The sequence below is a fragment of the Helianthus annuus genome, chromosome 7, assembly GCF_002127325.2.
Source record: "Helianthus annuus cultivar XRQ/B chromosome 7, HanXRQr2.0-SUNRISE, whole genome shotgun sequence".
NCBI lineage: Eukaryota > Viridiplantae > Streptophyta > Magnoliopsida > Asterales > Asteraceae > Helianthus > Helianthus annuus.
The window spans coordinates 106,709,677-106,781,765 of record NC_035439.2 but is presented as its reverse complement, the minus strand read 5'-3'; the positions used below and the strand labels follow the sequence as shown (position 1 = coordinate 106,781,765).

Here is a 72,089-nt window from a genome sequence, read left to right as displayed (position 1 = left end):
AATAGGCACGTCGGTAATGAATTTACAAACGTATAGGAAAAAGAATCACCTAAAACGGACTTATGAGTCAAAAGATATGCTCATTTGAAGTTGAAAATATGAGTTTCCGGAGCTGGCAGCAAATGCAGGTCAAAAACCTGCATCTGCTGGAAAACCATTCCCCCCGCGCCACGCAACAAGATCTCATGATCCTGCCGCGACACGCGACAGCTACCGCGCCACGCGACAGGATGATTGGAACCTGCCGCGACACGCGACAGGGTAGCTTTTGAAATTTTATTTTGTTTTTCATGTTTTGACGCTAGAACTTGTTAGTATGACTCAATTTATTGTGAAAACTTACATTTTGATTGGTTTTGACTTTAGGTAATAAAGGGTATCTTACGGATGGCGGTCAAGCAAGTAGTTGAAGAACCGAACACAAACTTTTGAGCTTCTGCGTTATCTTAACTTTGATAGACAATGTTTTTGGGATGTAAACATTTTGCTAAACAAATTATGAATATTTGAATTGGTCGGTAGTTGACTAATGTTGGTTACTTAAAACTTTGTTTGGGAACTTATGTTTTAATTTAGACGCTTTGTAGTTTAAATCGTATGAATTTTCACTAAATTCAAGTAGTAATTAGACGGGTGTTACATCCGAATACATACCAAACCATTGATATATACATATATAAACATAAAAGTACATAAACGTTAACTAGTTTGAATTTTTGCTTGTCAAACATAAAACAATAATCACATAACACCACACCCATCCCAAACACACGAAAATTTCTAAACCCATACTCATATACGTCTGAATGTTTCTGGCTTTGGTTTTTTTAGCCATCAGTAGTCAAAACGTATCATTTATGGTATGCACTAAAACTATCCGGGTCAGGATGGTTAACCTAGAGCAACACTTCGTACGTATAAAGGTAGTGATTAATGCTTCACCTTTTGAACGACGCCAACAGCTGCCTGGAGGGGTTTAAGTACTCATATGAAAGTTGGACAATATATATATATATATATATATATAAACTTTAACGTAAATAATAATAACCCAAACAAATGATCCATTGCAAAATATATATATACCTTCCCAGTTAGTAACTCACATAACACAACCCCAAAACTGAAAACATCAGCCTTATGATCATAGGGTTTGTGTTCAATAACCTTAAAAAAAACAAAAAAGTAAGTTATTAAAATAAAATCAAAGACAAAAGACAAACATTGATTTAAAAAATGGAACTTCATAATACAATCAGTTTTGTTAAACGGTTGGTCGGCGACAATTTGATCCAATTACTCTCTTGCAGGTGAAATGGGTCAAACAAGCATACATGCCCGTATCATAATTTTAGTACAACTGTTACTTTTTTCTAAATTTTTTATATAAAAGAGGTACCTCAGGAGCCATCCATCGATATGTCCCCGTTTCGGCTGTCATGACACCAGTCTGAGCCTTCACTCTCGCAACACCAAAATCAGCTACCTTAACAACCTGAAACCAAAGTGCCATGTAAGATTTTGGGATTAGAATCATGGTAAAGAACTAAAAAAATATCTTTAAAAATCACATAGATCGATATATGTACTGATGTCAATAACAAATCTAAGCATATAACAGTAAAAAGTGGTTGGTACAAAGATATGTACCAACCATTTACTAGAGATGGCACGTAAAAAGTATAACCAGACTACATTTAAAGCAAAACACTTAAAAAAGTATAACCATACTACATTTAACTAACTGTGAAACAGTAAGAATTTAAAAACTAAAATATGAATTCTATGAGTATTACCTGTTACATTGCATAAGCTTGGAGGCTTGGTACATGCTCCTATAAACTGCACTACATTCTTATGTCGGACTTTCCTGTACACGATAAATCTTACTGAATTTCATATGTATGGAAGAAATAAAGATACAACTCAAGAAGGAAATGCAGTTAAACAGTGCAAATATGCAAAAATAAATAATGACTGATCTCAAGATGTGAACTTCCGTGGCAAAGGGGTTGGGTTTGGGTTGGCCAGCAAACACTTTTTTTTAACTACATTCTGCAAATTCTTCTAGGATAGTTACCGCATAGACACATACCATATGATTTCCTAAAATATATATGAAATGATATGTATTAGTATTTCACTTTCAATGGTTTTCTACCCATTCATGATTTTCTTTTTAGCTATTTTTATTTAAATGAAAATAAACCTAAAATGCTAATATATATATATATATATATATATATATATATATATATATATAAAGGATTAGGTTCAAAAGTGAACACTAGTGTAGCTTGCGAACTGAGTGAACTAATCCTGGCCATACACGTGTGTAGATAGATGGCCAGTATTTGATGTTGAAATACACTAGTGTATTTTACGATTTGATGTTGAGATCCTGGCCATACACAGGTGTAGATCAATGGCCAGGATTTGTTCACTTAGTTCGCAAATACACTAGTGTTCACTCTAGAACCCCACCATATATATATATATATATATATATATATATATATATATATATATATAAAGTATATCGTACATTACGGCTTAACGTACTTCACGTACGACAACATGCGTGATTTGTTCTATAACATGCGTGATTAATCTTTTTAATATACGTGATTATTGTGTTTCAACATGCGTGATTTTGGATTTTTGAGTTATAATGTGCGTGATTTTAAAATGAGCGTGCGTAATTACCTGTCGTACGTGATGTACGTTAAGCTGTAATGTACGTTAACCTTCCTCTATATATATATATGAAGTTTCAGTACATACCTACAATAAGACCCCTTTATCCTCATTTTGATAAGAAAATGCTCCAAAGCACTGCATGAAAAAAATCATTAGTTTCCAGTTTCTTGCTTCTATAAGCATAGTTAATTTATTGGTGCATGACTTAAAATGATAGCAGCGCTTACAAAATCCAACTTATTACAAGAAGAGCACAAATGGCCTCTCCCTTTGTGAACATTTGCTATTTCAGATTTGTATGCGATTCAATAATTCTCTCAGTTTGATTTTTTCACAGAGCAAATATTAACAGTATTATACATGACTCTTACAATCATATCATTGCTTAAATTCATGCATGGTTCTATAATTATTTACTGACTCAAACAGCCCGACGCATTTCAACTCGCAACAATATGTCTGTTTTGACCCAGACCAAATTACCACCTCCAGAGTCCACATATCAATAAAAATAGGAAAACTTGAATGTACCTGTGACAACTCGAAATCCCAAGGCTCTTTATGCACGAATTGTTTCTATTCATGATTCGGTCGTACGTTGTGAACTTGTTTGTTATGTAAGCATGTTATTGTATATTTGATTTAACAAAGGCCGTTAGGCGTCAAGTGGTTACGACACACGTTGATAACTGCACACGAATTTTGTATTGCACACTCCTATCTCGTTTGCATACCTCTCAGCCCACACAAACAGGCCCAAACCGCTAGGAGCCCAACCCACCCCTTGTTTCCTTGTATACGCATGATTATGAGGAGGATACAATTCCTTCACAAACTTTAAACCCTAGTCGCTTTCAAGACCCATGAAGGCAATGTCTTCGGCAAACCCTTCTTCTCGAGAACATCATCAGCATCCTAGCATGTCCTCCTCGATCAATCGGTTAGTGACTATGCGCAAATCTGTGTGATCTGATATGTATGATTGATGATTATGGTCGTGTAAGTTCTTAAGATTTAGAGAAAGTGAAAACCATGTTTGAATTATATGAGATGTGAGCACTAATTGAATATGAATAAATGGATGTGATGTTGTATGATCATTGGTTCGATGAGTGCTTGTTAGTATCAGTTGTGTTGATTGATGTCAATATGTGATGTAATCTTGATGTTATCAAACAAGTGGAGATGATAATAAAAAATGGCGGCCCATATGATCCATCAAGTACTAGGTGAATTAATTGATTTAGATGTGTCAGTAGCACTATAGGTTCAACCATGTGTATATCTTAATTATGTGTCAGTATAGTGAAGGGTAACCTTGTCAAGGAAATTGGCGGCCATGTGGGTGTTTTAATTTACAACTTTAACAAACCCTATTTTTCTAAACATGCGTGCGGCTAGAGATTGGTTAGTATCACTTGTTTGTTTGTGAGTAATATACTTGAGTCTTAAGAACCTGTTTGTTAGGTTATGCATGAATTAGAGTAAATACATTATGTGATGCATGGTGTTAATATACATACATACCCGGGGACAAACTGTTATCATGATCCCGAAGGGATCATGGTGATAGAATCTATAATCTAAGGTTACATGTACACTAGAGTGTGACAGTGAATAAAGGATACGCAATTACGTGTCGGTTGTAATGATTATCGCGATGAACTTGTCACGATAGTCAATAGGTGGGTTGGTTGCCTATATGTTATGGTTAGATGTTAATTAAGAGACTTGGGTCGAATGATGTATTAGTTGTAAATTTGTATTGTGTATGAAAGGACTGGTCGAATATATATTATGTTTGAGATTATATTTGTGGAGTGATTTGGTATGTTTTAATCATTCCAATATGTTGCATGACAAAGTGATAAGAAGAAACTGTTAAGATATATACGGATCTAATATGTAGTGTGAAACCGATTAGCTTGATAGGCTAGCCACAGACTTGTAGCATGATAACTGAATTTTATGATTAAGTGGTAACATACAGGTTTTTAACAAATAAGTGTTGTAAGTGGTTTAGGTAGTTTAAATAATATAGGGTAACTGGTTGTTGTGAATTAAGAATGCATGATGTTTGGATTGTGAGGTATGTAATTAGCAAATTATATACTGGCCAATCTCATATTAGTGTGTTTCAAGAATCAAATCATGAGTTGGATCATAAAATTATTGGGTATCACTGGACTACTTGCACGAGTTGGGCCAGGAACATGTTTGGATGCTAATGTAGTGTGTTGGTGGTTGGCCACACAACTAAAACACTTACTGTTTGGGGTCGGGTAGTGCAAATGAGACATGGGCTGCACATCGAGCCTAGGTACACACACACACGGAACTATCTTGGGCCGGTACGTCGGGTGGGCTGCGAACCGGCCTGCGGGTTATTTGCTTGGGCTGATTAACTTATAGGTACTTCAGCTGGGCTTAGTCATGCATCGGGCCTGGGTCTAATTGGCTTGACCGGTTGTGAACCAAGTTGAGATCGGGCTTTGCTTGTGTATTCATGAAACGTGTTGGTTAAATGTGTCATTGATTTGTATATTGTACAATTTGGGCATCAAAGGACTTGTTGTTATTTAATTTATACATGAATGGGGTGCGTCGGCTCATGAACTAGTTGCATGCTAAGAAACTGAGTTGTGATGTTATGAACTATATGGGTACTATTTATACAATAATCATGTAATATGTGAAATGCATGCGACTCAAATGTTCATTATGTGACTACGTGGTAGTTGATGCAAATTGTTACATGCATGATTTGATACGTGAGTTGATAGAATAAGATTCTAACTATTAGTGGTAACCCCAATAGGAACAAATTGATCAACGCGGAAGACGTAACGTATTCTACCGAGCACTCTAAGGTGAGTTCACTACTTTTGAGCATGCGTCCCGGTGGTTGGGACAGTCAGTGGGTATCCTGGGGAGGGATTAGTCTTTTGGGTAAAAACTGGAATATTGGATAATAATCTCACCCTATCATTTTTAAGTCCCATCTTTTGTTACTGGGGAGGTAACGGGGTATTAGTTGGTAGCGCTACTTAGGCTTGGCACCCTCACACCTTACCGGGGAGGATGGTTATGAACTAATGACCCAGTCGGGCCCAATGCTTTGATAGGAGCACTGGGGAACGGGCAAAACATACATCAGGAGCCGTTTTGTTCAGTATCGGGATATCATCAATATTAGTTTTGTTATCGTTAATGAACTGGAATAAACTCTTGGTAACAAACGTTTTTCATAAACTGTGAACTCGCCAGCTTTGTCTGATACACTTGTTGCATGCTCGCAGGTCGTTAGGTTTCATGGATTTGGATACTTGCTGTCTGGAGTAGCAGACGTGATCATGGGTCGTTTGGAATGATTGATGTGATTGAATTCTTGATACTATACTTTGTTTTAAACAGTTTAACTTTGGTTCATTATTTGCTTCCGCTGAACATATTGGTTTTCGTATAAACTTGTTGATGGTAATTTATTAATGATTGAGAACTTTATTTTGAAACTTGTATGGTTCAATGTAATTAGTGGCTCTTTGTCGGTACGTCACACGCCTATCAGGGACACTCCCTAGGTGGTATTTTGGGTGTGTGACAGTTTGGTATCAGAGCCACTGGTTATAGTGAACTTGGTTTTAAAACATTTTTTATAAAACCAGACTATAACCGAACGGATCCGAAATCGACCATGACACTCAGCTCCAGATTGCAAGGTTCGTCTCTCGTATACTGATTGTACTACGTAACTTGTGAACACTTACATATGATATTGCATGTGATTGCACGTTTAGCACAACAGTATGAATTCATTACTTGCATACGTTATGTGATTGGTAGTGTGGTGTTTCCTTTGACATTCTTGACTCGCGTTTCGTGATATTCTTTGCTAGCTACACGAGTTTGAGGAACCATTTGACATGAGTTAGGAGGAGCTGAGATGAGCATGAAAATCAAAATATTATTGTGGGTGCACACATAATAATACTGTGGGGTGCATGCGAGTCCCAGTGAGGCTTAACAAGTGAAAAAGGGGTCCCATTCTGTTATTAAATCAATGTGAACCACAACAGTTTATAAGAGTCATAGCAGTGATTGTCTCTTACTTGAACATGATCTTTTCACCCCACTCTGAATCCTTACGAATCTCGATGCTATCGAGTATCACCTGAACACTCATCTGAACGCCTAGTGAACTGTGTAAAATGTTAGGTGCTTTGTAACACCTCGAAAAATTACGTCCAATAATGTCTTGACACGTGTCATAAGGTTCCGGTATGTGAAAACAAACTTTAGAGGGACTAAAAGTGACAAACAGTGAAAACTATGGAACGTAAGGGTCCAAAGTGTCAACAATGGATAAATAGACTCTATGATAACCCTACATAATGTTCATAACCTTAAACGGGTGGTTCATGGATCATACGACGCAGAAATTGCACAAAAGTGAGAAATTGCAAACTATAGGGGCCAAAAGTGTCAACATGTTTAATTTATACCTCTGAGTGAACTTTTGGCAGACCCGAAGCTTTAAAATGCTAAAATATACTCACTAGAATATGTGGTTAAAATTTCGTGAAGTTTCGTCAACGTATGAGAAAGTTATGGCCAAAACCGTACTTAAGGGACTAAAAGCGTCAACGTCGAATTTCATGGCTTTTCGGTTGAGCGCAAAGTTATCCGAGGACATTACCATGTAGGTAAATGTCCCAAGGTTCTTAAAAACCAAGTTTGGGGGTTTACGGGTCGAGAAAAGTGGCCGAAACATCGCGTGCAAGTTCAGGGACCAAATCTGCCATGTTTGAAAGTTGTTGGCTGAACAGCAGGTCAGGCGACCCGCCTGGACTGACCCAAGCGGGCCGCGTGAGACCCCCAGTACCAAAAATTCGCGAAAATCTCATTTTAAGTCCGAATTTCAAGTTGTAAACAGCTGTGGCCACCTCCTTTTGCTCCAATTAGATGTCTTGCATGGCTAGGACAACAGTGTGCTACTCCCAAGCCTCTGAATTCAGCTTTAAAGCAGATCAAAGCTCATTTTCTTGGCATTCCCTTTGTGATCAAGAAGCTCTCATTTGCAAGAACCTTCAAGGCAGACTTCTGGAGCATTTCTGGACATCAAGGCCGATTCCTAGTGTTAACTAAGCATCAATAGGACCTTTGTAAGCTTCTAATTCAGTCCTTAATTCGTTCTTACATCGATTATTAGTAAAAGTCAAACTGATTGTTCATAAACTTTGACTTTCTGATTAAACGAGTTTCACTCAGTCATTTCTCAAATTGAAACCAGATATATATTGGTATTTATGTGGGAAACAAACCCTCTAAAGGGTATTATCTGAATCCCACTATATGCATGCTAATTGTCGAGTCAAACGTGTTTCTAAAAAGTCAACAGAAGTGATTTTTGAGAAAAAATAGCTTAAATGGTAATATAAATAACATGCAATCTGTTTGATCATCATAGATAGCTTTATAATGAATATAAGAATGTGTTTTACCACGATCAACTCGACAATCTTTAGTATAGATACGAATCGGAACCGAAAGTCTTGTAAAACGACTAATTCGTAGACTATCGATTCGGATTCGTACATGCATGTTTGAGATCTGTATTGGAGAGTATTTTTGACCATTTTTATTTTGGTAAAACTCTCTGGAATTTTTATTGTTTGAGTCTATACTTAGCCGATTCATTTGCATGTTTCCGATTATGCTTAAAAGTTGACTATTTTGCCCTTTTTGATATAAAACGTGATTTTTGGAAAAGTGAAAGAGTAGAAATCTTTATTTCTAATATATAAACTTGCACCGAAAATTTCGGATCAGTTGGTGGTCCAGATTTTGAGTTATGGCCATTAGCGTAAAACTATGTTCTTAAGTTACATAAACGGCCCTTTTCGCGTAGAACCCATTTCTGGCCACGTTTTGGTATAAAACTTTTTACCAACTGATGTATTATAATATTCTGGGAATTTTGATGATTTTTAATTAATTTTTGGCTGAACGGATCCTAGATCGCCTAGTTATTTCGGGTTATGTCGGTTTTGACCGTTTAAGCCATAAAATGAGTTTTACACATCCTTTTGACCCGAAACCTTTTTCTACTGATTTTAAATGTTAAATAAATTATTTTGAGCCTTCTGGAAATATAAAAATCTCAGCTTTCACATATAAACCCGGAAACGGCTCTAAATCGCATAATTAGCGTTTTAAGCGCATAGTAAGCGTTATACTTGTTTTAAACCTATAAGACTTATACCTACTGATGTAAATTGCATATTTTCATATAATAACAGTAAGTATAATATTTTGAACTCAGGTTTCTAGTTTTGGCAGTTTTAGCCCTTGTGAAATTACGAAAATACCCCTACGGTGCATAGTTGGTTTTAAATGATAAATTTGATATATGGGTCATACCCTACTGTTATAACATGTTAAATTAAGTATATTTTCTGTATGAACCAGACCCGAACCTCAGATTTCTAATTTTACTCTTTTATGATCTTTTAAATGACCAAAATGCCCTTCTAAAGCATAAATTGAGTTTAAAATTATTCCGGGCAATATAGAACATAACTTACTGATATTATATCATAATTAAAGCATATTATATCAGGGAACTTGCATTTGAATCATTTGTCTACCCGTATCGCCCTTTTAGCGTTCGGTTCGGTTTACGTAACTAGTTTGCGTAAATTGACCGAAACGGGTCAAACGTTATCATTTTTATTTCAAAATCCAGAATGTATTTAGTATACCCATATTATACAAGTATTCAAACTTGTCGGGTCTAAATCACATTCTATCCGGTCTTTCGCTTAATCGTGCGTTAACCGTATCATCCTTAAAACTAGCCGGTCAAAGCTTATGCTTAAATAAAAGACCCGTTAGGAATCTAATAGGTTAATTATAAACCTTTGTTCCAGATTAGGAGGCCCAGTAAAAGCTACCACACTTACCGTTTGTGTTACATACTTGCTCAGGTAAATACATTTTGACTTATTTTCCCTATACGGGCTTGGGGTACGGTATTTAAAATACCGCTTGATCGGGCGCACAAGTCCTGCGCCTTATGGGTGTACAGTCTTGAATAGCTTGTGCGACTCGTTTAAACAGTCTTGTCTTACTTTAGGCTTTGGGGGGTTATTGACCGTGTCCCGGATATCCTTGGCATTATCTTACGAGATGGCCACGACCAGAGCACGGGGTGTAGGCGTACACTCGGCGTGTATAACTCTTTAATGTGGTGTGTCATTTAATTCTTAGCCCGGACAGCAGATCCCGGGCCACCAAAGATACGAGTGCATGTAAATCGTTCACAAGTTTATATTATATAAATATCCCAAGTTAATAAAAATATTTATGCCTTGTGCATTTAAATCAATTTTCAATCCTTTTCAAAATGAGTCAGTCGATTTGTATTTACCAGTGTAAACTGACGTATTTTTCCCAAAAGGTTAAGTGCAGGTACTATACGAAAATAGGCTGGCTGTTTTCCTAAGAGCGTCCACTATAGTCTCGCAAGCTCGGACGACAAATATCTGTTGAACTATTTATTCTTATTTTTATTGATCCGCCTGTGGATCCGTTTCAACTACTGTGATATTATTATTGCACTTTATTTTAAAAGTTGAAATGTATCTATTCTGCTTCCGCTGTGCATTATTATATTGTGTTGATTGTCTATGACGATGCCAACTACGTCACTGTACCCCACACCGGGCCCACCGGTGACACGTGGAAATCAGGGTGTGACAGGTTGGTATCAGAGCCAACGCTGAGTGAATTAAACACTAGTCCCTTGTGTTTAATCTCAGTTACACAATTGCACAATCCTCGATTTTCGAGTCTAGACAAAGAACTTAGGAAATGCTCAACATTTCGTTTATTTTATTTATTTTTATTATTATCTTTGTCTTATATATTCTGTTGTGCAACTTGTTTGAATTTTGACAGGATCATTATGCCGCCACGGATGAGAGGTCGAGGAGGATTCGCTACATCGCACGACCATGAGGCAGGACCCTCACACAGACGAGCTCCGTCAGCTACGCACCACACTGCAGCCAATGATCTTTGGGGATCATTCGCCGAGCCGGCTAGACACTCGGTGTCTATGAGCACTTCACCATCACTACCCCAATCATTTGGGCCCCACTCGGAGAATGGGCCCCATGGTTCTCATGGATCTTACATACCGCTCCATCAGTCGCCTCACCAATACCCAGCACCAGTTTACCAGGGTGTGTATAACCCTGATGCATATTTGGACGAGCCAGTGGGTCATAACCCACTAGGACCAGAGGACCACTTTCCTGGTGATCACGAGATGGAAGTGGACGAGGATACGGACCCTTCACTGCCACCGTCAGGTACGCCCAACCATCCCATCGAGATATCGGATGGGTCGCCATTTAGGGGATCACGCTACAATGGTGTGGACAGCTTTCAGGAGAGATTTAAGCAGTACGATTGGTATTACACCCCCAGCCGCCACAACTCTCCGATGCTCCAGTCTCGCCATGGTTCGCCGGTGCACTCGCAGCACCACTCTCAGCAGCAGCAGCTTCAGCAGCAGCCGCTTCTACAGCAGGACCTATCTGAGGCCCTATGGCGTGACGTGATCACTCCGTCACCACCGCCGCCACCAGTTTTACCTCCTCCGCCTCAGAGGCCAAGGAGGAATGCGCGCATGTCTACGCGCGGAGGGATTCGCATAGGCACCCCTCCACATGTTGGTAGCAGCCGCTACACGCCTCTTCCCGAGGAGTCCGAGACGGGGGAGTCTCAGCATCCCGTATCGGAGGTCACTTCAGTACCGATCCCGCCTCTGCCGCCGCAGAACTATGGAGAGCCGATTCCGGCTTATGCCAGCACAGCTCAGTTTAACCCGTTCGAGCAGGTTTTCCCTCAGGGTTATGATTACACAGGAGACCCTTATTGGCAAGCTGTGAACTACAGCTCACTCCCACCTAGTGGTCCATTTGGAGACACTTGGACTGCTGGGCAGTCTACTTTTGGTTACCCTCCAGGTTACCAGCAGCCACAGCCACCGCAGCCGCAGCAGTACCAGCCACCGCCACCGGCGCCTATGATGTCGCCGCCGCAGGTTCAAGAAATCCTGCATGGGATTAACAGCATGCGACGTGAGTTGCAACACGAGATGCGAGCTGATCGCCGACGCAACAGTGGCATGTTCAAGAAGGTGTTTGACTTACTCAAGGGTAAGAGTAAGAAGGATCATTGAATCCTTTGATTGTTATCTCATTACTCATGTCCCTGCGTGGACATCTATTCCTGTACTCTACCCCTGCGTGGGTATATTTCCCTTATTCTACCCCTGTGTGGGTATGTTGTTCTGTTAACCCCTGCGTGGGTTTGTTTTGCTTAGTTGTTGTTGTTATTTGTTTAGCCCCTGCGGGGGCATGTTATTCATGTTATTTGAATTAAAGTCCCGTTTAGGGCAAGAATGTACTAGTACTTTATTTAAAATTTGAAATGGTTAATTTGAATTTCTCATTTTATTTATGTGCATGAATTTAATATTTAAATAATGGAAAATATCAATTTTTATTTGATTTGCCATTTATAAGAATCTTAGTAAGGTATAACCTAGCTTGAATGCCTTATTAACAGGCCTGGCCATGATGGTAAAACCTGGTTGAAAGGATTCAACTCCCTGTTAACATCTGGAAACATGCTAACATTCCTGGCTAAGCGTGATCTGAAAAATCACACAAGCCACCCTTTTTAATAAATTATCTACAGATTATATCTGTATACAAGTCTATTAATGACTTGATACCTACGGGTTATGACTATGTCATATAGTGGCAGTTGTGGTTATGACTCTCTGTCTAGTGAAGGATTAATTGTTTAATTATACAATTTATAATCCTATAAAAAAATCTAAATTTATAATTTAGTAGCTGTCCGTAGTGACTAGGCCTATTGTGCCAATATATATTTCATTCCATAATATAACTGCTAATAAAAGCCTTGAATGAAATTAATTTAATTAACTATTATGGTTATTAATACCATGGTTAATAATTCGTCTAGGACGATAATACTGATAGGTTTCTAAATAGACCTTGTCCTTTATTGTAGCTTAAAGCTACAATGGCCATATCGGAGGAGACCAACAGTCATTCTGGGGAACACTCAGATAATGCAAAGATTCACGTCACCGGTGCAGAGTTGCAAGCACTGATAGATAACGCTGTTGCCAAAGCTATGGATAGGCAATTCAGGGAATCTAGCGGTACTCGGAGTAGGACCCGAACAGTAACGCACGTAAAGCCCAAGACTCATTCTGAGGCTCATAGTAAGCCACCTTCTAAAAAGAGTGAGCCGAAGAAAGATGAGGATGATAATCACTCCTCCAACCACAGCAGTATTCCTAAGCAAGAAGTCAAGCTGAAGCATGATACATACAGCAAGTCCTGTACGTACAAATATTTCGTATCTTGCAAACCCAGAGATTTTACTGGGGAAAAAGGAGCAGTAGACTGCATGACGTGGATCGATGAGATGGATACTGTGGTTGATATCAGCGGGTGTGCTGATAGGGACGTCGTGAAGTACGTGTCCCAGTCGTTCAAGGGAGATGCGTTAGCATGGTGGAAGTCACTCCTACAAGCTGCCGGTAAGGCCACACTGTACGGTTTGTCATGGGAACAGTTTGTGGCACTGATCAAGGAGAACTTCTGCCCGCAGCATGAGGTTGAAAGAATTGAATCGGATTTTGTGTCTCTAGTTATGAAGAACCTCGATTGTCAAGCGTATCTTACTACGTTCAACACTCTATCGCGGTTAGTGCCTTATCTGGTGACCCCGGAGCCGCGAAGGATTGCTCGATTTATTGGGGGTCTGGCACCGGAGATAAAGGCAAGCGTCAAGGCTTCAAGGCCTACGACATTTAGATCAGTAGCGGATCTATCCCTCTCCCTCACTCAAGATGTTGTCAGATTGAGAGCTATGAAGAGCTCAGAGGAAAACAAGAGAAAGCGTGAGGATGACACCTCACGAAGATCTGAGAAACGACACAGAGGAAACAACGACCATAAGAAAGGGTCGGGGTTCAAGAAAGGAGATCAGTCGGGTGAGAAACCCAGATGCAAGGTTTGTAAGAGGCATCATTTTGGGAGATGCAGGCAGGAGTCTAAATCCCAGTCTTTCGAGAAACGTTGTGGGATCTGCAAGTCCACAGATCATAAAGCTGTGGATTGCAAGAAAATGAAGGATGCAACTTGTTTTGGTTGCAACGAGAAGGGGCACATTCGGCCCAACTGCCCAAAGAATGCAAAGAAAGCTGATGACGGGAAGAAGACTAATGCGAGAGTCTTCAGAATGGACGCCAAGGAGGCAGTTCTTGACGACAACGTCATTACAGGTACGTTTCTTGTAAATGATGTTTTTGCTAGAGTCTTGTTTGATTCAGGAGCTGATAAGTCGTTTGTAGATGATAAGTTTTGTAAATTGTTGAACCTTCCTGTTAAAACCTTAAGCGTAAAATATGAGGTGGAATTAGCCAACGGAACCATAGAAACCGCCTCGACTGTTCTAGATGGATGTGTTATATCCATTAGGAATCATTCTTTCCCGTTATCCGTGCTTCCCTTTAAGCTAGCCGGATTCGACATAGTGATAGGCATGGATTGGTTGTCGAGTAACCAAGCCCAGATTCTGTGCAAAAGAAAGCAAGTAATAGTTAAGACTCCGTCTGGTGAGTCACTTACTATTCAAGGAGATACTCAGCATGGATTGCCTGAGCAAGTGTCCATGCTCAAGGCATCCAGGTGCATGCAGAAGGGATGTGTCATTTACATGGCACAAGTTACCATTGATGAGCCGAAGCCGAAGATTGAGGATATCCCTGTTATCTCGGAATACCCTGAAGTATTTCCTGAAGAACTACCCGGGTTGCCACCAGATAGGCAAGTAGAGTTTCGGATAGACATCATTCCAGGCGCTGGGCCTGTAGCAAGAGCCCCATACAGATTGGCACCAACGGAGATGAAGGAGTTGAGAACGCAGTTGGATGATTTGTTAGCTAAAGGTTTTATTAGACCTAGCTCATCTCCTTGGGGAGCGCCAATCTTGTTCGTTAAAAAGAAGGATGGGTCGATGCGTCTGTGCATCGATTATCGTGAGCTTAACAAGGTCACTATCAAGAATAGATATCCGTTACCCAGGATCGATGATCTGTTCGATCAGTTGCAAGGAGCAAGCTATTTCTCCAAGATCGACCTGAGGTCAGGTTATCATCAGTTAAAGGTCAAGGATGAAGACGTACACAAGACCGCGTTTAGGACTCGTTATGGACATTACGAGTTCCTAGTGATGCCGTTTGGGCTCACAAACGCACCAGCCGCGTTCATGGATCTCATGAATCGCGTCTGCAAGCCTTATTTAGATAAGTTCGTCATCGTCTTTATTGATGACATCCTTATCTACTCTAAGAGCCAAGCCGACCATGAGAAACACCTTCGTTGTATTTTCAAACTTCTGCATCAAGAGAAGCTTTATGCCAAATTTTCGAAGTGTGAATTTTGGCTTCGAGAAGTCCAATTCCTTGGACATGTAGTAAGCAAGCGTGGTATCCAAGTAGATCCCGCTAAAGTAGAAGCAGTCATGAACTGGCAGGAGCCGAAGACTCCTACGGAGATTCGCAGTTTCCTCGGATTGGCAGGATATTATAGGCGATTTATTGAGAACTTTTCAAGAATTGCTGCGCCCCTAACTTCGTTGACTCGTAAGAAGATTAAGTTTGATTGGGGTCCTAAGCAGCAGGAATCCTTCGATATTCTGAAGAAGAAGCTGAGCAATGCGCCAGTGTTGACATTGCCTGATGGGATAGAGGAATTTGTGGTGTATTGTGACGCATCACATACTGGCATGGGTTGCGTACTCATGCAGAAAGGCAAAGTCATTGCCTACGCTTCTCGCCAGCTCAAGGTGCACGAGAAGAACTACACCACCCACGACTTGGAATTGGGTGCAGTTGTGTTTGCTTTGAAGTTATGGAGACATTACTTGTATGGAACCAAGTGTATAATATATTCAGATCACAGGAGTCTTCAACACTTGTTCAATCAGAAGGAATTGAACATGCGTCAAAGGCGTTGGATGGAAACTCTAAATGATTATGACTGCGAGATAAGATACCATCCAGGTAAGGCAAATGTAGTTGCCGACGCCTTAAGCAGAAAGGAAAGGGTGAAACCAATCAGAATCAATGCCAAGCGCATTGAAATAAGAAATAATTTGAATGAAAGGGTGTTAGCTGCACAGAAGGAAGCTGTGTTGGAAGCTAACTATCCTGCAGAAAAGTTAGGAGTAACTGAGCAGCAGTTATCCTACGACAAAGATGGAATGCTACGACTAAACGGACGAATATGGGTTCCAGTTTATGGAGGACTTCGGGATGTTATCCTCCAGGAAGCCCACAGCTCTAAATATTCCGTTCATCCTGGAGCTGATAAGATGTACCAGGATTTGAAAGCAAACTACTGGTGGATTGGTTTGAAAAAGTCAGTAGCTGAACATGTAGCTAAATGTTTGACTTGTGCGCAAGTCAAGGCTGAGCATCAGAAGCCGTCAGGTTTGCTTCAACAACCTGAAATTCCCAAGTGGAAATGGGAAATGGTAACAATGGATTTCATCACCAAGTTGCCTAAGACGAAAAAGGGAAATGATACCATATGGGTCATTGTGGATAGACTGACTAAGTCAGCTCATTTCCTACCCATCAAGGAGACGTATAGCTCAGATATGTTAGCCCAATTATACGTTGATAAGATTGTAGCGCTACATGGTATACCTATATCTATTATCTCCGATAGAGATACTAGATATACGTCACATTTTTGGAAGAGTTTCCAACAATCGTTGGGCACTCGTTTGAATTTTAGTACGGCTTATCATCCTCAGACTGATGGTCAGAGTGAGCGTACTATTCAAACTTTGGAAGACATGCTTCGTGCATGTGCGATCGACTTGGGTGGTAGTTGGGATAAGAACCTACCACTGATTGAATTCTCCTACAACAATAGCTACCATTCCAGCATAAAGGCTGCACCTTTTGAGGCCCTATACGGTAGAAAGTGTAGATCGCCCATTTGTTGGGCCGAAGTTGGAGATGTCCAGTTGTCAGGACCAGATATCGTCTTTGAGACGACAGACAAAATCGTTCAGATTCGCGATCGTTTGAAAGCTGCCAGGGATAGGCAGAAAAGTTATGCGGATCCTAAGCGCAAAGACTTTCACTTCGATGTAGGTGATAAGGTATTGCTCAAAGTATCGCCCTGGAAGGGTGTGATGCGATTCGGAAAGAAAGGCAAGCTAAGCCCGAGATATATAGGACCTTTCGAGATTATCGAACGTGTCGGGTCAGTCGCTTATAAGTTAAACTTGCCTGAAGAGCTTAGTGCTATTCACAATGTGTTTCACATCTGTAATTTGAAGAAGTGTTTCGCTGACGAGTCACTGGTTATACCGCATACAGATATACACATAGACGAGAGTCTGAAATTTGTGGAAAAACCTTTGTCGATTGAGGATCGACAGGTAAAGAAGCTTCGAAGGAAGCACGTGCCTATTGTTAAGGTCAAATGGGATGCCCGTAGAGGTCCCGAATACACGTGGGAAGTGGAATCCACGATGCAAGAGAAATACCCTCATTTGTTTCAGTAAATCTTGAGGTCGAGATTTCTTTTAAGGGGTGAGGATGTAACACCTCAAAAAATTACGTCCAATAATGTCTTGACACGTGTCATAAGGTTCCGGTATGTGAAAACAAACTTTAGAGGGACTAAAAGTGACAAACAGTGAAAACTATGGAACGTAAGGGTCCAAAGTGTCAACAATGGATAAATAGACTCTATGATAACCCTACATAATGTTCATAACCTTAAACGGGTGGTTCATGGATCATACGACGCAGAAATTGCACAAAAGTGAGAAATTGCAAACTATAGGGGCCAAAAGTGTCAACATGTTTAATTTATACCTCTGAGTGAACTTTTGGCAGACCCGAAGCTTTAAAATGCTAAAATATACTCACTAGAATATGTGGTTAAAATTTCGTGAAGTTTCGTCAACGTATGAGAAAGTTATGGCCAAAACCGTACTTAAGGGACTAAAAGCGTCAACGTCGAATTTCATGGCTTTTCGGTTGAGCGCAAAGTTATCCGAGGACATTACCATGTAGGTAAATGTCCCAAGGTTCTTAAAAACCAAGTTTGGGGGTTTACGGGTCGAGAAAAGTGGCCGAAACATCGCGTGCAAGTTCAGGGACCAAATCTGCCATGTTTGAAAGTTGTTGGCTGAACAGCAGGTCAGGCGACCCGCCTGGACTGACCCAAGCGGGCCGCGTGAGACCCCCAGTACCAAAAATTCGCGAAAATCTCATTTTAAGTCCGAATTTCAAGTTGTAAACAGCTGTGGCCACCTCCTTTTGCTCCAATTAGATGTCTTGCATGGCTAGGACAACAGTGTGCTACTCCCAAGCCTCTGAATTCAGCTTTAAAGCAGATCAAAGCTCATTTTCTTGGCATTCCCTTTGTGATCAAGAAGCTCTCATTTGCAAGAACCTTCAAGGCAGACTTCTGGAGCATTTCTGGACATCAAGGCCGATTCCTAGTGTTAACTAAGCATCAATAGGACCTTTGTAAGCTTCTAATTCAGTCCTTAATTCGTTCTTACATCGATTATTAGTAAAAGTCAAACTGATTGTTCATAAACTTTGACTTTCTGATTAAACGAGTTTCACTCAGTCATTTCTCAAATTGAAACCAGATATATATTGGTATTTATGTGGGAAACAAACCCTCTAAAGGGTATTATCTGAATCCCACTATATGCATGCTAATTGTCGAGTCAAACGTGTTTCTAAAAAGTCAACAGAAGTGATTTTTGAGAAAAAATAGCTTAAATGGTAATATAAATAACATGCAATCTGTTTGATCATCATAGATAGCTTTATAATGAATATAAGAATGTGTTTTACCACGATCAACTCGACAATCTTTAGTATAGATACGAATCGGAACCGAAAGTCTTGTAAAACGACTAATTCGTAGACTATCGATTCGGATTCGTACATGCATGTTTGAGATCTGTATTGGAGAGTATTTTTGACCATTTTTATTTTGGTAAAACTCTCTGGAATTTTTATTGTTTGAGTCTATACTTAGCCGATTCATTTGCATGTTTCCGATTATGCTTAAAAGTTGACTATTTTGCCCTTTTTGATATAAAACGTGATTTTTGGAAAAGTGAAAGAGTAGAAATCTTTATTTCTAATATATAAACTTGCACCGAAAATTTCGGATCAGTTGGTGGTCCAGATTTTGAGTTATGGCCATTAGCGTAAAACTATGTTCTTAAGTTACATAAACGGCCCTTTTCGCGTAGAACCCATTTCTGGCCACGTTTTGGTATAAAACTTTTTACCAACTGATGTATTATAATATTCTGGGAATTTTGATGATTTTTAATTAATTTTTGGCTGAACGGATCCTAGATCGCCTAGTTATTTCGGGTTATGTCGGTTTTGACCGTTTAAGCCATAAAATGAGTTTTACACATCCTTTTGACCCGAAACCTTTTTCTACTGATTTTAAATGTTAAATAAATTATTTTGAGCCTTCTGGAAATATAAAAATCTCAGCTTTCACATATAAACCCGGAAACGGCTCTAAATCGCATAATTAGCGTTTTAAGCGCATAGTAAGCGTTATACTTGTTTTAAACCTATAAGACTTATACCTACTGATGTAAATTGCATATTTTCATATAATAACAGTAAGTATAATATTTTGAACTCAGGTTTCTAGTTTTGGCAGTTTTAGCCCTTGTGAAATTACGAAAATACCCCTACGGTGCATAGTTGGTTTTAAATGATAAATTTGATATATGGGTCATACCCTACTGTTATAACATGTTAAATTAAGTATATTTTCTGTATGAACCAGACCCGAACCTCAGATTTCTAATTTTACTCTTTTATGATCTTTTAAATGACCAAAATGCCCTTCTAAAGCATAAATTGAGTTTAAAATTATTCCGGGCAATATAGAACATAACTTACTGATATTATATCATAATTAAAGCATATTATATCAGGGAACTTGCATTTGAATCATTTGTCTACCCGTATCGCCCTTTTAGCGTTCGGTTCGGTTTACGTAACTAGTTTGCGTAAATTGACCGAAACGGGTCAAACGTTATCATTTTTATTTCAAAATCCAGAATGTATTTAGTATACCCATATTATACAAGTATTCAAACTTGTCGGGTCTAAATCACATTCTATCCGGTCTTTCGCTTAATCGTGCGTTAACCGTATCATCCTTAAAACTAACCGGTCAAAGCTTATGCTTAAATAAAAGACCCGTTAGGAATCTAATAGGTTAATTATAAACCTTTGTTCCAGATTAGGAGGCCCAGTAAAAGCTACCACACTTACCGTTTGTGTTACATACTTGCTCAGGTAAATACATTTTGACTTATTTTCCCTATACGGGCTTGGGGTACGGTATTTAAAATACCGCTTGATCGGGCGCACAAGTCCTGCGCCTTATGGGTGTATAGTCTTGAATAGCTTGTGCGACTCGTTTAAACAGTCTTGTCTTACTTTAGGCTTTGGGGGGTTATTGACCGTGTCCCGGATATCCTTGGCATTATCTTACGAGATGGCCACGACCAGAGCACGGGGTGTAGGCGTACACTCCGCGTGTATAACTCTTTAATGTGGTGTGTCATTTAATTCTTAGCCCGGACAGCAGATCCCGGGCCACCAAAGATACGAGTGCATGTAAATCGTTCACAAGTTTATATTATATAAATATCCCAAGTTAATAAAAATATTTATGCCTTGTGCATTTAAATCAATTTTCAATCCTTTTCAAAATGAGTCAGTCGATTTGTATTTACCAGTGTAAACTGACGTATTTTTCCCAAAAGGTTAAGTGCAGGTACTATACGAAAATAGGCTGGCTGTTTTCCTAAGAGCGTCCACTATAGTCTCGCAAGCTCGGACGACAAATATCTGTTGAACTATTTATTCTTATTTTTATTGATCCGCCTGTGGATCCGTTTCAACTACTGTGATATTATTATTGCACTTTATTTTAAAAGTTGAAATGTATCTATTCTGCTTCCGCTGTGCATTATTATATTGTGTTGATTGTCTATGACGATGCCAACTACGTCACTGTACCCCACACCGGGCCCACCGGTGACACGTGGAAATCAGGGTGTGACAGGTTGGTATCAGAGCCAACGCTGAGTGAATTAAACACTAGTCCCTTGTGTTTAATCTCAGTTACACAATTGCACAATCCTCGATTTTCGAGTCTAGACAAAGAACTTAGGAAATGCTCAACATTTCGTTTATTTTATTTATTTTTATTATTATCTTTGTCTTATATATTCTGTTGTGCAACTTGTTTGAATTTTGACAGGATCATTATGCCGCCACGGATGAGAGGTCGAGGAGGATTCGCTACATCGCACGACCATGAGGCAGGACCCTCACACAGACGAGCTCCGTCAGCTACGCACCACACTGCAGCCAATGATCTTTGGGGATCATTCGCCGAGCCGGCTAGACACTCGGTGTCTATGAGCACTTCACCATCACTACCCCAATCATTTGGGCCCCACTCGGAGAATGGGCCCCATGGTTCTCATGGATCTTACATACCGCTCCATCAGTCGCCTCACCAATACCCAGCACCAGTTTACCAGGGTGTGTATAACCCTGATGCATATTTGGACGAGCCAGTGGGTCATAACCCACTAGGACCAGAGGACCACTTTCCTGGTGATCACGAGATGGAAGTGGACGAGGATACGGACCCTTCACTGCCACCGTCAGGTACGCCCAACCATCCCATCGAGATATCGGATGGGTCGCCATTTAGGGGATCACGCTACAATGGTGTGGACAGCTTTCAGGAGAGATTTAAGCAGTACGATTGGTATTACACCCCCAGCCGCCACAACTCTCCGATGCTCCAGTCTCGCCATGGTTCGCCGGTGCACTCGCAGCACCACTCTCAGCAGCAGCAGCTTCAGCAGCAGCCGCTTCTACAGCAGGACCTATCTGAGGCCCTATGGCGTGACGTGATCACTCCGTCACCACCGCCGCCACCAGTTTTACCTCCTCCGCCTCAGAGGCCAAGGAGGAATGCGCGCATGTCTACGCGCGGAGGGATTCGCATAGGCACCCCTCCACATGTTGGTAGCAGCCGCTACACGCCTCTTCCCGAGGAGTCCGAGACGGGGGAGTCTCAGCATCCCGTATCGGAGGTCACTTCAGTACCGATTCCGCCTCTGCCGCCGCAGAACTATGGAGAGCCGATTCCGGCTTATGCCAGCACAGCTCAGTTTAAGCCGTTCGAGCAGGTTTTCCCTCAGGGTTATGATTACACAGGAGACCCTTATTGGCAAGCTGTGAACTACAGCTCACTCCCACCTAGTGGTCCATTTGGAGACACTTGGACTGCTGGGCAGTCTACTTTTGGTTACCCTCCAGGTTACCAGCAGCCACAGCCACCGCAGCCGCAGCAGTACCAGCCACCGCCACCGGCGCCTATGATGTCGCCGCCGCAGGTTCAAGAAATCCTGCATGGGATTAACAGCATGCGACGTGAGTTGCAACACGAGATGCGAGCTGATCGCCGACGCAACAGTGGCATGTTCAAGAAGGTGTTTGACTTACTCAAGGGTAAGAGTAAGAAGGATCATTGAATCCTTTGATTGTTATCTCATTACTCATGTCCCTGCGTGGACATCTATTCCTGTACTCTACCCCTGCGTGGGTATATTTCCCTTATTCTACCCCTGTGTGGGTATGTTGTTCTGTTAACCCCTGTGTGGGTTTGTTTTGCTTAGTTGTTGTTGTTATTTGTTTAGCCCCTGCGGGGGCATGTTATTCATGTTATTTGAATTAAAGTCCCGTTTAGGGCAAGAATGTACTAGTACTTTATTTAAAATTTGAAATGGTTAATTTGAATTTCTCATTTTATTTATGTGCATGAATTTAATATTTAAATAATGGAAAATATCAATTTTTATTTGATTTGCCATTTATAAGAATCTTAGTAAGGTATAACCTAGCTTGAATGCCTTATTAACAGGCCTGGCCATGATGGTAAAACCTGGTTGAAAGGATTCAACTCCCTGTTAACATCTGGAAACATGCTAACATTCCTGGCTAAGCGTGATCTGAAAAATCACACAAGCCACCCTTTTTAATAAATTATCTACAGATTATATCTGTATACAAGTCTATTAATGACTTGATACCTACGGGTTATGACTATGTCATATAGTGGCAGTTGTGGTTATGACTCTCTGTCTAGTGAAGGATTAATTGTTTAATTATACAATTTATAATCCTATAAAAAAAATCTAAATTTATAATTTAGTAGCTGTCCGTAGTGACTAGGCCTATTGTGCCAATATATATTTCATTCCATAATATAACTGCTAATAAAAGCCTTGAATGAAATTAATTTAATTAACTATTATGGTTATTAATACCATGGTTAATAATTCGTCTAGGACGATAATACTGATAGGTTTCTAAATAGACCTTGTCCTTTATTGTAGCTTAAAGCTACAATGGCCAAATCGGAGGAGACCAACAGTCATTCTGGGGAACACTCAGATAATGCAAAGATTCACGTCACCGGTGCAGAGTTGCAAGCACTGATAGATAACGCTGTTGCCAAAGCTATGGATAGGCAATTTAGGGAATCTAGCGGTACTCGGAGTAGGAACCGAACAGTAACGCACGTAAAGCCCAAGACTCATTCTGAGGCTCATAGTAAGCCACCTTCTAAAAAGAGTGAGCCGAAGAAAGATGAGGATGATAATCACTCCTCCAACCACAGCAGTATTCCTAAGCAAGAAGTCAAGCTGAAGCATGATACATACAGCAAGTCCTGTACGTACAAATATTTCGTATCTTGCAAACCCAGAGATTTTACTGGGGAAAAAGGAGCAGTAGACTGCATGACGTGGATCGATGAGATGGATACTGTGGTTGATATCAGCGGGTGTGCTGATAGGGACGTCGTGAAGTACGTGTCCCAGTCGTTCAAGGGAGATGCGTTAGCATGGTGGAAGTCATTCCTACAAGCTGCCGGTAAGGCCACACTGTACGGTTTGTCATGGGAACAGTTTGTGGCACTGATCAAGGAGAACTTCTGCCCGCAGCATGAGGTTGAAAGAATTGAATCGGATTTTGTGTCTCTAGTTATGAAGAACCTCGATTGTCAAGCGTATCTTACTACGTTCAACACTCTATCGCGGTTAGTGCCTTATCTGGTGACCCCGGAGCCGCGAAGGATTGCTCGATTTATTGGGGGTCTGGCACCGGAGATAAAGGCAAGCGTCAAGGCTTCAAGGCCTACGACATTTAGATAAGTAGCGGATCTATCCCTCTCCCTCACTCAAGATGTTGTCAGATTGAGAGCTATGAAGAGCTCAGAGGAAAACAAGAGAAAGCGTGAGGATAACACCTCACGAAGATCTGAGAAACGACACAGAGGAAACAACGACCATAAGAAAGGGTCGGGGTTCAAGAAAGGAGATCAGTCGGGTGAGAAACCCAGATGCAAGGTTTGTAAGAGGCATCATTTTGGGAGATGCAGGCAGGAGTCTAAATCCCAGTCTTTCGAGAAACGTTGTGGGATCTGCAAGTCCACAGATCATAAAGCTGTGGATTGCAAGAAAATGAAGGATGCAACTTGTTTTGGTTGCAACGAGAAGGGGCACATTCGGCCCAACTGCCCAAAGAATGCAAAGAAAGCTGACGACGGGAAGAAGACTAATGCGAGAGTCTTCAGAATGGACGCCAAGGAGGCAGTTCTTGACGACAACGTCATTACAGGTACGTTTCTTGTAAATGATGTTTTTGCTAGAGTCTTGTTTGATTCAGGAGCTGATAAGTCGTTTGTAGATGATAAGTTTTGTAAATTGTTGAACCTTCCTGTTAAAACCTTAAGCGTAAAATATGAGGTGGAATTAGCCGACGGAACCATAGAAACCGCCTCGACTGTTCTAGATGGATGTGTTATATCCATTAGGAATCATTCTTTCCCGTTATCCGTGCTTCCCTTTAAGCTAGCCGGATTCGACATAGTGATAGGCATGGATTGGTTGTCGAGTAACCAAGCCCAGATTCTGTGCAACAGAAAGCAAGTAATAGTTAAGACTCCGTCTGGTGAGTCACTTACTATTCAAGGAGATACTCAGCATGGATTGCCTGAGCAAGTGTCCATGCTCAAGGCATCCAGGTGCATGCAGAAGGGATGTGTCATTTACATGGCACAAGTTACCATTGATGAGCCGAAGCCGAAGATTGAGGATATCCCTGTTATCTCGGAATACCCTGAAGTATTTCCTGAAGAACTACCCGGGTTGCCACCGGATAGGCAAGTAGAGTTTCGGATAGACATCATTCCAGGCGCTGGGCCTGTAGCAAGAGCCCCATACAGATTGGCACCAACGGAGATGAAGGAGTTGAGAACGCAATTGGATGATTTGTTAGCTAAAGGTTTTATTAGACCTAGCTCATCTCCTTGGGGAGCGCCAATCTTGTTCGTTAAAAAGAAGGATGGGTCGATGCGTCTGTGCATCGATTATCGTGAGCTTAACAAGGTCACTATCAAGAATAGATATCCGTTACCCAGGATCGATGATCTGTTCGATCAGTTGCAAGGAGCAAGCTATTTCTCCAAGATCGACCTGAGGTCAGGTTATCATCAGTTAAAGGTCAAGGATGAAGACGTACACAAGACCGCGTTTAGGACTCGTTATGGACATTACGAGTTCCTAGTGATGCCGTTTGGGCTCACAAACGCACCAGCCGCGTTCATGGATCTCATGAATCGCGTCTGCAAGCCTTATTTAGATAAGTTCGTCATCGTCTTTATTGATGACATCCTTATCTACTCTAAGAGCCAAGCCGACCATGAGAAACACCTTCGTTGTATTTTCAAACTTCTGCATCAAGAGAAGCTTTATGCCAAATTTTCGAAGTGTGAATTTTGGCTTCGAGAAGTCCAATTCCTTGGACATGTAGTAAGCAAGCGTGGTATCCAAGTAGATCCCGCTAAAGTAGAAGCAGTCATGAACTGGCAGGAGCCGAAGACTCCTACGGAGATTCGCAGTTTCCTCGGATTGGCAGGATATTATAGGCGATTTATTGAGAACTTTTCAAGAATTGCTGCGCCCCTAACTTCGTTGACTCGTAAGAAGATTAAGTTTGATTGGGGTCCTAAGCAGCAGGAATCCTTCGATATTCTGAAGAAGAAGCTGAGCAATGCGCCAGTGTTGACATTGCCTGATGGGATAGAGGAATTGTGGTGTATTGTGACGCATCACATACTGGCATGGGTTGCGTACTCATGCAGAAAGGCAAAGTCATTGCCTACGCTTCTCGCCAGCTCAAGGTGCACGAGAAGAACTACACCACCCACGACTTGGAATTGGGTGCAGTTGTGTTTGCTTTGAAGTTATGGAGACATTACTTGTATGGAACCAAGTGTATAATATATTCAGATCACAGGAGTCTTCAACACTTGTTCAATCAGAAGGAATTGAACATGCGTCAAAGGCGTTGGATGGAAACTCTAAATGATTATGACTGCGAGATAAGATACCATCCAGGTAAGGCAAATGTAGTTGCCGACGCCTTAAGCAGAAAGGAAAGGGTGAAACCAATCAGAATCAATGCCAAGCGCATTGAAATAAGAAATAATTTGAATGAAAGGGTGTTAGCTGCACAGAAGGAAGCTGTGTTGGAAGCTAACTATCCTGCAGAAAAGTTAGGAGTAACTGAGCAGCAGTTATCCTACGACAAAGATGGAATGCTACGACTAAACGGACGAATATGGGTTCCAGTTTATGGAGGACTTCGGGATGTTATCCTCCAGGAAGCCCACAGCTCTAAATATTCCGTTCATCTTGGAGCTGATAAGATGTACCAGGATTTGAAAGCAAACTACTGGTGGATTGGTTTGAAAAAGTCAGTAGCTGAACATGTAGCTAAATGTTTGACTTGTGCGCAAGTCAAGGCTGAGCATCAGAAGCCGTCAGGTTTGCTTCAACAACCTGAAATTCCCAAGTGGAAATGGGAAATGGTGACAATGGATTTCATCACCAAGTTGCCTAAGACGAAAAAGGGAAATGATACCATATGGGTCATTGTGGATAGACTGACTAAGTCAGCTCATTTCCTACCCATCAAGGAGACGTATAGCTCAGATATGTTAGCCCAATTATACGTTGATAAGATTGTAGCGCTACATGGTATACCTATATCTATTATCTCCGATAGAGATACTAGATATACGCCACATTTTTGGAAGAGTTTCCAACAATCGTTGGGCACTCGTTTGAATTTTAGTACGGCTTATCATCCTCAGACTGATGGTCAGAGTGAGCGTACTATTCAAACTTTGGAAGACATGCTTCGTGCATGTGCGATCGACTTGGGTGGTAGTTGGGATAAGAACCTACCACTGATTGAATTCTCCTACAACAATAGCTACCATTCCAGCATAAAGGCTGCACCTTTTGAGGCCCTATACGGTAGAAAGTGTAGATCGCCCATTTGTTGGGCCGAAGTTGGAGATGTCCAGTTGTCAGGACCAGATATCGTCTTTGAGACGACAGACAAGATCGTTCAGATTCGCGATCGTTTGAAAGCTGCCAGGGATAGGCAGAAAAGTTATGCGGATCCTAAGCGCAAAGACTTTCACTTCGATGTAGGTGATAAGGTATTGCTCAAAGTATCGCCCTGGAAGGGTGTGATGCGATTCGGAAAGAAAGGCAAGCTAAGCCCGAGATATATAGGACCTTTCGAGATTATCGAACGTGTCGGGTCAGTCGCTTATAAGTTAAACTTGCCTGAAGAGCTTAGTGCTATTCACAATGTGTTTCACATCTGTAATTTGAAGAAGTGTTTCGCTGACGAGTCACTGGTTATACCGCATACAGATATACACATAGACGAGAGTCTGAAATTTGTGGAAAAACCTTTGTCGATTGAGGATCGACAGGTAAAGAAGCTTCGAAGGAAGCACGTGCCTATTGTTAAGGTCAAATGGGATGCCCGTAGAGGTCCCGAATACACGTGGGAAGTGGAATCCACGATGCAAGAGAAATACCCTCATTTGTTTCAGTAAATCTCGAGGTCGAGATTTCTTTTAAGGGGTGAGGATGTAACACCTCGAAAAATTACGTCCAATAATGTCTTGACACGTGTCATAAGGTTCCGGTATGTGAAAACAAACTTTAGAGGGACTAAAAGTGACAAACAGTGAAAACTATGGAACGTAAGGGTCCAAAGTGTCAACAATGGATAAATAGACTCTATGATAACCCTACATAATGTTCATAACCTTAAACGGGTGGTTCATGGATCATACGACGCAGAAATTGCACAAAAGTGAGAAATTGCAAACTATAGGGGCCAAAAGTGTCAACATGTTTAATTTATACCTCTGAGTGAACTTTTGGCAGACCCGAAGCTTTAAAATGCTAAAATATACTCACTAGAATATGTGGTTAAAATTTCGTGAAGTTTCGTCAACGTATGAGAAAGTTATGGCCAAAACCGTACTTAAGGGACTAAAAGCGTCAACGTCGAATTTCATGGCTTTTCGGTTGAGCGCAAAGTTATCCGAGGACATTACCATGTAGGTAAATGTCCCAAGGTTCTTAAAAACCAAGTTTGGGGGTTTACGGGTCGAGAAAAGTGGCCGAAACATCGCGTGCAAGTTCAGGGACCAAATCTGCCATGTTTGAAAGTTGTTGGCTGAACAGCAGGTCAGGCGACCCGCCTGGACTGACCCAAGCGGGCCGCGTGAGACCCCCAGTACCAAAAATTCGCGAAAATCTCATTTTAAGTCCGAATTTCAAGTTGTAAACAGCTGTGGCCACCTCCTTTTGCTCCAATTAGATGTCTTGCATGGCTAGGACAACAGTGTGCTACTCCCAAGCCTCTGAATTCAGCTTTAAAGCAGATCAAAGCTCATTTTCTTGGCATTCCCTTTGTGATCAAGAAGCTCTCATTTGCAAGAACCTTCAAGGCAGACTTCTGGAGCATTTCTGGACATCAAGGCCGATTCCTAGTGTTAACTAAGCATCAATAGGACCTTTGTAAGCTTCTAATTCAGTCCTTAATTCGTTCTTACATCGATTATTAGTAAAAGTCAAACTGATTGTTCATAAACTTTGACTTTCTGATTAAACGAGTTTCACTCAGTCATTTCTCAAATTGAAACCAGATATATATTGGTATTTATGTGGGAAACAAACCCTCTAAAGGGTATTATCTGAATCCCACTATATGCATGCTAATTGTCGAGTCAAACGTGTTTCTAAAAAGTCAACAGAAGTGATTTTTGAGAAAAAATAGCTTAAATGGTAATATAAATAACATGCAATCTGTTTGATCATCATAGATAGCTTTATAATGAATATAAGAATGTGTTTTACCACGATCAACTCGACAATCTTTAGTATAGATACGAATCGGAACCGAAAGTCTTGTAAAACGACTAATTCGTAGACTATCGATTCGGATTCGTACATGCATGTTTGAGATCTGTATTGGAGAGTATTTTTGACCATTTTTATTTTGGTAAAACTCTCTGGAATTTTTATTGTTTGAGTCTATACTTAGCCGATTCATTTGCATGTTTCCGATTATGCTTAAAAGTTGACTATTTTGCCCTTTTTGATATAAAACGTGATTTTTGGAAAAGTGAAAGAGTAGAAATCTTTATTTCTAATATATAAACTTGCACCGAAAATTTCGGATCAGTTGGTGGTCCAGATTTTGAGTTATGGCCATTAGCGTAAAACTATGTTCTTAAGTTACATAAACGGCCCTTTTCGCGTAGAACCCATTTCTGGCCACGTTTTGGTATAAAACTTTTTACCAACTGATGTATTATAATATTCTGGGAATTTTGATGATTTTTAATTAATTTTTGGCTGAACGGATCCTAGATCGCCTAGTTATTTCGGGTTATGTCGGTTTTGACCGTTTAAGCCATAAAATGAGTTTTACACATCCTTTTGACCCGAAACCTTTTTCTACTGATTTTAAATGTTAAATAAATTATTTTGAGCCTTCTGGAAATATAAAAATCTCAGCTTTCACATATAAACCCGGAAACGGCTCTAAATCGCATAATTAGCGTTTTAAGCGCATAGTAAGCGTTATACTTGTTTTAAACCTATAAGACTTATACCTACTGATGTAAATTGCATATTTTCATATAATAACAGTAAGTATAATATTTTGAACTCAGGTTTCTAGTTTTGGCAGTTTTAGCCCTTGTGAAATTACGAAAATACCCCTACGGTGCATAGTTGGTTTTAAATGATAAATTTGATATATGGGTCATACCCTACTGTTATAACATGTTAAATTAAGTATATTTTCTGTATGAACCAGACCCGAACCTCAGATTTCTAATTTTACTCTTTTATGATCTTTTAAATGACCAAAATGCCCTTCTAAAGCATAAATTGAGTTTAAAATTATTCCGGGCAATATAGAACATAACTTACTGATATTATATCATAATTAAAGCATATTATATCAGGGAACTTGCATTTGAATCATTTGTCTACCCGTATCGCCCTTTTAGCGTTCGGTTCGGTTTACGTAACTAGTTTGCGTAAATTGACCGAAACGGGTCAAACGTTATCATTTTTATTTCAAAATCCAGAATGTATTTAGTATACCCATATTATACAAGTATTCAAACTTGTCGGGTCTAAATCACATTCTATCCGGTCTTTCGCTTAATCGTGCGTTAACCGTATCATCCTTAAAACTAACCGGTCAAAGCTTATGCTTAAATAAAAGACCCGTTAGGAATCTAATAGGTTAATTATAAACCTTTGTTCCAGATTAGGAGGCCCAGTAAAAGCTACCACACTTACCGTTTGTGTTACATACTTGCTCAGGTAAATACATTTTGACTTATTTTCCCTATACGGGCTTGGGGTACGGTATTTAAAATACCGCTTGATCGGGCGCACAAGTCCTGCGCCTTATGGGTGTACAGTCTTGAATAGCTTGTGCGACTCGTTTAAACAGTCTTGTCTTACTTTAGGCTTTGGGGGGTTATTGACCGTGTCCCGGATATCCTTGGCATTATCTTACGAGATGGCCACGACCAGAGCACGGGGTGTAGGCGTACACTCGGCGTGTATAACTCTTTAATGTGGTGTGTCATTTAATTCTTAGCCCGGACAGCAGATCCCGGGCCACCAAAGATACGAGTGCATGTAAATCGTTCACAAGTTTATATTATATAAATATCCCAAGTTAATAAAAATATTTATGCCTTGTGCATTTAAATCAATTTTCAATCCTTTTCAAAATGAGTCAGTCGATTTGTATTTACCAGTGTAAACTGACGTATTTTTCCCAAAAGGTTAAGTGCAGGTACTATACGAAAATAGGCTGGCTGTTTTCCTAAGAGCGTCCACTATAGTCTCGCAAGCTCGGACGACAAATATCTGTTGAACTATTTATTCTTATTTTTATTGATCCGCCTGTGGATCCGTTTCAACTACTGTGATATTATTATTGCACTTTATTTTAAAAGTTGAAATGTATCTATTCTGCTTCCGCTGTGCATTATTATATTGTGTTGATTGTCTATGACGATGCCAACTACGTCACTGTACCCCACACCGGGCCCACCGGTGACACGTGGAAATCGGGGTGTGACATGCTTGTTCGAACGTCCCAGAGTTGGATGTTGCAACATCAATGATTGCTCTATACCTCTACCACTTCTCTTTGTTTGCTGGAACTCACTGTACTAACGTCTTATTCTCCGAAGTGCGATCACTTCTGCAACACTCTCACAACAGACCGTGTATTACTCAAACAACTTGCAACATCGATAGACAAGAAGAGGAGCATAGTACTTTACCAGCCTCAGTATTAGAACGACCCTGATTACCGGCAACTAACACCAGCGAATTGACTTCAATCAAATCCTTAACACCAGTCAACGACTTATGGGAGTCAATTCTTACAAATCAATCGGGGCATAAGTGATGACAAATGACTATAGTGTGGAATGTGTAGCTGCCAGCCCAGTGAGTAGTGCTTTAGGACGTGGCAAGAAATGTGAAAGGATGGACCCTAATGGCGAAAGGTCGTAGGACTCCGTTTCGAGCAACGACATTAGAAGCAACAATCACGATGACATGAAGGTACTCGCAAATCATGACTTTCGGTATGGAAATGATGGTGGCTTCAACAAGGATTGGCCGATGTTAAGTAAGGATGCCAACAACCCATGGAACAATGGCAGTTTTGGGAATCCTAGTAGCAGTAGCAACAACACTGGGAGTGGTACTCGTGGAAGGGCATTAAGGACTGGCTTAGGCGACGCTAGGCATATTAGCAACATGGTAGCTTGTATGAGTAGCTAATCGTTTCGTCTCTATTCTGTTTAACCCTGATGCTCCTTGAATCTGAACCTGTTGTGGGATCGGCTGATGGTAAGACAATTGAAATTTCATATGTTCGTTGGGATGCAAACTCGACCTTGTGGGACAAGTGTTCGACATCGACCTTTTCTCTGCTACCCTTGATAGTTTTGGTACAGTAGTCTGTATGAGTTGGTTATCCAAATATACCGCAGATATACCCTGTGAGGAAGATTTCGTCTATCATAAAGTATCCGGGAGGTGCAGAGGTTAGCACCAATTCAGCAATGAAGGCCAGAAGTATCCACAGAAGGATTACCCCGCTATGTTAGAACTTGTTACTGATGCTAAGGCTAAGGAAAAGAGGATCGAGGATCCACCCATTGTTCGTGATTTCTTCCTATGTGCTACCAAAAGAACTATCAGGTTTACTTTCACATCGTCAGGTGGAATACTAGATCGGTATCATGCCAGAGGCAGCCCTGATTACTCGTACTAGTACCGTCTTGCACCAGGAGGGTTGCAAGAGCTGTCTAATCCACTATGGGAACCGTTGAACAAGAGTTTTGTTGAACCTAGCTTTTCTCTTTGGGAAGCTCAGTTATATTCGGGAGGATAAAGCCTTTTTCATATGTGTACTGACTAATGAGAACTCATCAAGGTGACAAACCAGAACCGTTTGTCTCGATCATGTATTGACAACCTGTTGACTAGTTGCAAGGGTCAAGCTCATATTTGAAGAATGATTAGCGAACGAACTAACATCAGATGGAAGTCCAAAGGGAGGATGTTCCTAAAACGGCATATCGAACACAATGCGACCACTGCTAGGAGACACGGGAAGGATTATTCCATGACCTTTTGGGGTAAAACCACACACCAGTAGCTCTATGGATCACATGAATAGACCGTATTTATTGAGGACGTCCTGAATCACATCCAGGAGAAAGGAACACCATGGACTGCATTTGTATCAGATTTTAGAGATCCCGAGGGTACGGGAGATCAAGTGGTGTACCATGACGGTTCGAATCAGAGTTCCAGTTACACGCCAACGCAACACGAAGAAAGTAATGACCCACTCGGTGGATTTACAAGAAGATTTGCACGCGTCACAACCTGCGGTGGAAACCGTGGTCTTTGGAGTTAAGTTGGAGGCATCAATTAGACGGTACCGAATGCACTACTTAGACCGATCACAAGGGACTCCCGTGTATCTTTGTTTTGGAAGGGCTAAACATATAATAGCATCGCTAGATGGAACTTTTGAATGATTACGACGGTGAAGTATGAACGTGCACGAACTTTGCAGCTCACTATCGATTCTAACTTACCTGGTCAGACTCGCTCTGTTCAAACTGGAGAACTGAAGGAAGAGGATTTTCAAGTTAAATAATGAATGTGGGTTTCGATATATGATGTGTGTAAAATGCAACATATAAATCACATCAATTAAGGTATAAAACTAACCCTTTTTAAGTACTAATGTTGGAAAAAGAGTGTTTTTGTCTTCCTTTTGTATTTTCAGGATGAAATGAGCTCAAAATCACAAAAAAAGCAAAAAGACAACTAATTCTAGCATAAATACAAGAAAAGGAATAAAAGTAGACTGCCCGGACCCTCAACGGCACCTCCCAAGGCAAAGAAGAGAAAACAGAAGACTGAACACGCCCCGTGTCCAGCGAACACGGGGCCGTGCCCAAGAAGCAGCAGAAAAGACAAACCAGTAGAAGCTTCCATTGCCCACCACGGGGCCGTGTCCAGCGGGCACGGGGGCGTGGTGAAAGTACAGCAGGCGCATTAATTGTAATTGCGAATTACAATTAATGAAGAGAGAGAATGTCAGACGGGCACGGGGGCGTGTCCAGCGGACACGGGGCCGTGCCCAGCCTTCTGTTCAGCCTATAAATAGGGGTGCTTGGTTTCATTCCATCTCATCCCTTGGCACACCACCTCTCTCAGACTCCATCCACCACCCACCACCACCATAACACCATCATCCACCACCATCATCCATTGTCCATCGTAGAGTGTGTGAGTCGTCTCGGGATCCAAGATTGATCGTAAGAGTTCTTGACAATCAAGGCCATGTTTGCCTAAGTCTCTTACATCACTTGGTGAAGACAAGTGTTTAGTATAATACTTTTTATTTTTAATCTTTTTCACTTTTTATTTGGTTTTGTATTAATGACTTTAATAACTAGTTACTTATGTTGAAGGTGATCTTTCCTTATCGTTTGTCCGTGGTGTCTTGGCATTATTTTACTGTCTATATAAAATAAAAGATTTTCACCATTCATATCTCCACGGTCTATATGGAGGTATGTTGGCTACCTGGTCGGGGGTTAAGGGAACGGTTTGGTAAGGGTCTTGCCCTTGTTCAGCGTTTAGAGGTCCTGCTTGGGACCTGGGTCAAATTTAGTAGGATCTCCTTCAATGCCCATAGGTATTGGATGGCGGGGATCCAAACTCTTTGACCCCCTCATAAGTTAACTACTATTAATACTATAACCCGGCTATTTAGGAGTGTATCCCTGCTGACTCAGACTACTTAGCCGAGGGTAACGTCACCGCCGAAAGCGGGGCCTACCACAATTTGCATTAATAACTTAATTCATTATCTTTCAATAATCCGACCCTTTAGGATTGTATCCTTGCTGACTCAAACTACTGGGTTGAGGGTAACGTCGCCTTCAAAAGAGGGGCCTACTACAATAACTAAGATAATCTCTTAAACAAGTGCAAAAGTGCGAAAATAATCAAAGGTTATACTAACACACGTGTCGGATCCAAGTGATTCATCTTGTCTATCTGTTTTTATTTTATTTTATTTTTCAGCATTTAGTTGGTTTTTATTTTTCTTAGTTTAAAACATTTTTCTCACTTTTTTATTTGATTAGACGTTGAGGATAAACCGGTATTAAAAGCTCTTGTGTCCTTGGACGACCTCGGTATCTTACCAACACTATACTACGCCCACGATGGGTGCACTTGCCCATATGTGTGTTTAGTGATCGTAAATATCGTGTTTTATAAATTTAAAACTTGGCTAAAAGTGTAAAAAGGGGCTTAAATATACATTTAAAATATATTACACTACACACGCATCAAGTTTTTGGCGTCGTTGCCGGGGACACAAGGATTTTAAGAAAGTTAGGAATCAACGGCCTAATCATATTTTTATTTTTTCTTTAATTTTTAGGATTTTTTCGTAGATTTTCAGCTTCTGCAGAGCTCAGCACGGGGCCGTGCCTGGTCGGACACGGGCCGTGCCCAGCATCGTTACTGGCAGTTTTTGTTTTCCAAGTTACAGAAGGCTGACCACGGGGCCGTGCCGGTGCAACACGGGGCCGTGTCCAACTTCCAGTAACTGGGATCTGGAAAACAATCACTGAAATTCCGACCACGGGCCGTGTTCGCTCAACACGGGGCCGTGGTGAACCTTCTGACCAACATTCTTTTCTGTTTTTATTGCAGGACTTGGAACCCGACGCCAACCTCACGTAGTGTATGAGCTCCAGTTCCAATAAAGACATAAAAGAACCACTAGAAGAACCCGAACGCTTTCTCAGAAAAAGGTTAAAAGCCAAAAACCAAGAGAAGGTTTCGGGTGATCCACCTCCAATGGCGGACCAACGTACCCTTATGGATTATCTACGACCCACCGTAGGTAATCTAGGCGCCGCTATCAATGCTCCGAATGTCGAAGCCAGTAACTTCGAACTTCGGCCGCATTTGATACAAATGCTCCAAAACTCCGCAACCTTCCACGGGCTTGCGGACGAGGATCCCCATCTACATATAACTAATTTCTTGGAAATATGTGATACCTTTCGGATCAATGGAGCATCAAACGACGCCATCCGCCTCCGTATGTTTCCCTTCTCACTAAAAGACCGAGCGAAAGCTTGGCTCAACGCCCTCCCAGCTGGATCGGTAAACACCTGGGATGAACTAGCCCAAAAATTTCTATATAAGTATTTCCCTCCTGCTAAAACTGCTAAGTTAATGGCTGAAATTAATACATATTCACAAGAGGACGGGGAATCCTTATATGAAACTTGGGAAAGGTTCAAGGAGCTATTACGCAAGTGTCCCCATCACGGCCTCGCAATATGGCAACAAGTATCCACTTTCTATAATGGATTGTTGCCACACACTAGGCAGACACTTGATTCTAGCTCCGGGGGACTTTTAGGTAATCGACGCCCACACGAAATATATAATCAAATTGAGGAAATTGCTCAAACCAATTTTCAATGGCACACCCCCCGGGGAAATAAGTCTATCGCCCCGGGCGCCCATAAGGTCGATGAAAGCATTTCTTTACAAGCCCAAATCGAGGCCCTTTCTTCAAAGATAAAAAAATTGGAAATGACAAAAACAGTCTCGGTTATGGCTTGTGAAGGGTGTGGTGGGTCACATGAAAATTGGAGTTGCATGAAAGAAACAGACGATCAACAAGAAATGGTAAACTACATTGATAATAGAACTAGGCCGTCGGGTCCCCCAACGGGAACTTACAACCAAGGATGGCGAAACCACCCAAACCTTGGTTGGAGGGAACCCGGCAATAGTAGTAACCAACAAACCCAACGAACAAACTTTCAGCAACCAAGAAATGAGTCACAAAATTTCACTCAACAAAGTGGACGAGAAAGGCTCGAAGATACGATATATCGCCTCGTCTCCGACACTGATAAGAAAAACTCGTAAAGATTTCTACAATTAGAATCAAATTTTAGAAATCAACAAGCTAGTATTCGAAACATAGAAAAACAATTAAATCAAATAGCTCAAAATTTTTCCGAGAGACCGCAAGGCGCATTACCTAGCAATACCGAAACAAACCCAAAAGCACAAGTTCACCTCATCACACTACGGAACCGCACCGTAGGGCCTGCAGAAGTGCTGCCACCAACGGAGGAAACAGTACCCACACCTCTGCAGAAAAAGGACTCCCCTCCGTCACCAGAGCCTACCAAGGCTCCTCGAGTTCCATACCCCGGTAGGTTAATTCGTCAAAAGACCAATGAGCAATTCGCCAAGTTCGAAAGTCTGTTAAAACAATTGCATGTCAATATTCCTTTTATCGAAGTCCTAACTCAAATGCCCAAGTACTCTAAATTCATGAGGGACTTCCTTACACATAAAAAGAAAATTGAAAACTTGCAATTAGTCAATTTAGGCGAAGAATGCTCTGCCCTCGTACTCAATAAACTTCCCCAAAAGAAAATCGATCCCGGAAGCTTCACGATTCCTTGCTCAATAGGGAAATCACCCGTTCGTAATGCCTTAGCCGACCTTGGGGCTAGCATTAACCTCATGCCCTCATCAATGTTCAAAAGACTCGGCTTAGGAACCACAAGCCCTACAAAAATAAGCATACAATTAGCCGATCGATCCCTCAAATTCCCACAAGGTGTCATCGAGAATGTCTTGGTAAAGGTAAGCAGATTCGTTTATCCAGCTGACTTTGTCATACTCGATATGGAGGAAGACACCGAGGTCCCCCTTATACTAGGGAGACCCTTCCTTGCCACCGCCCAAGCAGTGGTGGATATGAATGATGGGACACTCACCTTGAGGTACGGGGATGATGAAGTGAAGTTCAGGGTTGGGAAGAGAATAGAGGACGACGACCCGGTCAATTACATGAAGGTTATTGATTCAAGCTTGGATGCTGCTATCCGACGGTGTAACATGGGACGCCAGACATCCCACTCAGAAAACATATAACCTCGCATTGGGTCTAGCCAAGGACCCTTATAAACGTGGCGCACCACGGAGGCATTCCGCGGAACTATCCTTAGTTTAGTTTAATCTTTTAGTTTTATTTTGCAGAATAAAACACACTCATGGTGGTAATGGATGAAAAAGGGAACGAGAAAAATGGACCCATGCACAAAGAACAGAGCAACCCGACACAAATCTCCATCACAGAAGGCTCAACACGGGCCGTGCCCAACCAACACGACCCCGTGCTGAGCCACCTGCAGAAAAACACCCAGTTCAGGTAACTGGACACGGGCCGTGTTCAGCGGGCACGCCCCCGTGTCCAGGCTTCTGTTTTAATTCTTTAATTTTTGTTACTGGCACCTGACCACGGGGCCGTGCCCGGTCACCACGGGGCCGTGTCCAGGATGCCAGTAACATAAATCTTTGCTTTTTAACCTACTTTTACACATTATAATCAACCAAAAACCTTATTTTTGGACACATTGAGGACAATGTGTAATTTAAGTGTGGGGGGGATGCTAAAACCTTGAATTTTGCAAATCTTAAATACAAGCCTTACACAAAACTCTATTGGAACCGCTAAACACCCCAAATTTTTTCAAAAACTTTTTCATTTTTTTAATCATTTACTTGTCTTAGTTTAAGTTGGGAATAACAAGTTCTGAAAAGGTTATATTTTTACAAATTTACAACCGATAGCGTCGTGATAACAAAGAACCAACATAAGAAAATTACGAAATGGCATAACAAGTCTAGTTAAAAATTCGATTATATATACTTGATCACATTAAAAACCCATTCCCACAAAAGTGAGTTTTGAGCCTTTATTGAGCATAAAGATATACATATTTAGACTAAATGCTCATTTTTCGTTTCTTGTGTGAATAGCCGCTTGGTTCTTACAACTCTAGAACTTGCCACGACAATACATTCCCGGTCCTTACCAACTTAAACCCAAGTAAGTAAGTGATGGAGGCATTAGGACTAACCATATTTTTCTTTCTAAACCATTACTTTTCATTTTTTTACCACCTACCCAAAATCCCCCTAGATAGCCCCTTTGAGCCTAAACCTTTCATTTCATTACCCCAAAACCCTTTTTACCCACCAAAAACCCTTTTTATTTTTCACCCTTTATTTTAGTAACAAGCTCGGTTTTTCGTAAACTCGCCTTTTTATGTGAAAAAAAAAGAAACAATGATGAAGTCAAAAACAAACAAAAGCTATATAAAAGCTTGTTTGGAGAAATACTTCAAAATAAAAAGTCACTAAAAACAAGGTATGGCACGAAAACCGACGCTTTTTACGATTTTCGCCCTTTTTTCTAACTAACCCAACCAACCACCTTTAACCCAAGCCTAACCCTTCACCCCAAAAGTCCTCTTGATATTTACAAAGGTAAAAAGTTAAAAAGGAGGAGGATTGATTGCTTGGCAAGCCTATGGAAGGCGTAAGTTCCATGCCGCTCTCGAGTGATTCACTAAAAATTACACCTTCGGCCGAGTGTTGAGTGATCCCCCGCGAGGTATGTGAACTTGTATATAAATGGAATTTTAATAAGGCATGCTATGCCCAAATAACTAATTTATCTTATGAAACGTTCAAAATAAATCATAACGAATAGGATTGTAAATAAATAAAAATAAAACTTACAAAGACCTTGGATTCCCAACACTCTAGGACAAGCTAAAAACTTTCTCTTCTACCTATTCCATTTGGGAGTGTAAGCCATATTTAAAAGAGTTTTGCTTGAGGACAAGCAAAAGTTCAAGTGTGGGGGTATTTGATGTGTGTAAAATGCAACATATAAATCACATCAATTAAGGCATAAAACTAACCCTTTTTAAGTACTAATGTTGGAAAAAGAGTGTTTTTGTCTTCCTTTTGTATTTTCAGGACGAAATGAGCTCAAAATCACAAAAGAAGCAAAAAGACAACTAATTCTAGCATAAATATAAGAAAAGGAATAAAAGTAGACTGCCCGGACCCTCAACGGCACCTCCCAAGGCAAAGAAGAGAAAACAGAAGACTGAACACGCCCCGTGTCCAGCGAACACGGGGCCGTGCCCAAGAAGCAGCAGAAAAGACAAACCAGTAGAAGCTTCCATTGCCCACCACGGAGCCGTGTCCAGCGGGCACGGGGGCGTGGTGAAAGTAGAGCAGGCGCATTAATTGTAATTGCGAATTACAATTAATGAAGAAAGAGAATGTCAGACGGGCACGGGGGCGTGTCCAGCGGACACGGGGCCGTGCCCAGCCTTCTGTTCAGCCTATAAATAGGGGTGCTTGGTTTCATTCCATCTCATCCCTTGGCACACCACCTCTCTCACACTCCATCCACCACCCACCACCACCATAACACCATCATCCACCACCATCATCCATTGTCCATCGTAGAGTGTGTGAGTCGTCTCGGGATCCAAGATTGATCGTAAGAGTTCTTGACAATCAAGACCATGTTTGCCTAAGTCTCTTACATCACTTGGTGAAGACAAGTGTTTAGTATAATACTTTTTATTTTTAATCTTTTGCACTTTTTATTTGGTTTTGTATTAATGACTTTAATAACTAGTTACTTATGTTGAAGGTGATCTTTCCTTATCGTTTGTCCGTGGTGTCTTGGCATTATTTTACTGTCTATATAAAATAAAAGATTTTCACCATTCATATCTCCACGGTCTATATGGAGGTATGTTGGCTACCTGGTCGGGGGTTAAGGGAACGGTTTGGTAAGGGTCTTGCCCTTGTGCAGCGTTTAGAGGTCCTGCTTGGGACCTGGGTCAAATTTAGTAGGATCTCCTTCAATGCCCATAGGTATTGGATGGCGGGGATCCGAACTCTTTGACCCCCTCATAAGTTAACTACTATTAATACTATAACCCGGCTATTTAGGAGTGTATCCCTGCTGACTCAGACTACTTAGCCGAGGGTAACGTCACCGCCGAAAGCGGGGCCTACCACAATTTGCATTAATAACTTAATTCATTATCTTTCAATAATCCGACCTTTTAGGATTGTATCCTTGCTGACTCAAACTACTGGGTTGAGGGTAACGTCGCCTTCAAAAGAGGGGCCTACTACAATAACTAAGATAATCTCTTAAACAAGTGCAAAAGTGCGAAAATAATCAAAGGTTATACTAACACACGTGTCGGATCCAAGTGATTCATCTTGTCTATCTGTTTTTATTTTATTTTATTTTTCAGCATTTAGTTGGTTTTTATTTTTCTTAGTTTAAAACATTTTTCTCACTTTTTTATTTGATTAGACGTTGAGGATAAACCGGTATTAAAAGCTCTTGTGTCCTTGGACGACCTCGGTATCTTACCAACACTATACTACGTCCACGATGGGTGCACTTGCCCATATGTGTGTTTAGTGTTCGTAAATATCGTGTTTTATAAATTTAAAACTTGGCTAAAAGTGTAAAAAGGGGCTTAAATATACATTTAAAATATATTACACTACACACTCATCAATATACGGCAACTTTAGGGAACTTGTGTGGAGCAAGGCGCATCAGCCTCGATATTCTGGTCATCTGGGTTTTGATGAGATATATTGGGACTTATAAACCTAGCACTGGTGATCGGGCATGAAGGCCTACCTAGCTATGATTGTGAATGATGATTGACTCGTGGGAAAGTCAAGGTGGAGTATCAGCAACCGGAAAACACCCGTAGGGAAATGAGAACAGATCTGGATTCTGTCACTAGTCTACTTACAACTCGAAATGGAAACAATATCACCTAGGTGATCGTTGATGGTCTCACGTTACCCGCACACTTTCTTGCAATCAAGAAAACTGACGAGTCTTCACAGTTGTGAATGTTCCTCTTAGAGAGGCGGCTTTTAGGCACGAGGTGCCAACTCCTGTTATCTCTGATTTTGACCTATATCTGATTTATGGCAGGCAATACACAACACTCTTGGCTCACGGTCTGCGAGAAACGAACTGTCCTGACACACGAGAACATGCTGCGAGCATGGGTGTGATTAACTTTAGTAAGAGTTAGAAGAATGTAACACCTCGAAAATTTCCGTAAGGCTGTCGCTGGCAGCAGGTTTTGGACAGCTGCCTGTTCAGCCTGTTACACCGACTTAAAGGGATGGTATTCGAAACCAGGGACATTCTAGATAGTATTTAGCCACATAGGGGCACCTGGAACCATCTCACATCAATTGTAGGGTCACTTGGCATGATCTTGAGCCATGAGGTGCACTATATAAGAAGCTTGAGTTGTGACTATTTGGACTTGCTCACTTGCATTCTTGTTCAAGCACCTTGGAGCTTCTCTGGACAGCAACCAAGATTCCCTTAAGTCTCTAATCCTATTTAGGACCATTGTAAGTGATCCTAATCCTCTTTAATCCATTTTAGCTTAGTTAATTAGCTAAAAGTCAAACTATCATAATTAAGGTTTGACTTCGGGATTAGTCCATAATTACTCAGTCAAACCTCGAATTAAAAATACCTATAAGTAGGTAATTATGGGGGTAACAAACCCTTAAAAGGGCATTATCAGATTCCCACTCTAACCATGTTAATTGTCGAGTCAAAGTACACTTTAAAAAGTCAACAGAATGCTTAAGTCCAAATTAACGCATAATTAGCAATGTAGGATACATGCAACCTGTTTGATCATTAATATAACTTGGTAACTAATGTAAGAACATGTCCCAACACGTTCAACTCGACAATTTTCTGTTTAGACCCGGTTTGGAACCGAAAGTCGCATAGTTTGACTTTCGCTTTGACTTTCAGTTCTGACCCGTTTTAGTCAAGATTAAGATTGCCTTAGAGCTTCTTTTGGACCTAGTAACATGTTAGTATAACCCTCTGTGATTATACGGCTTAGTTCACTAGTTGTCTAATTATTATGCAAATTTCCGTTAAATGCCCATATGTTGACCATTATGCCCAAATGTCCATAAAATATGATTTTTGAAAATGTAAAAGGGTAGACATCTTAGTTACTGAATTATAGACTTGTAACCAAAATTCGACATCAGTTTGAGGTCTAGAATTAAAGTTATGCTCATTAGCGTAATTAGGAGCTTTCTTAGTAATTAAATGGCGTAAATTGCATATAGCCTATCTAAACCCAAATTTTTATACAAAACTTTATACCCACTGATATATAATAATATTTTGGGAATTTTAAAGATTTTTATTTATTTTTAGGTTGAGCATAACTTAGAATTTTAAGCTTAATTTGGCTAATGCCGGTTTTGCCCTTTTGGGCTATAAAATGAGTTTTATAAATCCTTTTGACCTCAAACCTTTTTCTACTGATTTGTTATATTAAATACATTATTTTGAGCCTTCTAGAATTATAAAAATATCAGCTTTTCTTTTAAAACCCGGAAATGGCTCCAAATCGCCTTTTTAGGCATTTTTACGACATAGTCTATGTCAAAACTAGTTTATATGTATAAGAGTCAATACCTACTGATATATTTAGTGAAATTCTATATTGTAACAGTAAACTAAAGATTGAAACTCAGATTTCCAGTTTTGACCTTTTAGGCCTATGTGAAATTACCAAAATGCCCTTTCGGTGCATAAGATGGTTATTATTAATAAAATTCACATATATATGATACCCTACTGTTATAACATGATAAACTAAGTATAATTACTGATTTATTCAGATATATAACTCAGATTGCTAGTCTAACTCTTTTATACCCTTTTAAATGACCAAAATGCCCTTATGAGGCGTAATTTGAGTTTAAAATCATTCGGGGCATAATAGGACATATCTTACTGATATCACAACATATTTGGTGCATATAATCTCAGGAAACTTGTATATGATTTATATGGTTACCCGTTACGCATTTTCGCGTTCGGATCGGCTTATGTAACTAGTTTACGCATAATAGCCGAAACGGGTCAAACCATATCATCTTTGTCTCAAAATCCAGAATGTGATCAATTTACCCATATTATACAAGTCTCCAAAATTGTTGGGCCTAAATCACATTCCTTCTCGGTTTTCGCCCTCCATGCGATTAAACCATATTTATTCTTTGAAACTAACCGGTCTAAGCTTAGGCTATATTAAAGACCCGTTAGGATTCTAATATAAACCTTCGTTCCAGAATAGGAGACAAGTAAAAGATACTTGCATTTGCTTATTGTGGTTTATACTTACTCAGGTAAATACTTTTAACTTATTTTCCCTTATACGGGCTTGGGGTACAGTATATAAAATACCGTTTGGTCGGGCAATTGACCCTAGCTCATTAGTAGTTGGGTATTATCAATGTGACCCGTTTAAAATTTAGTTTTGTTTGTTTTACGCCTTTGGGAGTTTAATGACCATGTCCTGGATATCCTTGGCATCATTTTACGAAATGGCCACGACCTTGACACGCGGGTGTAGGCGTACACCCGACAATGTGTCCATATAATTCAGGTATAACCGTTGGTTTTCCGCCACGGATTTATACTATGTGGTGTGTCTATTAACCTTAAACCCGGCACGAGCCGGGCGACTGAACGCATAACAAACATGTAATTCTTTTACAAGATTAAATTTGATTAATTATTCCCAAGTTATAAAAAGTTTTGTGCCATGTGCATTCAAATCAAATTTTAAAACCTTTTCAAAATGAGTCAGTTAAATTGTATTTACCAGTGTAAACTGACGTATTTTTCCCAAAAGATTAAGTGCAGGTTCTACACGTAATAGGCAGGCTACTCCTTAGCATTGTAGAGTCTCACAAGCTTGGATGCCATTCATCTGTTGAACAATTTTCCTTTTTATGTTGATCCGCCTGTGGATCTATTTCAGCTACTATGTGATACTAGATATTACATTTTATATGGTTGAAATAAATCTATTTTATTGCTTCCGCTGTGCATTATAATTTGTGTTGTTTGACTATGATGATATCGACTACGTCACGATACTCCCCCACCGGGCCCACCGGTGACACATGGAAATTAGGGGTGTGACAAAGAACATTTACTTTTGGTTGAGTTCTACTACAGCAGTTACCGTTTTAGTATTTAGACAACTCTGTTAAAGGCATTGCACGGACAGTAACGTTAATCCCCTTGTCAGATTAGGGTGGGTGACAACGTAATCGCAGGTCCAGGACTTGTACTTGAAACTTTTGGGAAGATTGCTTGGATCGGAAATTGTTTGGCGGCAATGCGTGATCGTCATGAAACCTGATAACTTAGAGAACACTGGGAGTTCGTTGTAGGCAGTCGTATCATGTTGAAAGACTCACCCTGGGAGGGTGTGGTACGCTTGGGGGCGTGACAAGCTTAATTTACGTTACGTCAAGTTACTCAGAACTCTGGGAAGAATCGGTCACGTCGCCTGCAAACTCGAGTTACCCGACGAATTAGGTAACGTACATGATGTCATTTATGTCTCGAATCTAAGGCAGTGTTTGTCCGATGAAACGCTGGTGATACTCTAATTAGAGCCTGAGGTTAAAGACAAGTCGCAGTTGTTGAGGAATCTACTGAAATCTTGGACTAGGACGTCAAGATTCGTTGACTTAGTCGAATTTCAAATTATGAGAGTTCGTAGGAACTCAAGTCGTGGACTGGAGTTCACGTGGGAATGCAATGATCGGAGTAAGCTCTAGTATCCTCAGTTGTTTAAACAGTTGTATCAACTTCTGATATCACTGGTGAATTTTGGGACGAAATACCCTTTCAAGTTGGGGATGATGTGGCACCCGAGAAAAATCCACAGTCATTCTGATTTAGCACCGCGCCACTTTTGGATTACTTATCAAATTTCAGGACGAAATTTCTTTCAAGATGGGGATGATGTGACAACTCGAAATCCCAAGGCTCTTTATGCACGGATTCTTTCTATTCATGATTCGGCCGTACGTTGTGAACTTGTTTGTTATGTAAGCATGTTATTGTATATTTGATTTAACAAAGGCCGTTAGGCGTCAAGTGGTTACGGCACACGTTGATAACCGCACACGAATTTTGTATCGCACACTCCCATCTCGTTTGCATACCTCTCGGCCCACACAAACAGGCCCAAACCGCTAGGAGCCCAACCCACCCCTCGTTTCCTTGTATACGCGTGATTATGAGGAGGATACAATTCCTTTACAAACTTTAAACCCTAGTCGCTTCCAAGACCCATGAAGGCAATGTCTTCGGCAAACCCTTCTTCTCGAGAACATCATCAGCATCCTAGCATGTCCTCCTCGATCAATCGGTTAGTATAATCGTGTTTGTGTTAATTCTGATTGATTGTTTCTGACTATGCGCAAATCTGTGTGATCTGATATGTATGATTGATGATTATGATCGTGTAAGTTCTTAAGATTTAGAGAAAGTAAAAACCATGTTTGAATTATATGAGATGTGAGCACTAATTGAATATGAATAAATGGATGTGATGTTGTATGACCATTGGTTCGATGAGTGCTTGTTAGTATCAGTTGTGTTGATTGATGTCAATATGTGATGTAATCTTGATGTTACAAACAAGTGGAGATGATAATAAAAAACGGTGGCCCATATGATCCATCAAGTACTAGGTGAATTAATTGATTTAGATGTGTCAGTAGCACCATAGGTTCAACCATGTGCATATCTTAGTTATGTGTCAGTATAGTGAAGGGTAACCTTGTTAAGGAAATCGGCGGCCATGTGGGTATTTTAATTTACAACTTTAACAAACCCTATTTTTCTAAACATGTGTGCGGCTAGAGATTGGTTAGTATCACTTGTTTGTTTGTGAGTAATATACTTGAGTATTGAGAACCTGTTTGTCAGGTTATGCATGAATTGGAGTAAATACATTATGTGATGCATGGTGTTAATATACATACATACCTAGGGACAAAATGTTATCATGATCCCGAAGGGATCATGGTGATAGAATCCATAATCTAAGGTTACATGTACACTAGAGTTTGACAATGAATAAAGGATATGCAATTACGTGTCGGTTGTAATGATTATCACGATGAACTTGTCATGATAGTCAATAGGTGGGTTGGTTGCCTATATGTTATGGTTAGATGTTAATTAAGAGACTTGGGTCGCATGATGTATTAGTTGTAAATTTGTGTTGTGTCTGAAAGGACTGATCGAATACATATTATGTTTGAGATTATATTTGTGGAGTGATTTGGTATGTTTTAATCATTCCAATATGTTGCATGACAAAGTGATAATAAGAAACTGTTAAGATATATATGGATCTAATATGTAGTGTGAAACCGATTACTTTGATAGGCTAGCCGCAGACTTGTAGCATGATAACTGAATTTTATGATTAAGTGGTAACATACAGGTTTTTAACAAATAAGTGTTGTAAGTGGTTTAGGTAGTTTAAATAATATAGGGTAACTGGTTGTTGTGAATTAAGAATGCATGATGTTTGGATTGTGAGGTATGTAATTAACAAATCATATACTGGCCAATCTCATATTAGTGTGTTTCAAGAATCAAATCATGAGTTGGATCATAAAATTGTTGGGTATCAATGGACTACTTGCACGAGTTGGGCCAGGAACATGTTTGGATAGCTAATGTAGTGTGTTGGTGGTTGGCCACACAACTAAAACACTTACTGTTTAGGGCCGGGTAGTGCAAATGAGACATGGGCTGCACATCGAACCCAGGTACACACACGCATGGAACTATCTTGGGCCGGTACGTTGGGTGGGTTGCGAGCCGGCCTGCGCGTCATTTGCTTGGGCCGATTAACTTATAGGTACTTCAGCTGGGCTTAGTCATGCATCAGGCTTGGGTCTAATTGGCTTGACCGGCTGTGAACCAAGTTGAGATCGGGCTTTGCTTGGGTATTCATGAAACGTGTTGGTTAAATGTGTCATTGATTTGTATATTGTACAATTTGGGCATCAAAGGACTTGTTGTTATTTAATTTATACATGAATGGGGTGTGTTGGCTCATGAACTAGTTGCATGCTAAGAAACTGAGTTGTGATGTTATGAACTATATGGGTACTATTTATACAATAATCATGTAATATGTGAAATGCATGCGACTCGAATGTTCATTATGTGACTACGTGGTAGTTGATGCAAATTGTCACATGCATGATTTGATACATGAGTAGATAGAATAAGATTCTAACTATTAGTGGTAACCCCAATAGGAACAAATTGATCAACTCGGAACACGTAACGTATTCTACCGAGCACTCTAAGGTGAGTTCACTACTTTTGAGCATGCGTCCTGGTGGTTGGGACAGTCAGTGGGTATCCCGGGGTGGGATAAGTCTTTTGGGTAAAAACTGGAATATTGGATAATAATCTCACCCTATCATTTTTAAGTCCCATCTTTTGTTACCGGGGAGGTAACGGGGTATTAGTTAGTAGCGCTACTTAGGTTTGGCACCCTCACACCATACCGGGGAGGATGGTTGTGAACTAGTGACCCAGTCGGGCCAGTGCTTTAATAGGAGCACTGGGGAACGGGCAAAACATACATCAGGAGCCGTCTTGTTCAGTATCGAGATATTATCAATATTACTTTTGTTTTCGTTAATGAACTGGAATAAACTCTTGGTAACAAACGTTTTTCATAAACTGTGAACTTGCAAGCTTTGTCTGATACACTTGTTGCGTGCTCGCAGGTCGTTAGTTTTCATGGATTTGGATACTTGCTGTCTGGAGTAGCAGACGTGATCATGGGTCGTTTGGAGTGATTGATGTGATTGAATTCTTGATACTATACTTTGTTTTAAACAGTTTAACTTTGGTTCATTATTTGCTTCCGCTGAACATATTGGTTTTCATATAAACTTGTTGATGGTAATTTATTAATGATTGAGAACTTTATTTTGAAACTTGTATGGTTCAATGTAATTAGTGGCTCTTTGTCGGTACGTCACACGCCTATCAGGGACACTCCCTAGGTGGTATTTTGGGGGTGTGACAGTACCCTTGAAAGCCAGACAAAGATAGGAGAAAACCGTCCAAGCTCAGAAGCAGTGGTCTTCCCACCCGAAACTCTGAGTCGAATGTGCTTAGTTATTTCAGTTACAAGAGAAAGGTAATTCAGTGATTTCTCCCGTCGCAGCCCCTCCCTACGTAACCACATCCTCCTCTTCCATAATAACCACCGCCACAAGACCGCCCTCCTCGGTATGTCCCACGCCCACGCCCACGCCCACCCCTACCACCACCTCTATACCTTGAAGATTCTCCAAATGTCTGCAACAGAGCACCATAACACATCAGCAAACCTAAAAACATAACATAGCATCAGGAAAGTAATCCTCAAAGGGTTTAAAAATGATAACAACTCATTTCGTCTGGATAGTTTAGACAATAATCCATATGTTCCTTTATCCTATCCTATTAATGCAGAACATAAAAGATCATTAAACTAGTAAAAGTAACTAAAATAAACATAAAAAAAATTTCCTAATACTTCCACCATAAACTTGCTTAAACTCATCCTTTTCTCAAGACACAAATGGCACACTCCTTCCCATTAATTCATCTGCAACAACAAAAAAACTGCATTAAATAAACCATATAATCACATAATTATAAACCCTAAGTTGTTAATCATACTAACTGTGGAAAACTTTAAAGCTAAAATTAAGATGTGTCCAATGTGACCATACCAAAGCCTAAATCAAGAAAGAAGTTGCAGGTGTATCCATCACATGAGTAGGTGTCTCTACTGTCATTAGAAGGCAATCATTAGCCCTAAATATCAAGTTTTAACAATTAGCTTTAGATATCAAGTTCTAACAAACCCTAGACTAAAAATTATCCAAATTCCAAGTGCCAGAAGAAAAAATTAACACAATATATAGCATAAAAAATTACCAAATTCATCAATTGTTGAGATACGGTGGTGAGTTCCTTGAAACCAGCGGTGGTGCGGTGTATTTCGATGGTGGTGAATGGTGGGTCTCGGATACTGTAGACGGTGGTTATTTGGGGGTCTCGAGTGGTGGGTGCCTAGTGCTCCGGTGGTGGTGCCCATCTCAGGTGGTTGTGGTCGTCTCAAATGCAGGCAACGATGGTGGTCTTCTCAGGCTTGTGCGATTTGGGGGGAAAGTGGGAAGCAAAGGTCGCCTAAGGGTTTTGTTGATGTTAGGGGCGATATATCAAGATATAACACCAACCATTGGATCGTTTTGTTGATCAAGGGCCAGACTCTCATCTAAGTTGCCAAAACACGGATCAGACTTTCAGTGATGACTTTTTACATGTCCTCGGTAAAAGTGTCGCCGGTAATGTTGATATTTCTTGTAGTGAGAACAACACGGGACCCGCCGCCGCCACCGCCATAGTGGCCTTATGCCGCCAATTTCTCTCGTTCTCTCTCTATTTCTCTGTTGTTGCAGCCGTATGCCGCCACCGCCATGGTGGCCGGCCATTTAATCACGTGAAAACATGGGGGTTTTGTGGTGGACTTAAGGTGAAGAAGGAGGCTAGTGGTGTGGTGTGAGTGTCACCTCAGAGCAAAGAACGGCGGGCATAGTCATCGGGGTCCAACTCTGGCCGCCGGACAGGAAACGAGAGGGGGGGAGACAGGGGTATCGGCTGCTCAGGGGTATTAGGGTTTGAAAGAAATGAGGAAGAGAGTTCTAGTTTTGAAGATATGAGAGATAGAGCAATCAGATTTTAAATGTGTGATAGAGAGAGAGTGAAAGACTTTGAAGACTGACAGAGACAGAGGGGGATTTGACATATAGAGTAAATTACTAATTTGCCCTTTTAGTTTTAAAATAATATTGCATACGTGTCATTATCTTATTGGTGGAGAGTGGTTTTCGCAACTGGGGATGGTTTTCATTTGAACCGATCCCTATATATATTTAGTTTAAAAATAATACTCCATACGTGTCATTATCTTATTGGTGGAGAGCGGTTCTCGCAACTGAGGATGGTTTTCATTTGAAACGATCCCTGTATATATATATATATATAATATATATAGGGTAAGGGGTAAGGTTCATGCGAGAAACACCTTTATTGCGATAACCGCAAGAACCAATGTGAACACAACCTAAAATAGCTAAAAAGACCTAACCCCCCCCCCCCCTCAAAAAAAAAAAAAAAAACCTAAACCCCCCTCCCCCACCCTCAAAAACCTAACCCCCCCCCCCCCACGCTAAAATGCTAAAAACTAAACCCCCAAAAAACCTAAAACAATCAAAAAAAATCTAAACAAACAAAAAAACACAATTTTTTTAATATTTTTTACATTAAAATCGCTATTTTTAGTAGCCAAACAAAATTTAAAAAAAAAATAAAAATTTTTGGCTGCTAAAATTAGCGATTTTTTTATAAAAAATATTAAAAAAAATGTTTGTGTGTTTTTTAGCTATTTTTGGTTGTGTTCACATTGGTTCTCGCGGTTCTCGCAATAAAGGGTGGTTCCCAACGGATCATTCTCCTATATATATATATAGGGTAATGCTCCATAGAAAACCTTAGATTTTGAGAAAACTTTGCAAACCCTGTTGTGTGGTCTAGATTGCTCCACATCAACATATGATTTTAGAGCTTTGGAGGGTAAGATTGTCTTTTTACACATGTTGTATCATTTCATACACACACCCCAATGCATGACTGTAAGTCATTTCATTCACCATCATAAGTTTTGTACTTTACCCCACCCTCTTACCAACTCCTTCATCTTTCTCTCTCTAAAAAACATCAAGAACACTTTTTTTTTTTAAATTTTATCAGATTTGAACAAACCATTTCTCAAAGACCTAGATGTAGATCTTATACTCATTCCTTTCTATTGAAGCCACCAAATCTGAGGATCGAAGCAATTATCGAAGCTCTTCAAGAAAAGAAAGTAAGGTGTTTCTCTCATCACATCTTTAATTCTGTTTTTAGAGAGAGAAAACTGATTTTTGGAGAGAGAAACAACAATATTCATCTTGTTCATCTGGACACCAAGAACACACGCATAAATGTGTGTGAGAGAAACACGTTTAAAGATCTTACTTTTGTTATTTATGTAATTTGTTTAGATTTATACTTTTTATGATATTTGATAGATTTAAATTCAGAGCTTCGTTTGTTTATTTCAAAATCTTAAATCAAGACCAAGAAGAAATTTTTGTGTGCCCAATTTCTTTCTTCAAAAATCCGGTCTTCTTAGTTGTTTCAGATCTACATGTGTTTCAAACATATGGGTTTGAAGCAGATTTGATGTTTTATTCATTACTTTTGAGTTTTTTTATGAGTTCTTTGATTTTCGGTGATGTTATTTTCAATAAAATGTTTGTCTTTTTTTTCATCCTTACCAGGTGGTGATTCTACTAGATGGCATATCCTGTTACTACAACCCGTAGCTACACATGTTACATTTTTTACAGCTACATATGTAACGACCCTTTGTTATATATGTTAATGACCAGCTTATTGGAATAGGTTAATGGAGTTTATGCAAGAGATGAGTTAGCAAAGGTAGCAGATAAACAGCAAAGACAGACCGTTAATGGAAGCTCCACCGCTTCTTAGCGATCTGTGTTTTCGTACACTAGTAATATGTAATGTGAGACTCTTATTATTTTGTCTAGGACGTGTTGTTAAAAATGTTCTGGCCTTCCGAACTTCTACCCTGAAGTCGACCTCAGTATATTTGTGTTGCTTTTGGGCTCTATGCATCCATTTTTGTGTAACTTGCTTGTAGGCAATGTAGCTTTTTACAAGTTTACCAGTACATTAATCTCTAACACATGTTATGTGTAACTTGCTGAAAGTCTTAACACACGTTATAATAGAGCCTTGACACACGTTATATCAGTTATACCGTTATGGGTATAGTAGACGACCCACCATTTTTCTTAGTGCTATGTATTTTCGTTTCTAGTAATATGTAATGTGAGAGTCTTATTGTTTTGTCTAGTACATGATGTTAAAACGGTATGGACTTAACACATTCTGGAAGTCTTAACACACGTTATAAAAGAGGCTTAACACACGTTATATCAGGTATACTATGTTGCTATTAAGTTACTATTGGATTTTATGCATCAATTCTGGAAGTCTTAACACACGTTATAATAGAGGCTTAACACACGTTATACATGTCAGGCGCGTAACACATGTTACAGTATGTATATACAAATCATGGTGTTTTGGAAACCACTAGCTTATACATGACACCATGTTGGGTTAAACCAAGATTATAACATAGGCTTAACACATGTTATCCCAGGTATACGGTGTTATAATATTAACTTGTATGTTCCATATTAAATTATTAACTTGCATACGTGTTACGATCAGTACATGCACATAATGGTGTTTTGCAAACCACTTTCATATACATGAATATAAGTCGGGTTATAATGGATGCTTACATGTTATCATATGTATACAAGTGGGGTCACAACAAGATTACGATATTAACTAAGCTCACCATTAAACTCATCGCCCCCGTCGACTGTTTTCACCCTTGTCACATGTTAAGCAATTACATGTTCCTTACAGACAAATTGTAACACCTGTTAGATTAGTATATACACATCATGGTGTTTTGTAAACCACTAGCTTATACATGAATACATGTCAGGTTACAAAAAGATTATAACAGTGGCTTAACACATGTTATACATTCCAAAATGTGCAAAACAAATGACCCGTTTCATATTATATATTCCAAAATTACCGGTACATGTGTTACCATAAATGGCTCGTTTCATATTACACGTTACATACTAACTTGTACATTTATTACTTGTACAAGTTTTACGCTCAGTATCCACATTATCGGATATTTTAAACATCAACAAAAATAAAATAGATATTACTTGTTTTTTTTTAAATTAACAAAAGGTTAACACACGTTATATATCATTCTAACATGGGCTTAACACATGTTATACATGAACACATGTCAAGTTAAATCATGGTGTTCTGTTACAGCATGATCCACCAACACATGTTATAAATGAACGAAGACTTCTTTCCCAAAGGATATGACTTATTCAATGTCCCCGCATTAACGTCGCCTACATCCATCCAGCTTGTCAGTTGAATATCTTTTATGGATCTGTTTCTGTAAATCAACACACGTTATATATCATTCTAATAGGTGCTTAACACATGTTATGGGTCTGTCTCTGTAAATCAAGCAACCCAATAAAAAAACAATTATTGTTAAGATTAAAAGCCCTAAACAAGCAACCAAACCAAAAAAAAAAAAAAAAAAAAAAAAAAAAAAAAAAAAAAAAAAAAACCGTTCAAAATCTCATCCTAAAGTTTTGGATTTATTTAAAATACATGAACATTAACCATTACTAGAACACGCATTAACTTCGCTTACATCCATCCAGCTTGTCAATTGAATATCTTTATGGGCTTGTTTCTGTAAATCAACACACGTTATATAACATTCTAACAGGGGGGCTTAACACATGTTCTGGGCCTGAGACTGTGAATCAAGTAACCCAACAAAAAAACACTTACTGTTCAGATCAAAAACCCAAATAAGCAACCCAAACCAACAAAAAAACAGCTACTATTAAGATCAAAAGCCCCTAACAAGCAACCAAACCAACAAAAAATCCCCTTCAAAATCTCATCCTAAAGTTTTTTATTTATTTAAAATACATGAACATAAGCATTACTAAAACACTTTTAGCACACAAAAACATATTAACAATTATTTCAACAAAAATCAAGTGTGAAATGATATTTCAAGAACACTTATCGGATCTATAACCGTCCGATGAACACGAAGAAGATCTTCAAACCTTCTTCTCACACACACACTCGTGCGTGTGTCTTTGTGATAAAGATTGTTGTTTCTCTATCTAAAACATCAACTTTCTCTCTCTAAAAACATTAATCTTGTCATCGTTCTCTCTCTAAAACAACATACTTCAAACTTCTTCTCTCTCACACACTTGTATGTGTGTTCTTGGTGTTATAGATGAACATGATAAAGATTGTTGTTTCTCTCTCTAAAACAAAAAATTCATCTCTCTAAAAACTTGTGTCCTGCCATCATTCTCTCTCTAAAAGATCTGGGATTAGTATTTGTTGAGATCACTTTTAGATCTGGGATTAGTGTTTCTTGGAATCTTGAAGGTAGATATTTGAATTCTTAAATGAGATCATCTTCTTCTTGTTCTTCTTCACGTTTGTGGGGTGGGGGAGGAAAGAGAAAGAGGTAAGAGAAAGAGTTGGTGATTTGATGGTAGTGCATAGGGAAGTGGAGTGGGTTATTTGCAGTTGTACCAGACAAAATATAAGAATTATTTTAAATCTAATAATTACCCAAAAAAAGTAGAGCCATTGATCAAACACAATCAATGGATGAGGTTGGGTTTCCAAGGTTTTCTCAAAAAGATGGGATTTTCCATATAACCCAACCCTATATATATATATATATATATGTATCATCTCTTTCAAATGGAAATAAGTTGGACCGAAAAAGAGGAGATAGCCTCGGATATGGCTTGGGTGAGTGTCCAAGAAGAAACGCCTCCTGCTGAATCGCTTGCATTGTGGAATGTCGTTTTTAAACAATTCTGTCAACATTTGGGTCAGACTCACCGCAATATAGAACAAATTAATTCAAAGTTTAGGGATATCCATGTAATGTTTAGAAGATTTGACATGGTCTTCAACGAGCTGATGAATGGCAAGGGTGAGGTGGCCCATGTCGAGTACAAATATCGCTATGGAAATTCGAAATTTAAGCACCTTTCGGCATTACAAATTTTGGGAAACTATCTCCAATGGAGAAACTAGTTTAATTAAGTTATCTTTTAAATTGTGTATTTTTTATTTAAATTAAGTAGCTTTATTTGAATTATGTAGTTTTCATATTAGTAATGTAATTTTTATTTAGATTATGTAACTTTTATTTTAATTAGAATATTGTATTTTAAATATTTATTTACATTAAAATAATTTATATTTAAGGAAATCTAAAGAAATATTGGACTACATCAAGTAATTTGGGAAAATGAGAAAAGTGGGTGAAAAACTAAAATTGCGTTGATGTGCCACACATAGAAAATGGAGGGATTTGGGACGACACCTTATGCCTTAAACTTCAAGAGTCTGTTAACTTAAAAAAAAATTGTATATTTTTTTTGGATATTTTGGAATAAATTTTGTTGAAACATATTTGGGTTTTTTTTCTTTTTTTGATTGATATGAAACACATGTGAATATGCTTTTGGGCATATCACGACTTTTACGTTTTCACTTTCAGTTACTATAACGAGTGTCGGTAACATAACAAACTAAATTGATACCGATCGAATTTTAGCCACGTAGCTCGGGAATCCTACTAGTTATAAATTTAAATTGATTATAGAATGATCTATACTATATAATAAAAGAAACCATTTTTGGGACACTTATCATCATATTAGGGCATCTCTTATAGATAATTATTATTTTAATTTAATCTTTTCTAATTAATTATAGATAACTCTTCTATTAAATATTATTTAGTTTAACATCTTATGGATAATTATTATTTAGTTTAATCTTCTTCTCATTTATAATACTATTTAGAGAAAATTACGATTTTGGCCCCTGTAGTTATATCACTTTTACCCTTTTAGCCCAAAAAAGAATTCTTTTACATCTGAGCCCCCAACATCTTCTTTTCTAACCCTTTTGGCCCCTAACACTAACCCCATCCATTAAATGTTAGGGGCAAAAAATGTTAAAAAAGACTTTAGGGGCCAAAAAGGTTAGAATAAAAGACGTTGAGGGCTTAGATGTTAAAAAATCTTTTTTGGGTTAAAAGGGTAAAAGTGATATAACCACGGGGGGCACAATCGTAATTTTATTATTTGATGTATAAAATAAGATTTATTCAATTCGTACAATACACGAGGTTTTTTAAGAATATATATATATTTTATTATTTAGTACAGAAAATTACATTTATTCAAACCGTGTAATACACATATTTTTAAAGATGTAATTTTTTTATTATTTGGTATATAAAATTATATTTATTCAACCCGTGTAATAAATGGGTTTTTTTAAAGATGTATTATTTTATTATTTGGTAAATAATATTACATTTATTCAACTCGTGTAATACACGTGATTTTAAAGATATAACTTTTTTATTTTGTATATAAAATTACATTTATTCAACCTGTACAATATTGTCTTTTTATTATTTAATATATAAAATTATATTTATTCAACTCGTGCAATAAAGAAGGTTTTTAAAGATATATTATTTTATTATTTAGTATATAAAATTTATTTATTCAACACGTGTAATGCACGGGGTTATAACCTAGTTTACTTATAAAAGAAAACTACGTGAATAATATTTTGCTTATTGTTTTAAAATTTAATCTTTTGATCGTTAATAAAAGTTATGTCTCTTGATCGACACCACCTTCATCGCATCATCATCCTCATTTTCAACATGACCTTCGTCATCATTATCCTCATCTTTGACATCCACGTCATCATAAGGGTGTTGATTACATTGACACGTTTAGGTTTATGGTTAAACATTCTACTATCCAATTTTATTATTTTTTCCCACAAATAGGACATACAACATGTTGATGTCAACAATGTCTTTCTTCTTGACAACTTATCCTGTGTCATGACACAACGTCCATGCTTTGTTGACTCGACTTGGCAACATTATGTGTGTTGTAGAAGACAATTTTTCGCCTCAAGCTTGTAACTCGAGCTTGATTTTCCAAATTATTTTCTTCACTTATTCTCCTGTTTTTATCGGTGTATTGTTTACATATCTCTATTTGTCTATATTTGTGCCACGTACGGTTATGTGTTATCACTTGATATATGTTGGCTACATTATTATTACCGGAAGCTAATTAATGTTTTCACATATTTAATTGGACGCTTATATTCATAGATGTGCTCAAGGTCTTGTGTACTATATCTTTTCTTTTTTTTTTTTTTTTTTGGGAATCCAATTTTTTTTTTTTTTTTTTTCAGATTGTGTTATACTTCTCTTAATGTAGAGATGCTTACGCGATTTATTATATTGTACCAGATTCAATAAGTTTCAGCCCATATCTACTTTAGTTTCATTTAGATGACAACTTTCTTGACACTAATTTGATATTTCTGCCGATGATCCTTTTTAAATAGGAGTACTGTGGGAGTCGTTATACAACATCTTGTATTGATTCAATATGAGATAGCTTATGCATTTAGTAAGGTTTCTCATTTTTAAAGAAACCTACTAATCGGCACTGTGTTATGGTCAAACGTGTTTTACGATATCTTAAGTGTATAATCTCTCAAGGTTTGACTACTCGACAATCCCCTAGTTTAAGTATGCTTTCCTACGCCGATGTTGATTGGGTTGAATGCCCTGATGGTTGTCGTTCTGCCACATGCTATTGTGCTTTTCTTGGACCCAAACTTATCAGTCGGAGTTCCAAGAAACAACATATTGTTGCTCACCCAGTACAGAGGCTGAGTATCGTGCACTCGCTTACATCTCTTCCGAGACTCGTTGGATTACAATTGTGTAACATGAGTTACGTATTACTCTACCATGTTCACCTACACTATGCAATATTGGACCATCTATTAAGCAATTAATTCAGTGTTTTATCAGCGAACAAACACCTTGAGATTGATTAACATTTTATAAAATATATGGTTTTGGTTCAATTTCTAAGTGTCATCTATGTGTCTACTACTACTCAGTTGGCAGTCATCCACTCAGTTTGACATTCTAATTCTTAGATTCAAGCTTCAAGTTGTGCTCGTTATGTTTGAGCATGCATATTAGGGGTAGGGGTCGTCATCACTCACAACATCCAATCAAGTTCCGTCATGTCATCAACCATTATTTCATCACTCACAAACTTTTTTAGTTGCAATACCTATCACTCACCATCACACCCAACAATTCCCCCCCCCCCCCCCCACCAACAATTACCCTCACCACACTCAAATAATCACGCGTGAAAAAATGCACGCGTTATACAAATGGTACCGTGAAACTAGGAGGTGGCGGTGGGGTTTTGTGATTTTCCACACGTGGAAAAGTTCCATCACATACAAAAAGATTACCACCCAGGTGGCCTTAGACAATTACTAACAATTTTAGTTGTTAGGGGACCCGGGGTGGTGGAATCTTTCCTCGTGATAAACAACTTCCACGCGTGATAAATGCAATCAAACCATTGCCACCCTACAAAATAAACGCGTGAATGTTAATTTCTGTGATATTTTGAAGCGTGGTAAATGGAACATGTGAGGGGGTGTGAGGGTTTATTGTTGGCTGTTGTGAGTGATGTGCATTTCTGTTAGAATATTCGGCCTGAATTAGAAGCGCTCAAATCATGGAGCTATTGCTGCATTCAAACATTGACCACTATAATCTTGGGATAGACAAGGTGGCCATAATTTCCTCTCTATCAATCAGTTTAATATGTTTCCTTGTATAGGGTCCTAGGTTCTCTATATATGGGTTGTTATTGACTCCTTGTAAACATAAGAAAAAAAACTCAATAAATAAAATCTCTGATTACCAGCTTCACATGGTATCAGAGCGCGTTTGATCCTGGAAATTTTGATCCACCGTTAACAAGATGACGGTTGCTGAAACCCAAAGAAATCAAATTCCTGATGAATTAACATTGAAGATTGTTGCACTCCTAAGGAATGGTCTCGGAGCACAGCCAACTACGGTCAACTCTGAGAACCTTTCTTTAGGAACAAAACTTGGTGGAGATAACTATGCCATATGGGCAACACTGATGAAGAAAGCAATTGGAGGTAGGGGAGAAGTTCTCACATTACAGGGGATCCATCACCTCCTTTAAAAACCGATGCAGGTTATTCACGTTGGGAACAAGATGACCAGTGTGTCTTCACCTGGATTATCCAAAATCTTGAATCCAACCTGGTGAATAACGCCTCACAATATCCTATTGAAAAAGCCCTGTGGGATGGTCTAGCCACCGCATACGGATCCGGAACCGATTCACTGCAGTTGTTCGACCTCCATAAACGGGCGAACTCCCTAAAACAAGGGTCTGATACTCTAGAAGATTTGTGGAGTAAACTACAAGGCATTTGGATGTCGATTGACAGAAGAGAACCGAATCCAATGAAGGACTCGGAAGACATTCAGATTTACAATAAGAAAACTCAAGAACAAAGACTTTACCAGTTACTCATGGCGGTTGATGACAAACTAGAGCCAATAAGAAGAGATATTCTGAAGAAAAGAACCTCTCCCAACTGTTGAATCTGCATATGCCGCCATCAGAAGAGAGGTTGCCAGAATGACTATCCTAAAAGCCGGACCTTCTGATAACGATTCAACTGAAATCGGGTTGGGTTTGGCAGCCAAGGACTCACAACAAAGAACAAGGTTTCGACCTAAAGAAAAAGAAGATAAATCTAAACTATTTTGCACCCATTGCCAGATGAAAAGGCATACTAAGGAACAATGCTTCAGTATAGTCGGGTATCCAGAATGGTGGGAGGGCGGTCAGAAGCCATAGAACAGCCAACGCTCAATTGCTGATGGAAAAGGTGCGTCGGTAACAGGGGAGGAGAGTCCACCGGAAAAGAACCACATGGAAGCGGCTGCAACAAGTGATGGCCCGATAGGTACCGGGCTCTCTTCTAAAGTTTTTTGTGATCAGCCCATGTCCCACTCTAGGAAGCCAAATAACTGGATTTGGGACTGTGGAGCTACGGATACTATGTCATACGATTACAAAGATTTTTGTAACTGGGTGCCACCGTCAAAATACCACATTGAAACCGCTAGTGGAGAAAAAATTCAAGTCAAAGGGGGGAGGATCTATCACTTTCTCAGAAAAAATGAAAATTAATAATTGCTTATATAACCCTTCTCTTTCCTCAAAATTATTATCTATTAACCAAGTCACAAAACAACCCAACTGTGTGGTACTTATGTATCCAACTTTCTGTGTTCTACAGGACATTCGTACGAAGGAGATCATTGGGCATGGTACTGAACGGGGAGGTCTTTACTATGTTGATGAAGTGGTTCACAAGGTACATGCCATTTTGCTCACGGGACAATCGAAAGACAACTATGGGTATGGCATCGACGTCTAGGTCATCCCTCTTTTAATTATCTTAAATTTTTGTTTCCTAGTCTTTTTCCAAATAACTCCGTTCAAGAGATTTGTGAAACTTGCATTATGGCAAAAAGTCACAGGGCCTCGTTCCAAAAAATGATACTAGAGTTGACTCTGTTTTTTCATTAATTCATTCCGATGTCTGGGGTCCGGCTCCAAATAGTACCAATAGTCGGATCAGATACTTTTTTATATTTGTGGATGATTTTTCACGAATGAATTGGGTCTACTTCATGAAACATAAATCCGAAGTTCCTGAAATTTTTGTTGAGTTTTACAAAATGGTTCAAACTCAGTTTGGGAAAACAATTCAGATCCTCCGCTCTGATAATGGAACGGAGTTTGTGAACAAAAAATGAAAAATTTCTTTCAAGAACATGGTCTTATCCATCAAACTACGTGTACGAACACTCCTCAACAAAACGGAACGTCGGAACGAAAAAATCGTACACTTCTTGAAAAAACTCGTGCCATTATGATTGAGTCTCATGTTTCGTTGTCTTACTGGCCTGAGGCCCTGGCCACATCGGCCTACCTTGTTAACCGCATCCCAACTAAAATCCTAGGACATAAAACACCTCTAGATAATCTTGCTACCCAAGTTAAAGTTCCATCCATTATGACCTTACCTCCTAAGGTCTTTGGCTGTACCGTGTTCATTCACACACCAAAAACGGATCGAAGTATATTGAGTGTGTGTGCCGAGAAATGTGTCTTTATTGGGTACGGGGTCCATCAAAAGGGCTATCGTTGCTACAACCCTGTTACTTGTCGGGTTCATGTCACCATGGACCTTGACTTCATTGAGTCAGCCTATTTTTTCGACCACCAATCCAGCACTCAGGGGGAGAAACCAGGTGAGTCACTCGATTGGCTACTATATCATAGTTTGTCTACGGATGTCACAACAGAGCTGGTAGATGGAGCCGCCGAACCTGCTTCGTTCAACATGGGAGAGGATGAACCAGATGACCACACCAATGAATCTCCTGAAAACAATGTCCATCCGGCCGAAGTCTCCGAAACCGCACCAATTGATGAAGAGACAAACAATGAGGTAAACGATTTAAAACATCACGGTAATTTACAAAATGATAGTTCTGATCATAATAATCCAGAAAATCATCTTGAGGAGCAAGAGGAGCAGCAGAGTGTTCTTCCCCGAGAAGAAATAGGGGAATCCCTCCCAACCGGTTTTCACCAGAACTGTAACGCCCTGCTTTTTCATACTTTCCATAATTAGAAAGCTCGCCTTGTAATGCTATTTTTGGAAATCTTGTATTATTGTAGTCGTCTTTTCGTTGTAAAATCCGAGACTTGGATCATAAATAAAATTCGCATTTCTTTAAATTCACCATCTACATATTCATACATGTTCATACGTTCGAATTCATTGTACATCGAATCCTTATTTGTAATTCATACTTATACTTATTCACGATGCATGTCCATGCTTGTCCTTATATTGTTGATACCTAAAAACCCCTAATAATATGCTTATTTATACAACGGTTAATCATCTAATATGTGACATATACTTGTCACTTACAAACATGTTACATACTTGTACATTACACTTTTTACCTAGTTAAATCATGTTTTATTACATATTTCACCTTGTTACAAGTTAGGGGAAACATTGTTGCATATTATTACACAACTTAATTAACAAAATTACTCATTATAATGTTTTAAAAAATAAAAAAAAATAAAGAAATATGGCAGCCCCAATTCAGCAAAATTCAGCCCCATATAGTTGGGTTTTGTGGGCTAGTTTCAAGGTGTAACCCCTTCTAAACACTTCCAAAGCCCAACCCATTGAAACCCTAATCCTTCCCCCTATAAATACCACTTATAACCAGCCTCCCTACCACTTTTGCAACACTAAAAACTCTCAAAACATCCTCCAAACCGTAGCTGAAAGCAAAGGTTCGAGCAGATTGACACCCCTTCACGAAAATGAGCATAACTCACTCAATTCTTATACGATTCACTTGATTCTTTTTCCTACTTGCTTGGATAATCATGGGGTTCGATTCCTAGACTTCTCCTTGGAGAAATCAGACCTGGAAATGCCCCGAAATAGTCCATAAACTTTCTGTTTGATTTTTATGTTCTTCAAAACTTGTTTAAACCTATGCAACTTGTGTCTAACACATCTCATGCCTATGTCCTAATACTTACAACTTATCCTATGGTTGGTTAAGCTTAAAAACAAGGTTGAGACATTTGAAATCAGAGGATTAAACCTCATAAACTTGGTGTTTTGTCTAGGGTTTCAACCCACAAATCATGTCAAACATAGTCTTTGATACATGAGTGATTATGGAACAACTTGGGTTGTCCAAACATACAATCCTCACATGATTTGATGATTTCTATTAGTTAGTTTACTTTACATACATGTAAAGACCTTAGTTCATGACCCTCCTTGGTTGTTTTTACATCAAGTGTAGTGGTGAACATCAAAGGGGTACCTAAATGGAAGCCTTGTCTTCCTACCCCATCCATGACACCCATGACTCAACTTGAGGTACCTAAATGAAGATGTAATCTTCTACCTCTTACTTGAATACTTGAACATTTGGACTTAATAATATGTGTATATTATACAACCTAAATACTATCTATGTACACTAGAATCATTGATGTTGAAATCATATTCATTTGTCAAAGTAGTAGGTTATCATCTAAGGACCTAAACCTTGTTATGATTCTTATGGGTGTTCAACTCATGAAATCATTATAACCCTTGTGGTTACCAAGTGTCATACAAGTGTTATGTGTGAAGATGAATATTTTGATATAATATTTTCATGTCACTTTCATTCTGAATCTCGACTCTAAACATGCTTGAACTTAAACCTTTACGCATTCAACCTTCCAACCTCGTCAACTTTGTCACATTGGATAGTCGGAAAACATATGCAAACTTTGTGAGTATACTCGTATTTCCCCCTTTTACTTTTACCACTTTTGGGGTGTAACATGTTTATCTATCAACTTACACGTGAACATTTTGCTTAAACACATGAACATTCCTATAACATGCTTGTATACGTGATGGCTTGATGCTTTAAACTTGGATTTATCTTATGTGTTGAATTTATCATTAACTTCGTACGAGCCAAACCGTGACATATGTAGCGCTATAGGATTAAAGACCCGCCCCTTTATCTCGGTTATGTCATGAGCATATTGCGTTTCCTTGGTTTGATATGTTAGACACATACCATATTTAAAGGCTTATCTTGAATCACATGCTTGCTATGAGTAATTGTTCAAAACTTATCTTTTGCTATGTACGTATCAAACTTGTATACTCGCCTTTACTTTTGCATTGAACTTTATTTTAACATGTTACAGGTGGATGTTGACGATGCATGGAATCTAGTAGGATGCTTAGATACACACTTAGAAAGAATTGTATTTGTATTGTATCATTTTATTATTCATGTTGTTGTACTTTGTTTCAAAACCTTGTACTAGATTCTTTAGAAATGAAATGAAATGATTATTTAAATACTTGTCACAATTATTAGCGTTATGATGTCTCGAGCAATCTTCACACTTCGTCTCATCCCGATGTTTCCACCATTGGTTGGGGTGTGACAGATTGGTATCAGAGCCATAACTATAGGGAATTAGGAAAAGTAGGAATGCTTTAACCTAGTCTATAGTTCTAGAGCCTTATTCGTACGTTTTACTAAAAACTACTTGCATGCTATCTTATTTGCTTTTATTTATTCTCTTGATCTTGTAAGCATATGTGTCACTTATGCGTTAACACTTAACATGCTATACTTATTTTTATTATGTGTTAATACCTGTTTCATCGTCTTATCCTTTATGTGTGTTCTTGACATACTTTTTATGCATTAATATTCGTTTCATCATTTCACTTTTATTGTGATATTCTTGACATGTTATACTTGTTTGTTTAATCTTTAATATACACTTTTCCTCACGCGTTTTACTCGACTATTCTAAATCCGACAACACACATATTGCACAAACGAGACGAGTCCACCAAAATAGGCGTGAAACCCACAATTTGGTGAATGACTCTCAATCCTTCTACCTTTCTTTTTACACGGAATTCACCACCAAGTTAGGAGTGAAATCCTCACCTTGATGGAGAAATTCGAATTTCAAATTCTAGTGGACCCTCGTCATAGTGTTGAAATTAAATTTTGACCCGACGAGTACCAACCACACTTAGGATACGAAATCGTCAAGATAGGGGTGAAACCCGCACCTTGCCGACTAGTTCCACTCCTTGATTTTTTCATAAATCCCGCCAAGTCTCGAAATTTCGATTGATTTGGGACATGTAGTAACCGGAAGGGTAAATACCGTTAACCGACTTGTCGGCGAGGGTATTTTACCTATTAGGCCAAAGCATGCTCCTCAAATTCAAAAGACTTTTCGACCACTTTGGTTAGTCAAAGTTCCATTTGGAACACTCCAAACTTTGGTCAAACATGTGTTTCTATTATTTATTTATACGATGCAATCTTTCAAACTCGAGTTTACTTTCGATTTCTCTTTTCACACACACAACATATTGAACCTTTTCCATACATTTATACGTATGCATGATTTCATATAATTTAAATTCGTTTTCCTTGTAACGACAAGTGGAGAAATATCATCGAGATGAGAGTGACTTCCTTACCTTGACGATTAGCTCCACTCCCTTTTCCTTAAAACGACCTCACCAACGAGTTAGGGGTGATTCCCTTACTTAGGTGACCGTTACCAAAACTTCTCTTTCGAAATATCTTATTATGCAAACTCGATCATACTTTATACCCAAATTATTTAATGTTATTTAAAAATACCCACTCATACAGATTTCGAAATACATTGTTTCATCAAACGTACTTTTTATTCTACAATCTATTTTCACTCAACTCATATACGCGAAATTCATAGTCATGTCTTAAAACGTTTTATTGCTCGAACTTCAAAACCTTACGAAATGCTATCTATCAATTTAATCGGTTCAATGAAACTCTTGCCCATGAACTTCATATGCGACTTAATCACTAAAACACGCCCACCTTCTACTTTTAATCAAAATCCAACCAACCTTTCCCGAATACTTATAAGATCTTATAGAAGTTATATGATTGTTTTACCAAATACCCTTTCCAACACCAACAAATCAATTGTTATTTTATTTTTATTTCTAAGTCCTTTTGCTAAATTTCCCTTCTAAAGATCCTAGTTTTCACAAGGACCTCCTAAATTCATAATTTCTTATTTGATGAAACGAACTTACTTTTTAACGAAAACCTTTTTCCTACACCAATTTACAAAACACGCGGCCAAGAAGTCTTCATGGGAACCGGCAATCTTTGACTTACATGAATTTTTTTTTTTTTAACAAAAGTAGCATTTCAATCATTACAAAAATACATTATGCTTAACCAATTAGTACTTTATATCCTCTTACATACACAACTATATTCTACCCTTTCAACCAAGGTCAACCTAATTTTGATTCGATAAACTCAATGTTTCATTTAAACAACTATACATGCATATCATCGTACACATTTTGGTCGATACCTCGCGATAACATCATTTATATCATTCGTATTTACATACTCGACCTTTTGAATGTTTTATACACTTAGATCCGTGGTGTCCCAACAAACACTATTTACGCAATATTTATTTTTCATACCTACACCTATGTTCATACGTCTTATGCTTGTACTTATACGCATACTACTTATACGTTTTACGCTTCTACTTGTACACATACTACTTACACGTTTTATGTTTATGCTCATACATACATGCGTATTCATACTTAAACTTATGCTCATACTTTCATCCTTACTCATGATTCATACATTCGTACCTATACGCGAGCGCAACCCGAGGGATTCGCTTGCGTGGTTCCCACACATACTTAAACATGGACTTGCTTATATACTACATTCTTGTACGTACACATTCTAAATTTTTTTTTATGTATACCCCGATTCATACACAACTGGTACGAGCTATGCGGATCATGCGACGATCAAAATAATCACGGGTGCACACGGGATTATAGTGATAGGCGTATGAGAACCATAGAGTGTGCTACTGCGTATGGTAATACACGGAACGTAACATGACACCGAAGACGAAACGGACGTAACATGGTCAAAACATGGTGGATACGCCGCTGGTACTTCCTATATATAAGTGTTTTCACCATGTTACCAAACTTTCGTAAAACGTGCCATGAGAAATTCAGTGTTTTACAGACCTTTTGGACCTAATACAAGCTTTAAACAACTCACAAACGCAACATATCCGATTATCCATGCCGAGACTTCATCTTTAACACGCTACTTTCGTCTATCTAATACTTATATCATTCATATACTTGCATTCATTTAGTGTCAATTGTTCACCCCATACTCCTATTATTCTCCATTATCCTTTCTTTCATATGAACCCCGTTCACATTCAAACTTATTTAAACTCCTTTGCCTATGCGCACGCATACCCGTTTTACCTATGCTTAAACGCCTCAACCCATTTTAGTCAAACAAATTCCTATCCTATCGTTCTTCAAAATTTCGTACTTTTCTAAACGTTTCAAAACTCCCAAGTCTCGATTCTTTTAGCCAAAATGCTTTTTCTCCAAGGTCTTCCTCTTGAATAAATTTCGGGACGAAATTTCCTAAAGGAGGGGAGACTGTAACGCCCTGCTTTTTCATACTTTCCATAATTAGAAAGCTCGCCTTGTAATGCTATTTTTGGAAATCTTGTATTATTGTAGTCGTCTTTTCGTTGTAAAATCCGAGACTTGGATCATAAATAAAATTCGTATTTCTTTAAATTCACCATCTACATATTCATACATGTTCATACGTTCGAATTCATTGTACATCGAATCCTTATTTGTAATTCATACTTATACTTATTCACGATGCATGTCCATGCTTGTCCTTATATTGTTGATACCTAAAAACCCCTAATAATATGCTTATTTATACAACGGTTAATCATCTAATATGTGACATATACTTGTCACTTACAAACATGTTACATACTTGTACATTACACTTTTTACCTAGTTAAATCATGTTTTATTACATATTTCACCTTGTTACAAGTTAGGGGAAACATTGTTGCATATTATTACACAACTTAATTAACAAAATTACTCATTATAATGTTTTAAAAAATAAAAAAAAATAAAGAAATATGGCAGCCCCAATTCAGCAAAATTCAGCCCCATATAGTTGGGTTTTGTGGGCTAGTTTCAAGGTGTAACCCCTTCTAAACACTTCCAAAGCCCAACCCATTGAAACCCTAATCCTTCCCCCTATAAATACCACTTATAACCAGCCTCCCTACCACTTTTGCAACACTAAAAACTCTCAAAACATCCTCCAAACCGTAGCTGAAAGCAAAGGTTCGAGCAGATTGACACCCCTTCACGAAAATGAGCATAACTCACTCAATTCTTATCCGATTCACTTGATTCTCTTTCCTACTTGCTTGGATAATCATGGGGTTCGATTCCTAGACTTCTCCTTGGAGAAATCAGACCTGGAAATGCCCCGAAATAGTCCATAAACTTTCTGTTTGATTTTTATGTTCTTCAAAACTTGTTTAAACCTATGCAACTTGTGTCTAACACATCTCATGCCTATGTCCTAATGCTTACAACTTATCCCATGGTTGGTTAAGCTTAAAAACAAGGTTGAGACATTTGAAATCAGAGGATTAAACCTCATAAACTTGGTGTTTTGTCTAGGGTTTCAACCCACAAATCATGTCAAACATAGTCTTTGATACATGAGTGATTATGGAACAACTTGGGTTGTCCAAACATACAATCCTCACATGATTTGATGATTTCTATTAGTTAGTTTACTTTACATACATGTAAAGACCTTAGTTCATGACCCTCCTTGGTTGTTTTTTGTGACAACTCGAACTTTAGACTTATTTTGTAACGTTTCGTGCTAATGTAAAAGGCTACTATTTAATGATTTTTGTGAAACGTTATGTGCTTTATGTGTTACATGTATGTGTGTTTGGTATGCGTATATGCTAATTGAGCCAACTCGCACCGCACAAGCCCACTAGGGGCTGCACTGTTTGTACGACCTTTGGGGCGGCCCTATGTTGGGTTCGGCCCACTTGACACTCGCAAAACACAAAACCGGAGTGGGGGTTTGAATTCATGCTCTTTACCTAAACACAAACACACAACAACTACCCTATCTCTCTCTCGTTCCTCTCTCTCTCGTTGACTTGGAGACCGACGGCAGGAAACACCCACAACTCGGATCACCTTGCTTCTTCTTATAATCCGGTTAGTGTGTTTGTTGCTTGATTGTTTGCACATGATGTTGAATCTGATTTACTGCATGAAATCACTAATGTGGATTACCGAAACTTGTTGTATAACCTGAAATTGTGTTCTAGAATCACCGTAGATTTGACTTGTATTTGATCACAATACTGCGCTTGATTGATGAACCATTAGGGTTGCTATGTCATTACATGCTAACTGTTAGGATGGTTGGTGATGGTTATTGACCGATTGATTATGTATGTAAACTAGGGTTCTTGATAGATATTACATGTCACCTGTGATGCTCCTGTTGCAATGGTTGATAGTACTTGTAAATGATTGATTAACAATTACATGGTTAATGGAAAAGGAAATCGAATACAGTTGCTGTGTTATTGTAACCGGTAATCGGTTAATGGATGATGAGCATATGATTTGTCTTGTATGATCATTGGGTAGAAATGGTGGCTGGATTATTGTGGTCCAATCAAAAATATAGCTCACTAAATACTCTAATATATATATCAAAAGGTCAATGGTGCATGTGACTTCTTTGTAATTGTCGGCCACTATGCTTGAATTGTATATGATTAACATGGTGGCAAATAATTGGTCCAATAAAACTCTAAAGGTGGTTAAAGTTGTCGGCCATGAAATGCATTGCATGTTGTTGTTGACGGTGTTGAAACCGACAACTGGTCTAATTCTTGGTCATGCTTGTGTGGTCTAATCATAATATTACATCAAGAATTTAGTTCATGTGAGTGTATTCAATTAATATAAGGAAGGGTCCAATCAGTGGGATGATTTTTTTGGTCCAATGGTGTTCGGCGATGGTGGCTAGGTGTCGGCCACTAGGGCTTGTAAGTGGTTGTGATATTGTTTGTGAACTTGAGGGCTATCCGACTTTTGTTTGGTGTTGTGTGTGTGTCCGAGGTTTAACCCCCACACCCCCTCCCCCACTTGGTCCGAGTTTTAAAGGGAACCATTTATCCGACCTTTAAAAGCTTGATGATGTCCGAGCTTCTTTAATATATGTCAATAAGTCCGAGTTTTTTGGTTAATCTTGTTAAGTCTATAAACATCTGGTAGGTTGCTTACTTAGCTAAATTATTTAACTTTTTCATTACGTGACTTGGTTAAGGAAGTGCATTTAACGTTTGTTAACACGTTAGCCAATTATGTCCTGTTAGACATGTATCCTTGCCAGTGTGTGAGTTCCGTTAAGTGCGTTAACTGAATGAAGTATGTAAATTGCATGATAACTCTGTCGAACATAAATGGTGCGATGTTGATTGAACTGTATACGTGATAATCATCAGAGATGTAAAGCATGCGACTGTTGTTAACCTGATGATCTGTAAAGCGTGTTATTGATTAACTACGTTAGAAATGATCAAGCACTCTACCATGTGATGCATATTTGGATGAATGTGAAATATAACTGTTAGGAGTTGCATGACGATGATTGCTTGAACACACTTTGTGACATAGATTACATGTGAAATATTGCGAATTCGAAACTGATTATTATGCGTGCACAAAATAGGACTTGACTGGTTACCTGTGAGTGCATAACCTAGCATACCGAGCAAACCAAGGTGAGTTCACACAGCCAAGGCATGGGGTTCCCAGGGTGGGAATGGGATTTGATTATTTACTGGTACTTATCTATACTGGAACGTAGTGATGTGAATTGATGAACTATGGTACATACTCTGCTGATTGAACTACGACTAGACTAGTAACACTTATTGAACTGATCTTCGCACACCTGCCAAGGGTTGGCCGCGATATTATGACTGACTTCGCACACCTGCCTTTGGAAGGCCGCGAACTGTACTTTACTAAACTTCGCACACCTGCCTGGTAGGCCGCGATACGGATAAACCTAGTCTAGAATACACGGGATGAACATCCCCTAATATCTTCGCATACCTGCCTGGGAGGCCGCGATGGAAACTAATACGATACATGACATAACGAACGAACATACTACTACGCACACCATACTATTACTGAACTGTAAACTGTGAACTCGCTCAACTAGTTTGTTGATCCTCTGTTACATGCCTTGCAGGTCGTTAGATTCATGGAGCTTGCACAGGGAGGAGCAGGTCGTTGTGGAGCATGGATTATGTTTTGAAACTTATTGAACTTAGGTTACACATTTGGGTTTTCGTACTTATGCTTCCGCTATACTTATAAACTATGATTATGTTTTAAATACCTATCGTATTGAATGATTGGTTTACATTTATTATATCTGATACTAATTACATGTTCGATATGATTGGTGGCTTGATCCTGGTCATGTCACGCTCCCAAGCAGTGGTACTCCGCGTGTGGATTTTGGGGGTGTGACAGATTGGTATCAGAGCCATTGGTTATAGAGAACTTGGTTTTAATATGGGAAAACGTTTTTATTAAAACCAGACTATAACCAGAACAGTGCTCTCAACGATCCACAACGACGCCTCGCTCCACGTGCAAGACTTTACATCCTAGGTAATAAGGTTTATGTTTATTACCTGCTTGCTAGAACTACATAGAACCTTGCTCGTAGTATGCTTACATTACTTTGCTCACTACTTGTCACTGCTTAAGAACACCTATGTGCCTACACTTTTCTGTCATCGCACTACTCGCGAACCATTCATACTTATGCTACCTTTACTGTTCGATCATGTCTGGACGTGTTGACATGACTCAAGCCCAGTTGACGGCTCTCATTAACGAACAAGTTGCTCCGGCGCTTGCAACCGCA

General features: G+C 39.3%; 1 long non-coding RNA gene and 1 other non-coding gene across 3 annotated transcripts; one reads left to right on the top strand and one right to left on the bottom strand.

Annotated features, from left to right (window-relative positions):
- Positions 1 to 36,201: 36,201 nt before the first annotated feature.
- LOC118480731 lies at positions 36,202 to 36,308 on the bottom strand. The gene has a single exon (XR_004863708.1). It is a non-coding gene; the product is annotated as a small nucleolar RNA R71 (small nucleolar RNA).
- A 15,215-nt stretch (positions 36,309 to 51,523) lies between these two features.
- On the top strand, positions 51,524 to 52,700 carry LOC110935014. Of its 2 annotated transcripts, none has more exons than XR_002588805.2 (2): positions 51,524 to 51,745; positions 52,198 to 52,700. It is a non-coding gene; the product is annotated as an uncharacterized LOC110935014 (long non-coding RNA). The 2 variants fall into 2 exon arrangements; XR_002588804.2 differs by having other exon boundaries at positions 51,527 to 51,740.
- Positions 52,701 to 72,089: the final 19,389 nt, after the last annotated feature.